Here is a 72,089-nt window from a genome sequence, read left to right as displayed (position 1 = left end):
ATAATGAAGAATTATAAAACTAACCAAAAAGAAAACAACTAAGATTAACTAACTACCTAAAATGATTCTAGAACTAAAATGCTAAAATTAATAAATGATATGATCTATACTAGAATATTTTATTCTACTCCAGGCCATCAATATAAAAGTAACAAAGCTAAACTAACATATATAACTAAATAATGAAACTAGACTGCTAGATTATGTATTAATAAGAATCGTTAGTCTAATATATATTCAACTCCTATTTAAAATTCGAACTAAACAACTAGCAACTAATCTACACTACTATGAACTAAAACTATTTAAGAGTAACACTAAAAATGACTTAAAAAAAAGCTAATTAATACAAATTAAGAAAAACTAACAATTTGTCCCTCTAAACTAAATCTAAGCTAAAAAAATAGGAATTAAACACTTAAACGAACCCAAAGAATACAATTAGATAAGAAAATTTTTAAAATTTAGGGACTTATTGATCCTTACATTTTTGTTTCCTATATTTTTTTACTCAATTGAGTTTCAATATTTTTCTAATAAAGTCAATTTGGTGGCTTCCATTAAATTGATGTTAATGTTATTGAGGATATGTCATATGTCAAAATCTAGAATCTCTCACATGTCAAATCAAAGGAATCCCAAGGTAGAAGATGTATCAAATTTTGAAATGCAAAACATTTCAAATGACCTTAACATTAATTTAACAAAGAAACCAAATTTACTCTATTTATAATATTGAAACTCAATTGAGTAAGAAAATATATAATAATCAAAAGAAATCATAAACATAACTATAAAGACCAAATTACCAATTAAACCTAAAATACAATATAATGTTTTTTTGTAATATGAACGAACATGCATGTTATTGAACATTTCATAGCTTGAAGTAAATGACAACTTTGAATTCATATAAGCCTTTCAGCCTATAATAAATAAGTATTTTCAAATGTGGACTTCTTATAGATGAATTCATGCTTTAAGGATTTAAAAGTAGAAAATATTAAATAAAACATATTATTATTTCAATTCAATAATGTTAATATATCTTCATCAACAAAAGGAGAAACATTTTAAAAATAAATCATTAGATTTTTTTAATTAGTATAAGACCACGAAATCATATAAAGCAAAGTAATCATGTGTACTTATAAGAGCATTTGTCTACTAACTTGGACAAAAATATTTCCTTCATTCTTTATTTTTTAAGTTATAAACTTTTCATTGTACATACATCGCAAACACAAATTTTGACATTGTCAAATGAATGAATTATAAATGTCCAATCATAGTAACTATAGATTCATGTTATCCCAACTTAGATATATAATAGTTTAATTTAATTTTAGTTTTTATTTGATTTTCAATTGTTGTTCTTGAAATTCTATGTTTTCTTTTTAAAATTTTGCAAGAGCACAACTTAGTTCGATATTCAAATGAAACATATTCAATTGTATTCAATTTTTAGTATTGTTTTTGTACAAATTAATTTGGGTTTTAGGAATAGAAAAACACAAAATGAAAATTGGAAAATAGATTTAGAAATCAAACTTGCAAATGTAAAAGATGAAAATAGATCAATCACAAATTCAATAACCAAACAATCCAAAAATAATATTTTTTTAAAGATTCAAATTCTAGTTTAATCAATTTAATTAATCAACTAAATAGGTATATATAAATCAAGTTCCAAAAACATTCAATCTAATTTGTATGGAGATATTAAATAAAAATTCAATCTATTATTAATTTGAATTCTAATGTTAAAAACGTAAATTGATATAACAAATACTAAAATCAAAATTAGATAAGAGAAGAACAAACTCGAATTGAATAAAGATTGACCCAAAACTCAATTTGTGTACCATTATTTCAGAACAAAAGTGAGACAACAAAATAAGGAAGAATATGAAGGTCTAGAGAAAAGAGAAAAAAACTAAAACTTTGCAAAATTTACAAAATGATTTATGGTCCTCCTATTTTGAGCACACTAAAGTATGGGCTCTAACATGGTCCAGAATCTCAATTACAGAAGTATGCACTAATACAAGTAAAATTAAATCTATAGGGTTCCTTCACACAAATTCAACAAATTTGGCCAAACTTATAAAAATGGTTGAAAATAGCAAAGTGTTAAAATCAGACAATCTAGCATTGTTGAAATTAGATGACCTGTATACACCCATCACTCATCAAATCTACACAAGACCACTAAATGCCTTTGATGATAACAAACACTTCGAGTGATGTGGATTAATATTTAATATATATAATCTATCTAACATGTGTGTTCATGAAATTGAAGTTCTGTTAGACAAATCTGTTGTTGTCTATGATCAAATGTCCATAGGATCTTGTTTGACACATTATTAGACAACATTAGATACTTCAAAAATTATTTTGAATTCAATTCTAATGAATTTAATCAAATCATAATGATCAAAGTATTTCTATATAATCAAATACATGTGAAATATTTCATAAATGAATTATATAGGTGTGAATTGACATGTTTTAAATGATCAACAATCTCTTTATATATGAATATGGAAACACGTAATTTATTTTCCAATAATCTTATATGTGTTTGGCTTCTCATAATTACATATATTTGCATATATCTTTGAATTTTTTTCCTTTAATAAAAATGAAGGTTAAATTGTTCTAAAGAATTCTTTGAAGATCTTATTAGAACTTTTCTTTTCAAATGCATACCACAAAGATGATCAAGTCTAGTGTTATGCAAAAAAGAGTAAGATTATACCCATTCCCTCTTATAGAGCCTACTATTATAACACAAAGGAGTCCAAATCAAGCAAACCATTTGAAGTCTTGGAAATCTAAAATCCAATATAAATAGAATCAAACAAAAAAAATTCTTACAGAAAAAGTTATCACCAAACTGTAAGCAAAGTTCAAATGAGCTAAGAATACAAAATTAAAGAAAATATGTATAACAAACCCAAATTATTAATAATGAAAAGAAATAACTTAAGAACTGAAAATATAGTATTTGAAAAGTGCAACCATCATACAATAAAGTTATAAATGTGTATACAAAATACTTATATTGAAAAAAATATTAGATGAATGTTATATTATTGTCATGTGAATGTTAATTAGGTTAATGTAAATTGTGATGTTCATATATCATTGCTAGGTGAATGCTAATTAGGTTAATGTAATATATGATGTTCATGTCATTGCCATGTATGATCTTTATATATTATTATAAGTAAAATATCTTATTCATATTTATTATTAATTGTTTTTATATCTTGTTTAACACCTTGTATTTATATTGTTATATTTACTTTTGTAGTTATTAATTATATATCATAGTGTTTCATAATAATAGGGTTTCCATTTTTAATGTTATACTTATTTTTGTAGTTTTTAATTATATATCATATTGTTTCGTAATAATAGGGTTTCCATTTCTAAAAATATATAGTTATAATTTTAATAAGTTGAATTAATTTTACACTTCTCTTTTTTTACATTTTTCATGGTAGTTAGAAAAAGTGCAAGGTTTTTGTATAAAAATGGTACACTTCTCTTTCCTTTATCAGTATTTTTGTTATTGAAACTAACTTCTTTCTAGTTACCATGATTATTATATCATAGCACATAGTTTGTAGTAGTATTCCCTTGAGGAGTATATTTTCGATCACATTGAGAACACTTAATTTTTGTTTTCTTGACTTATAATTAATTGAGTATAAATCCATTGTTTTAATTGGAATTTTTTCAATTATTATTGAATTTTAACTAAAATCATTTATCAAAATGATTTTTTAAACCTTGATAAATGTGATATGTTCTAGATAGATAACTCTTATTAAATTGACTAGATAAATGAGCCTAACTAGATGGTGTAGTATGATCAACTTCACTAGATGACCTGATAGATTATTCATGAAATGACTTTTGATTATATGATTTAAATCATAGGTGCTTTTATACAACTAAAATATAAGTAAGCTTACACGTCATCTATAGTTGATTTAGTGATAAATGGTCTAATGAATTTATAGATGATGCTAGTAGTTTGATTTGGTGACTAGTGACTTTGGGAACATAGGATTATATGCTTAATGAAGAAATATAGTTTTTTTGAAGAATGAAAAGTCAAGTTGATTCATGGAAAGTTCATTGGACTAGATGTTTGATAATGATATGTGAACTATTAGATGTTTGATCTATGAACTACTAGACCCTAATGTGTAGACCACAATCTCATTTGAGATATGGACCACTAGCTCGTTTGAACACTTTGCTTTGAAGGCCATTAGGTTGTCTATCACGTTGAACCTTTTGTAATAGAATTTTTTTACTTCGGAATATCTTTTATGTTGAATATCTATAATAGAATTTGTTAATCTAGATCATTTATTACGCTAAAACTTGGTAACAAAATTGGTTTCGTTAGATAGAATTAATAAAATCTCAATATAACACCTTTGAAAAAAATATATTTAGTTAACTAAAGAAACCAATAAATAGACATTGATTAAAACTCTATGAGGATCATCTCATCACTCACCATAACATATTTGATATATCACTATTGTAGGTGAAATCTAAGATACTAAGTTTCTATAAATTTTGCATCATAAAGTCAATTTATATTGTTTGATCTTAATTCTATGAGTTTATCCTTAGAGGTTTAGTTAATGAAAATAGAGAAAAAAAAGGAGCAGAACCAAAACCCTAAAAATTATGTAATTGATTTGTCTCTTTTTTGTTTAAGGAAACATTAGGCCTCTAATAGGCACTAACCTAAACCTTAACTTTATTAAACTCTAACGTAATTATCGGTATACTTTGGGTTCTAATCAAGTTTAGAAGCTTAATTACAAAAGTCAAACTTATTATGTTCCTTTTACAAATTTTCAACAAATCTGCCCCAATTTCTAAAAATTGTGGAAAATAATAGAGGAGTCCAACTCTATCAATCCATATGTTCATTTTAAGTCCATGGAAGTGTAGATTTTGATTCAATTACAATTAGCCAAAAATGGTGTCTACAAAAAATGTTAACGCCAAAATAGTGAGTAAGGTCAAATGAGCTAAACATGTGAAATTAAAGCCTTTACTATTAATAAGCCCAATCTATTATTAATGGCATAAGATGAAATAAAAAAATGAAAATAAAACAAATCAAAGGTAAAATTAATGTACATAAAGCTATAAATGTGTATAAAAAATATATGCTATCAATGTTTGATAGTTTCTATTTTTGTAATTTTAGCTTCTGCATGGAAGGCTACACCTTTTTGGACTGATTCTTTTATGATTTCATAGTCAATTATGAGATTATGTGCGATTCAAGTATTGTTCTTCAATTCAACATCTACTTTATTTGAATTCTAATTGTGGCTTTTGGGATTGTATTTGAATGCTTGTTGATAATTAAATGTTGTTCCTTAATTAGAGTTCTTGTTAGTTTACTTAATTCTAATAATGTATTATTTTTTTAACTAAAGAGTTGAAAGAATAAAACCTCACATTAGACACTTCGAGAATAGTGAGGAAGTTAATGGATTGATGGATGCATGTTTCATAAATTCAAATTTGTTTAAAAATTGCATGAAAGATAATTATGTGATAATTGATAAAGAATGATAATTATATAATAAATAATGAAGAATTCAACCATGAATGAACTAGAAATTTATTTTTATATAATTGTTTTATTTGCATACTATCTACAACAAAACTCCTTTTTACTATTACTTTTAATTTTATGCTTTTTACATGTGCCTCTTAGTTCTAGTTTATTGAAGTTCCAATTGGATTCATTTGGATACAACTTTTGCATTAACTAACCCTTTCTATACTTACTCTTTGATAACCTTTTATGCAGTAGATGAATCTTATACTTCAAATTAGATAGTTTAACCTTACGTTATATGATTTATTCTTAATTTGATTGTGGAACGACAATGATAAACTTTAGGTTTGTCCATATTCTTTTTGTTTTTAATTTAGGCTAAAATACTCTTTTGATTCTAGTTTTTGTTTAACTTATTCAATGTGGTCCATTTTCTTTTTAATTAAGTCTGAATTTTCATTAAAAAGATTGAATTAGGTAATTTCCAATATATTTGTTTAAAATACATTAAAGACATGTCACATGTTAGTTCATAGTATTTTATTTTTTTGTTTTTATTTTATTTATTTTTTCATATTTTTTTCACGTGTCAGGTTTTTGTGTCAGGTGACATTATTAGTGTCACGTGACAATGTCAATGTCATATATCAGTATGAGTGTCACATGCTAGTGTCATTGTCTTATATTGAATTTAGTCTCCATATTTATCTTTTGATTCAACTCAATCCTAGTTTTTTAAATGGAATAATGTTATCCATCTCCAAATTAATTTACTTTTTATATAAATGTTATAATGATATAATATTTTGAGTTTGTGGTTAAAACTGAACAATTATCTATTTTAGAGCTTTCTTCTAATTTTCTATTATTTTAAGGTAGAAGATATTCTTCTACATAGTTATATGTATTAATATTTAGTAATGATGATATTATATATTTATGAAAATTTATTTCTATTTAATGTTTATTTCGTATATATATATAATATTATTTGTATATATTAATAAATATAAAATATATATTTTTATTTTAGTATCTAGTATGTAAATTACAAATTTCAGTAATATATTAATATTGGCTTAGGGTTGAAAACTAATCACTTGTATTGATTTTCTAATCTTCTATTATTTTATAATCAGACTATTTTATTCAATGACACCTAGTGAGAGTGTTTTAATCAATTTTATAAATTAAATAATATTTATATAATAGAATACATTTTGTATTTTATTTATTTTTATTGGTAAATAAACTAAATTCAATTATATTTTGATGAAGGACAACATTACTTCGTTTAAAAGAATTGGAAATGAATTGAATTATAAATAAATATTGGAACTCGATTGAATATAAAACAGTGAAACTTGACACTAACACTCAAACTAATACCTGACATTGACACTAACACTGTAACACTCCAAATTCTAGGATGTCATGGTTTTAGAAAATCCGGTAAATTTCAAAACTTTACCATAGTACGGAAATGTATTATTCAAAAACCTAAACCTTTCAACATGCATAATTTATTCAAAACATAATAGTTTTAAAAATCTTGTCCAATTACATTATTCTAAAAGTAATTAAAATGACTAAGAAAATAAAACAACTACAATTACTTTATTTCAAAAGTCTATACCAAAAGAACTTTTTAAAGAAATCCAAATATTTCCCCTGTCATCTCACAAATCTATCATGCCTCTAGAACATGTGCAATATCATTTGCTCATGTATAACACATTATACGATCATCACTGATAATTTCATTCACAAACACACAAATGCAAACATGTATGGGGTAAGCTACCGATAAAACAATCATAACAACAAGATACATACATACTGATTATATCAACCATAATCAAACACACAACAAGATACATACCTTATGATTATATCAACCAAATCAAACACATAACCTTCTGATTATATCAACCATAATCAAACACCCCATACATGGAAGTAATAACAACATGATTCCTAATCTTCTAACATAAATAATTCAAACATAATGAATTACTCGATCCTCAATCCTCGACTCTCGATTTTTAACCATTGATGTCATCTCCAGCATCTCACACTTAGACCATTGGTCTATCTACTCATTAACACCTATGCTAACTACCTATTATAACCATTATAGTAACATCGCTATCAACATAACAACACCTGGAGCATCTCAAGTACCATGATCATCATCATAGATACACAACCATCATAACTATCTCAATCATGAACAACACCATGAGCATCATCATACCATAACATCATAGTGGAAATAGTTCATCACCATACCTTCTTCCCAACCTAAATCTCCTTCTAGACCAAGTCATATTAAATGTTTTAAATGCTTAGGACATTGTCATATATTTTTTGCCTGCCCCAACAAAAAGGCAATGTGCATTAGGGGTGAAGCAATTGTCACCAATGAGTCAACCTCTTCCTCACCTTCGCACACTTATAGTTCTTCTTCCTCATTAAGTGAAGAAAAAGAGAAGGTCATGCTTAATTGTTTAAATAAGGCCATTCAAGATAGAAAAAAGGAGATAATAAAAGAAGAGAGGAAAAAAAAAAGAGGAGAGAGCAAACGAAGAAAATGAGAGGAAAGAAAGAGAGGATAGAGTAAAGAAAGAAAAAGAGGAACTTGTGTGAGAAAAAAGAAGTGCTACTGAAGGCACCTTCCACTCTCATCATTTTAAAGGATTCAAGCAATTTTAGGGGAGTTTTTCAATCCTTCCACTTTTCTCCAATTATTAAGCTTTCTTCCTTTCCTAAACTCTTTTGTGAAAATATCTCACCTCTCTCATCCTTTGTTTCCACTTCTTCACAAACCATTTCCAAACCATGTCTTGAGTTAATATTTTCTTTTTTACACTTAATTCAAGACAAAAATAATTTTTTTTCTAAAGAGTGATTCCTAGTTTTCATTAAGCAAATTAATCCAATTCCAAAGAAGCCTTCTTCTAATATTCCTTATCTATATACATTGTTTGGAAAACATAAATTCATTCACAAAATGTTTGATTTTTTTGCAGGTTAACATTTGATCCAGGAGGGGTTCCTTTGGATTACAAAAGAAATAAAGTCATTTCATAGTGACATGCTTGCTCAATAACTCACTAATCTCTCTTTGTAGCAGGTTCTTCAAGATTCAAGGTCGAATCCTCTCAAACCTGAAGGGGATGATATGATCATAGATAGGGCAAGGATGAAGAGATTAAAAGAGTGACAAGAAGCATAGAAAGACATAACATAGATTTTATGACTTGTATTTTGGCCTTTAGTAGCATAAGTTGTTCATAAGCTTGTATTTTGCCTTTCTTGTTTCTTTTGTCTTAGTTTGATTGTAGAGAAGCTTATATATTCTTCTTTTCTTTAAGGTGCAAACAATGTGGGACTTCACATAGTTTGAACTTAAAAGAAAGAAGAATAAATAAGTCTCTTCTCCTTTTAGTTTCTTGTAATGCAAGTTATCTCATGCATAGTTTTAGTTTTGATCTTTAGACTAGTTAAGTAATTTATATACCCTTAAGAGGTTTTAGAATTAAGATATGCGGGACTTAAAACAACCTTGAGTCCTTCAAGTCCCACATCCAAGAGGTTGTCCAAACTTGTAGGCCTCCAAGTCTCACATCTTTTAGTTTTCTCCACCTACTTCATTTCCTAGTTCAATATAAGCAACCTAAGGTCTCCTTTGTAAGTACAAACTTTCAAATTTGAATATAAAAAGTGTTTTACATTCAATTGCATTACTTCTTTGCGATAGAACTTTGTCTCTTAGTCTAAATTTAGGTATTATCTTATGAAGAATAAGTGGCAATCCTCATTGGCATTTATCTTGGATCCTTTCAAGTGACATGTCTTCAAATCATAAGTTTTCTCTCTTTTCTCTCTTTCATGTTTAGTCTTTTAATTCCATTTCTTAATTGTTCTTGTTTAGTTCTTAGCTTTATTTCTCTCTAGGCATGTTGTTCCATGTCATTAGTGAACTTAGAACAATTGAGAGTGGCAAATTTAGCATAAATTCTCTATAATATTGACAAGTTGATTTGCAAAGCTTGAGTTACTCCTATTTGTAGAATGAAGGAGTTAACCCAAGTGAAAGAAAGGGTAATGAATCTAAAAGCTTCAAGAACCTTATTCAAGAGTGAGGATGCATGCACCTTTCAAGGTGCCTTGGCCTTCAAGTAATGTTCTAAGGGTTACTTGAGACCTAATTAAGCCCAAAGAGAACCTTAGTTTGCATCGTCACTAAAGAATCAACTTGCAAAGACAAAATTGCACATTTGTGGGACATTTCAAGATTTAATCAATTATGGTACTTACATAATTGGTTAAATTCATCTGACTTTCAAAAAAATGGCCAAAAGAAAAAGCCCAAAAGAAATATATGCTTGGCCTAAATACAAGGCCTAAAGAAAAGACTTATTTACATTTTTACAAAGCTATAAGAGAAGGAAAGACAAACTAATAAAGTATTCTCCAAGATAGTAAAGTTCTTTGAAATCCTTCTTCTTCTTCCATTCTCTTAGCCATGACTCTAGTCAAAGGTCCAATGTGGCTCCCTCTAGATAGTCCTCCATCAACTTATCATATGATGTTGTAGATGATGATAATTGTGATACATGTTTTAATATCGAGCAACAACTTATGAAGTTGAAGAACACAAACTTAATTACAATGTATAATAACACATCTAAATTGGTTTATTCACATATAGCATTTAAACCAACATTTACTTTCTCAACATAGTCTAACCTTATAACGGTGTTTGCTTTTCAAATAAAGTCTTCCATTATACTACTTTCCATTGTAGATGCATATTCTCTTCTAGCCATTACTCTTACTAGCACATTTGTTGATCCAATTGATTAGGGGTGCTTGAGATATTACAAATGTATTTATTATTGTACTTATTGATGATATTCACGCTCTTGATAAGTTTAATGATGCTCACACTTTTATATATATATATATATATATATATATATATATATATATAGGTTTATTTATTTATTGTGTTACTATTGATACTTCTAACTAATGTTTTATTTGATGATATAATATGATACATTGTTGGTCTTGATTATATTATACATGATATATTTTATGCTTCAACTAAATGTGTTCTTGATTTCACTATTGATGTTAATTTTATTGCTTTACTTTCACTATTGTCACCATTATATTCCTATTATTAGCCCTAAACCATCTAACCTTCTATTAGAGTGTAATAACTCATTATTATCTACCCTTTTACAATAGAATACCATTCCTAAAACGTCTACCATACATACATCATCCATCTAATGTACAACATATACCTTATCTATATAATTTACCTTTCTTCCAACACCTAACTTTGTTATGTTGTCTACCTTGTCTATTGAGTAACCATCATCATTGGAGCTAAATCCACTCCCTTTCCACCTCAAGTATAATTATACAAAGGATGAGCAAAAGTTTTCAATGATAATCTTTGTTGACATTTCTGAAAATCAGAAACAACAATTATTATGGGTGATAGAAGAGCATAATAAACCAATTGGTTGAACCTTGTTAGACACCTCTATCTTTGTATATGCGTAAGATTTTTTTGGGCGAGGGAGCAAAACTGGTGAGAGAACCTTAGTGAAGGCTTAACCATAAGCTCCTTGATGTTGTTAAGAGGAAGGATACACTACCATATGTTTTCACATATTTTTGTGATAGAGTTATCCTTGAAGGGATTATAATTTATAGAGTTTGGGAACACTTAAAATGATCTCTAGTTTACTCAATTATTGACCTAGACAATCAACTATCTTGTTTCAAAACCACTTAAGAAAAATTTTATTGACTACAGATGAACATAATCAATTAAAAATGCTGAAAAATCTTTCATGCTTGATTTTAACTTTATAAAACAGTTTTCTTTCAGTTTCTTTTAAAGTTAGTCATGTGTTCAATTAGAAAGACATGGTGAATTCTTGTGTAAAGGATACAAACAAAATTCAATGAAATCTAAATTAAAAGACAAGTCTTCAGTATCAATCATCATCAAAATCTTCATCTTCACTCGAGTCTTGGAGCTCTTCTTTAAGTTGAACAAGGTAAACTTAGTATATCTCAAGTTTTTTATTCAAATGAATATCAATCAAAGAGAATAACGAGGCTAGGGACATCTCACTTGACAAAAAGGATATAAAAGGAATAACATACATGTAATAATTATATTCTCCTTCCCTTTAATACTTTTGATGACCAATACATTAATCATATGTTGTTTTTCTCTTTTGAGCTTGTTGTTTCTTTTTTTAGGTGTGTAACCATTTTACTCTAATATTATTACTTTCAGGATAACTTGTAATGATTACACTTCTCTCAATTTGAATTCTAGTTATGCAATTTTGGTTCTAATTCAATTAAATTTTCAACAATTAGTTTGTTAGAGAAAAATCTTCTAAGTAATTGTTAGAAACATAATTGAGTAAATTACACCTTAATGGGTTTTATGGAGTAAAACAAATTAGGTAAGCTTATCATTTGCATTAAATTTGTCATATCATAATAATTAAGAATCTATTTGTTCTTATTTGAGTAAGTAAGCTCTTAAGACTCTAAGTTATATTATTGTCATTCCCTCTAATTCTTTGATTTGTCTTATTATATGAAGTTATTGTCAAATGACTTTGAACAAGCTTACTATGTTCTAATACTTAGATAAAACAACTAACTTGTTCAAACAACTATTTTTTATGTTTTTTTATGCAAGTTTCTTTCTTTCGCTACAAATGATCTATCTTTACTATGAATCCATCATGCAAGAGTTATTTCCTTATGTTTACTTGTTTCTAACATCTTTTTAGGTCATGTCAAACAAAACACTTCATTGTAGAATTTTTTGGACCATAAGTATTAGACAAAGTCGTATAACATTTCGTGAGATGAAATTTTATGTTCATTTGCTTATTGTCTTCATTAGGCGAAGATTTAATTGTTCGGTTTGTCAAACAATGGCCAAAACTTTTAAAACCTGTAATCATTATATCAAACAAAATATTTATGACATGTTTTGTCATAGTAAATAATTTAAAATTATTTAAATTATTTAGTAATAATGTTAATCATATTGAAACAATATATCATATTGTTGGATGTTACACGTGTAAAATCATTTCTTTTTGTGTCATCATCAAGTTTTCATGTACTTAAACTTCTATGTATAGATGTCACATATTAATTTCTTGTGACCTAGTGTTTCTACATTATACTTTATGTTAAAGTTTTTCATGTTTGACTTTAAGCTTATGAGAATATGGATAAGCTTTATCTGTTGACCATATGGATAACACTAAAATGAACACAACTTTTAGAAAATAAGTTATATGTATGTCAAAATATTCTTTAAAAGATGTCATACTACTCTATCAATCAAGTAGACACCTTTGTAGGTATCGAATTTAGCATTGAAGCTATCTCATAATCATCTAAATTGTTATATGTATATTGTTTCTTCATTAGTCTTATAATGCTTTTCCACTTGTATTATTATAGACTTGGATTGTATGACAAATGATAAACTACATCTATTCTTTATTAACTTGAGTTAATATGATTCTCATTTAACAAACTTATTAGATAAACCAAAATCTAGTATTGTTTGTGTATTGTATGACCGTCCAATCAGCTTAGGACCGAACAGGCCCGTCAGTCAGGAACATCTGGTGAATCAGTCGGTTGGGCAACATGAACCGAGCTGTCAGCCTTAAACAACATTTAGGATTGATGATGATTAACTTAAGCTAAAGCATGATCATTACTAGTTGGGCCATAATTAGACTATTACTAATCTGAAGTCCATTTCGATATCTATAAATACATGTTTGAGATATTGTAGTAGGTTAGTTACATTTAATATACATTTATTGCTAAGATTGCCTAAACTTCGTTGACTTTGACATCAGAGTGTCTTCTACAGGTAAACTCCTAGTACGACCGAACAGAGCGAAGGACGAACGGTAACCATTGTAAAGTGTTGGACGCGAAGTTTGGAAGATGGTCAACCTCGACCCCACAAACGAAACATTTTGGCGCTCTCAGTGAAGCTTTAGGAAGTTGAAGAAAATCCAATGGTGACCACAAGGAACATGGGCCCAACTGTTACCAATAAGGAGTATTGGTAAATCTTGAAGAAATTTGTTTTGATGATGTTACAAGAAGTTTTAGTTGCAGAAGATATTAGAATTAGTTAAAAGCAATTTGTAGAAATTAAATGTAGTAGGAAATTCTTGTAAACCCTGTAAACTTACATTTTTAACTACAATAATCGATTATGATGAAGCAATAATCGATTATCACAAGTCATACTTGAATAATCGATTATCACTTCATATAATCGATTATCACATCTTTGAAAACCTATAACGGACTTTGAATAATCGATTATCACTTACAATAATCGATTATTCATGGCAGTTGGGAGCTGACCTTTGGCATTCAGTGTACTTGGCTATATATTTTGTTTTGGAGAAATTAGAACAGAAACGTTGTTTTTGAACTGAGAAAGCTTAGAACACTGTGTGTCAGAGGAACGTTCTCAGAAAGCTTTTTGTTCATTGTTCCCTTGCTTGGTCTTGTGAAAGGAGAGGCTCGCGTATCGTGTGTCGATAGTCGGAGCAGACTCTCTTCAAGTTAGCAAGGTGCTCTGCCTGGTCTTGTGAAAGGAGAAGCTTGTGAATCGTTGGTCGATTGCTGAAGTGGTTCTCTTCAAGTTGGTAGAGTAGTTCCATTCATTTTTATTGTTCATTATCTTGTAATCTGTTAAACAATTTTTAGTGAAAAAGGTTAATCACTATTTATAGTGATTAACGACTGGACGTAGAATCTTTTGATTCGAACCAGGATAAAAATTCTGTGTTGTTCTTCTTATTCCCTATACTTATTTTATTGTACGTACATCAACCGTTTGGAAATTTGTCTCTAAGAAAATTAAATTTCTAAAACGAACCATTAAACTTGATTTGTGACCGTAACACGCTTTCTAAGTATTTTATTCCGCTGCGCGACTCTATAACGATACCGATTGTTCCGAGAATTGGTATCAGAGCTTGCTTTGATATTCTTTCAAATCTTTTCGAAAATGGCCGGTCATCAAACTCAAGTATATGCCGAGGGTGCTTCCATCAACAGACCACCACTCTTTACTGGTGATAACTATGCATTCTGGAAAGTCAGAATGGAAATTTTTATGGGGTCTGTTGACAGAGGCATCTGGGAAGCTGTACTAAATGGTCCCTATATTCCTAAAAGAACTGTTGATGGTGTAGAAGTAGAAAAACCATACTTTAGCTGGACTCCTGAGGAAAATAGAAGAGCCCAATTTGATATTAAGGCTCGTAATATTATTTCATCTGCTGTTGTACTTGATGAATTTTATAGAATTTCAGTATGTAAGACAGCACAGGAAATGTGGGAGGTCCTCAGAGTCACACATGAGGGTACAGACGACGTGAAACGTGCAAGGAAGAATACACTCATCCAGGAGTATGAGATGTTCAGAATGCAACCTGGAGAACCAATTTCTGATGTCCAGAAGCGTTTCACTCACATTGTGAACCACCTAACAGGTTTAGGTAAGAATTTTGACACTGATGAATTGAATGTGAAAATTTTGAAATCATTAGACAGGTCTTGGCAACCAAAGGTGACTGCCATCTCGGAGTCTCAAAACCTCACTCAGATGTCAACGGCGATTCTCTTTGGAAAGCTTCGTGAGCATGAGCTTGAGTTGAGAAGATTGACGGCTGAAGAAGATCAAGGCAAAAGAAAGACACTAGCCTTCAAGTCCGAGATCTCCAAAGGAAAGAACTCTAAAAGGATTGAAGATGATGACTCCGATGATGATGAAGAAAACATGAGTCTTATGATTAAGAAGTTTGCAAAATTTATGAAAGCCAAGGGAAAAGACAAATACCGTGAAGAAAGGAAAGAAAATCATGGATCTTCTTCAAGCATTAAATGTTATGGATGTGGAGAAAGAGGTCATGTGAAGACTGACTGTCCAAAAAATAAGAAAAGTGAAGAAAAGAAAGAAAGAAAGTTTCCAAAGAAGAAGAAAGCTTACATAGCTTGGGAAGAGAATGCTTCTAGTTCTTCAAGCTCAAGCGTTTCAGATGAAGAAGCAAATTTGTGCTTAATGGCAGACCTAGAAGATGCAGGAAGCCAAGTAAGTGATTCTAGCTTAGAGTCAAGTAATGAGTTTGACTTACAAAAGGCATTTCTTGATTTGTTAAATGAATCTGAAAAACTTGATGTTGCTCATAAAAAGCTAAAGAAAGAGCATGATGAATTGAAATTGAGATATGAAAAAGTTCTAGATGACGAAGTTGTTTTAAGAAACAAAGTTAGTAATTTGGAAACTAAATTATCTGAATCTGATACTATTGTACATCCTATTGAATGTCTATCATGTAAAAGTCATCTATTTGATATTGACATTCTTGAGCACTTACTTGCAAAGGCAACTAAGTCTAAATCATATGCCAAAACAAACTTTGAGAAAAGCAATGCAAGAAGTGGAAACACACATCTACACAAAAAATCTAAAGTGATAAGAACCCGTAGAGTTTGGGTAGAAAAAGGGACTTTTGTGAAAAATAAAGTGTATAAGGCTTGTTGTTTTTACTGCATGAAACTTGGTCACACCTCAAACAAATGCAGCATCAAACACTTTGGTGTTCCAAATGGTAAATATGCATGGGTTAAAACTGTAAAATGATGTATGTTGGCATAAACTAACCCCAAGGACCCATAATAAGATTGGGGACCTAAAGTCTTGCTCAAATTTGTTTTGTAGGAACTTATTAAGTCAAAAAAGTCACTGTGGTATCTTGACAGTGGTTGTTCAAGACACATGACCGGTGACAAGAAAAAGTTCATTTCTTTTGAGAAGAAGAAGCAAGGCTTTGTGACTTATGGAGATAACAACAAAGGTAGAATCATTGGAAATGGAGACATTGGAGGAGGAAACACATTGACTATAAAGGACGTATTATGTGTTGAAGGTCTCAAACATAACCTCCTAAGCATAAGTCAATTATGTGACAAGGGTCTCAAGGTAACTTTTGAACGTGATAGATGCACCGTATATCTTAAAGATTCTACTAAAATTGCTTTGCAAGGTGTTAGGCATAATAACATTTACTTGATTGATATTGAAAATGCATCTAGTCATAATATAACATGTTTAGTTGCTAAAGAGGAAAACCCTTGGCTATGGCATAAAAGAGCTGCACATATACATATGCAACATTTGAATAAATTGATTTCAAAAAATCTTGTGATTGGTTTGCCAAATTTAAAATTTGAGAAAAATAAACTTTGCTCTGCATGTCAAAAGGGAAAGCAAACCAAATCCTCATTCTCATCTAAAACTATGATTTCAACATCAAAACCTTTAGAACTTCTGCATATGGACTTGTTTGGTCCATCTAGAATTAAAAGTTTTGGTGGAAACTACTATGCTCTTATGATTGTTGATGATTACACTAGATTTACTTGGACATTCTTCTTAACCCTTAAAAATGAAGCTTTTAAAGCATTCAAATCGTTTGCAAAACGTGTTCAAAATGAAAAGGAATTGAAAATCAAAACCTTGAGAAGTGATCACGGTGGTGAGTTTGAAAATGAATCTTTTGAAAAGTTTTGTGAAAAACATGGAATTGCTCATAATTTCTCTGCTCCAAGAACTCCCCAACAAAATGGTGTTGTTGAAAGGAAAAATAGGTCATTAGAAGAACTAGCTAGGACTCTTTTAAATGAATCAAATGTGCCAAAATACTTTTGGGCTGATGCAGTTAGTACTGCTTGTTACGTGTTGAACAGAATGCTAATTAGGCCTATTCTTAAGCTAACTCCCTATGAACTGTTTAACGGTAGAAAACCAAATGTATCTCACTTGAAAATCTTTGGATGTAAATGTTTTGTTTTGAATAATGGTAAAGATAATTTAGGCAAATTTGATGCTAAATCTGATGAGGCAATCTTCTTAGGATATTCTTTAACTAGCAAAGCATATAGGGTGTTTAATAGAAGAACCTTGACAATTGAAGAATCAATGCATGTTGTCTTTGATGAAATTGTGGACCTTGAGGTGAACCCTCTTGAGTCAAATAAATCAATTGCAGGTGATGAGGATTATTTGAGGGAAGCTCTTGAAGAGATGTATCTAAATGAAAACTATCCACCAGAAACTCAAAATGAACATCAAGTAGTTGATCCTAAAAGCTATCAACAACCAAGAGGACTTTCTCTGGACAACATCATCGGAGATATATTAAAAGGGGTAACTCCTAGACACAATCTTAATAATTTCTGCTTAACAGTAGCTTTTGTGTCTCAGGTAGAACCTAAGAACATAAAGGAAGCTCTTCAAGATGATAAATGGTGTGTTGCTATGCAAGAAGAACTTAATCAATTTGAAAGGAATGATGTTTGGCAACTCATTCCTAGACAAGATGATCTTCAAGTCATTGGAACAAAGTGGGTGTTTAGAAACAAGCTTGATGAAGATGGAAACATCACAAAGAACAAAGCCAGGTTAGTTGCAAAGGGCTACTGTCAAGAGGAAGGTATCGACTATGATGAAACTTACGCTCCAGTAGCCAGGTTAGAAGCAATTAGATTATTACTTGCTTATGCCTCTTTGATGAAGTTTAAATTGTACCAAATGGATGTGAAAAGCGCATTTTTGAATGGTTTTATTAAAGAAGAGGTATATGTTAGTCAACCTCCTGGTTTTGAGGATTTTAAATATCCTAATCATGTTTATAAGTTAAAAAAGGCCTTGTATGGTCTTAAACAGGCACCTAGATCTTGGTATGACAGACTTAGCACCTTCTTGATTGAAAATGATTTCTCTAGAGGAAAGGTTGATTCCACCCTATTTATTAAGAAAGTAGGAAAACATATCTTGATTGTTCAAGTATACGTAGATGACATTATTTTTGGGTCTACAAATAATTCATTATGTGAGGGATTTGCACAAATCATGCAAGGTGAATTTGAGATGTCTATGATGGGTGAGCTTACCTTCTTCTTAGGGCTGCAAATAAAGCAAATAGATGGGGGGACTTTTGTCTCTCAAACTAAATATTGTAGAGAAGTACTTAAGAAGTTTGGTATGGATACTTGTAGAGAAGCCAACACACCTATGGCAACGTCTTGCTATTTAGATAAGGATGAATCTGGTGAAGGGGTAAATGAAACCATGTTTAGAGGAATGATAGGATCCCTACTGTATCTAACTGCTAGTAGACCAGACATTATGCAAAGTGTATGTGTGTGTGCTAGGTACCAAGCTAATCCTAAAGAATCTCATCTAATTGCTGTCAAAAGAATTTTGAAATACCTTAAAGGAACCACTTCTTTTGGACTCTGGTATCCATCTGATGCTTCACTTAGTTTAATAGGTTATTCTGATGCAGACTATGGTGGCTGTAAAATTGATAGGAAAAGTACTAGTGGCACTTGTCATTTTCTGGGTTGTTCTTTAGTGTCTTGGCATTCAAAGAAACAAGCTTGTGTAGCATTATCTACTACTGAAGCTGAATACATTGCTGCTGGAAATTGTTGTGCCCAAATCTTATGGATGAAACAGCAACTGGAGGATTTTGATATCTTCCTTGATCACATTCCTTTGAAATGTGATAATACTAGTGCTATCAACCTAACTAAGAACCCCATAATGCACTCAAGAACTAAGCACATTGAAATTAGACATCATTTCTTGAGAGATCACATTCAAAAGGGAGATTGCCAAATTGAATACATTGACACGATACATCAATTAGCTGATATCTTTACTAAAGCCCTGCCTAAAGATAGATTCTATGAGCTTAGAAGAGAGTTAGGGGTATTAGACATGTCTTAGACTCCACATTTATGGTTCTTTGCAAATTTTCAAAATATCAGCGTTAATAATCGCTTATCATCAGGTCATAATCGATTATTCCAAACCTGGGATACATCCTCTACACTACCATAATCGATTATGAATCTTCAAACTCATCCCTGGAAAATCATGAGCAAATAATCGATTATCTTCATACATAATCGATTATCGCACAATTTCTGGAACGAGACCAATGAGCAGATAATCGATTATCACTTACGATAATCGATTATCACGCTACCAGTTTCAAAAATAAAGCCGTTAGAGACTCCATAACGGCTCAAAACGGTCATAAACGGCTAGTTCTTCCCTTCTTCTTATAAATAGGCCTCGATAATCGATTGTTAGCCATCTCTTTGCACCTAGAAACTACTGAAATCAAAATCTTGAGCTTCAAATCCCTCCAATTTTGCTCACTCTCTCAAACTATCACTCCCTCAACCTTTCTCCATGGCAGATTCAAGGAGACATCGCCGCAGAGCTGTTGGAGCATCCTCTTCCTCTCAACCACGTCCGGCAACGATTGATGGATGAATTTCAGATCAAGAAAGACATGCGGACTATGTTTCTTCCTGGCAAGAGAGACGCATCATGGCAGTAAAGTATATTCGCCTTGATTTTTTCGGTTTCTATGGATTTCAATTTCCAGCGCTGTTTAATGATCAAGGACTCTCAAATCTGGTGGAGCAAAACGGTTGCATTTATCCCGATCTCATCAGAGTGTTCTACTTCAACTTGCGATATCGAGATGGGATTATTTCCACCAAAGTCAAGGGTGTCCCTATAATTTTAGATGATGATGTGTGGACCAACGTTGCCCACCTACCCATCTGGGATGATGCTGTCAAAGTTCATCTCGGACTCCAAGATTTCGATCGCTTATTGACCTTCCAATCCTTCCTACGTCACCCTGAACAACAGACTAATCGAAGGCAATTGCTTGTTGGAGGTTTCAAGGTTGAAGAAAGGATGATTCACTACTTACTTGTCTGGATCCTCTGTCCTAGAGCAACCAATCATGCTCAATGCTCTGAACAGGATCTACTTCTTCTATATGGGATCCTGAATCACATCCACATCGATTGGCCTGCTCTCATTGCTGACACTATGGTAAAAGCTAAGAAATCCCATTCTTATCACCTTCCTTATGCTCTTCTTATTTCTAGAATCTTGGAGTACAAAGGGGTCAATATTGAAGGAGAACTTGTCCAAGCCACTCAAGTTGTTGGCTCGGAAATCGGCGACACTACCTTTCGTCAGATGGGATTCATTACTAGAGGCAGGGTCCTTATTCACAAAGATGATGATCATCCTGATGTAGTTGAAGATGATGACATGGACACTCATATGGCTGACCCCGTAAGTGCCGCTGCTCCGTCTGATGCTGGACCATCCAACATACCCTCCTCTTCCTCAATTTCTATGGAAGAACATTTTGCAAGGTTATCTAAACAATTGGAGGATATGAGTCTTGCACAAAAGACTCACTTTGAGGCGATTTATGATTGGCAACGATCTGTTGATGAGCACATGGTTGATCAATTTCTTGATCTTGATGTTCGCCTATCTAACATCGAGAATCATCTCAACATTCAACCTCCCGAGAGATCTCCTAGTCCTGAGTTTTAGATATAGGTTCTCTGTAAGACTGTTTTGTTGTTTACTTGCCATTTCATCTATGTTATAATTCAGTCTGTTATGTGTCCTCTTCCAATGTAATCTTTATTTTCATAAATAAAATGATCTCTTGATTATATGCATCCTTTGATTAATTAAGGGGGAGATCATATTTAGGGGGAGCCTTTAACATCTGATCTTTTTGCTTCTGATCAAAAAGGGGGAGAAGTATAAATTATTACAGGTATTGCTAACCTTGTTGTTGTTTGTTAGCTTGTATGTTTTGCAGATAAGCCAAATTTGCTTTTAAAATTGAATTTTTGATCATCATCAAAAAGGGGGAGATTGTTACCAATAAGGAGTATTGGTAAATCTTGAAGAAATTTGTTTTGATGATGTTACAAGAAGTTTTAGTTGCAGAAGATATTAGAATTAGTTAAAAGCAATTTGTAGAAATTAAATGTAGTAGGAAATTCTTGTAAACCCTGTAAACTTACATTTTTAACTACAATAATCGATTATGATGAAGCAATAATCGATTATCACAAGTCATACTTGAATAATCGATTATCACTTCATATAATCGATTATCACATCTTTGAAAACCTATAACGGACTTTGAATAATCGATTATCACTTACAATAATCGATTATTCATGGCAGTTGGGAGCTGACCTTTGGCATTCAGTGTACTTGGCTATATATTTTGTTTTGGAGAAATTAGAACAGAAACGTTGTTTTTGAACTGAGAAAGCTTAGAACACTGTGTGTCAGAGGAACGTTCTCAGAAAGCTTTTTGTTCATTGTTCCCTTGCTTGGTCTTGTGAAAGGAGAGGCTCGCGTATCGTGTGTCGATAGTCGGAGCAGACTCTCTTCAAGTTAGCAAGGTGCTCTGCCTGGTCTTGTGAAAGGAGAAGCTTGTGAATCGTTGGTCGATTGCTGAAGTGGTTCTCTTCAAGTTGGTAGAGTAGTTCCATTCATTTTTATTGTTCATTATCTTGTAATCTGTTAAACAATTTTTAGTGAAAAAGGTTAATCACTATTTATAGTGATTAACGACTGGACGTAGAATCTTTTGATTCGAACCAGGATAAAAATTCTGTGTTGTTCTTCTTATTCCCTATACTTATTTTATTGTACGTACATCAACCGTTTGGAAATTTGTCTCTAAGAAAATTAAATTTCTAAAACGAACCATTAAACTTGATTTGTGACCGTAACACGCTTTCTAAGTATTTTATTCCGCTGCGCGACTCTATAACGATACCGATTGTTCCGAGACCAACAAGAGAGACAAACGATCAAAAAGACCCCTTAGAGCTGATCAAGGAGAAGCAAAGGCAAATGTAGGAGACACAAAGAAGACATGGAGTTGAGAAAAAGGTGTTGACGGTTAGGAGTGGAACCGTGCGTCAAAAGTAAACTGCCCAACATTCTGTATCGAGCGAGGCTGACCTTTCAAATGTTAACAAACAGGCTAAGGGACCGACTAAGACGGTCTAGGAGGCGAGGATAGGGGCGAGCAAGGAAGCTCTGGCAATGTAAATGGTGCAGATGGAGGGTCTATTACCTTTTACAGTTGTTATCATGGAGGCACCCATGCCCGAGCGGTGGATGTCTCCCTTGTTCGATAAGTATAATGGGTCAACTGACCTTGACGAGCATCTACAATCGTTAATAAACACCACAACGTTCTACTCGGCGAGTGACCCTGTATGATGTAGGGTCTTCTCCTTATCTCTAAAGGGGGAGGCGTTGGCATGGTTTAACACTCTGCCACCCAACATAGTGGATAACTTCTCACTATCTGTAACCTGTTCGGTCGATAGTACGCACCCAACTAGGTCCAGAGTTTAACACATCTTGCGTTGGTCAACACCAAGCAAGAGAAGGATAAGTCCCTAAGAGCCTTTATGGACGATTGCAACAAGATCACCCAACAGTTGAAGGATGTAAACTAGAAGTTCATCTTTAACAACCTCTCAATAGCCTTGAGAGCGAGACCGTTCACGGATAACCTATATGCTAAGCCGCTTAAAACCATGGATCTATAGGAGCGAGCAATTAAATTCATGCATATAAAAGACATATGTGTCTTCTGAAAAAAGCAGCAGTAGGAGGTCGTAGTGGCAAACGACAAGTAGATGGATGGGAAGAAGACGATGGGCGATGGTGATAAAGGTAACAACTTCCGATCGAAGGATCTTCTTCGAGGACCAAAGTTTCATCAGTATACACCCTTGAACACCAAGGGTGAGTATCTTGGAGGAGGCGTTGAGTGTAAACTTCCTCCCTCCAATAAAGAAGAAACTGACCCTTAAAAATGTCAATGGTAAGAATCACTATCGGTATAACCAAAACCTGGGACATACCACGGAGGAGTACTCCACCATTCGTTACAAGATAAATGAGTTGATCCATACGGTTCACCTCCAACATTACGTGAAGAATGATCGGCTTGATAGGAGTCCCCCCTGGAAGCCGAAGCCCCAAGAGGCGTCCACGACACGATGACCGTTGAAGAAATAACCGACAAAGGAGTAGAAGCTGGAGTAGGAGCAAAAGCTGGAGTTAGAGCAAAAGCAGGAGTTGTGACGCCCCTTGCACGATCACATAAACACCATATTAAAAGGATTCACATGCAACAGGTCCTCCTCATTAACGCAAAAGAGGCATCTACGAAGCCTTAAGACCGTTCACATTGTAGATTGCAAATTGAAGTCCATGTCACTCATCACGTTCATAAATGAGGACTTCTAGGCACCAGATCTTGATCAGTTTGACCCCATGGTCATCACTGCTAAAATCGTGCGGTATGACGTGAGCAAAGTCTTGATCGATCAAGGCAACGTTGTCAACATCCTTTATTGGAAGACCTTCTAGAAAATGGATTTGTCAAAGGATTTCATAATTCCCCACAACGAGCAGATCGTTGGCTTTGTTGGTAAATAGGTGGACACCCAAGTTTACGTGGATGGTACTTCAAGCCACCAAATCTTAAGTTTTTTGGACGTGTATTCTAGTTACCACCAGATACCGATGTACCCTTCCGATCACGAGAAGACAACCTTCATCACCGAGTGAGGCAATTATTTATATGATGTGGTCCCTTTGGCTTGAAGAATGTGGGAGTGACATACCAGCGACTTATGGATAAACTTTTTCACCATCAAATAGGAAGATGCATGGATGTCTACATGGAAGATATGGTGGTCTGAAGACAGTTGGTAGAGGACCACATTAAAGACTTGGAGGATGTCTTTGACTAGATTAGATGATATGTGTTGCATTTGAACCCCATAAAGTGCACGTTCGGAGTGTGTGCATGCAAGTTCTTGGGTTTCATGTTCACCGCATGGGACATTGAAGCCAACCCTGATAAGTGCCTAACGATCTTGGAGATGAAAAGCCCTTAAAACTTGAAGGAGGTGCATCGACTTGTTGGTAATCTAACTTCCTTATCCCGATTCATCCCTAAGTTGGTTGAGAGGACACGATCAATCTTGAAAGTCATGAAAAAGAATACTATCGTCAAGTGTGACGAGTAGTGTAAAGCCATAATTATCTTAGATAGTCCATCTGTCATGGCTCGATCGACCTTAGGCAAAGAACTACAACTCTACCTAGTCGTGTTTGAAGGAGCGATCAGTGCGACCCTCGTCTAGGACGCTCCGGAGCTAAAACTGATTTGTTTCATAAGTCATGTTTTGCAGGACCCAGAGATACATTATCCATAGATCGATAAGGTGGCCTTGGTCTACTCATGCTCGCCTGTCGACTTAGACCCTACTTTCAAAGTCATCAGGTGGTCATCTGAACCGATCACCCCGTCGCCAAGATTATGAGGAAGCCATATCTTGTAGGAAGAATGATTGCCTAGTAAGTGGAGTTGTCAGAGTTTGATCTTCAATATGAGTCACGTAGTTTGGTGCAATGCAACATTCGACGAATTTTGTTGCGAAGCTCTCCCAAAATGAAGAAGTCCAACCATGTTTGGAAGTTGTTTGTAGATGGGTCTTTAGATAAAACAGGTGGAGTAGCTGAGATTGTTTTAGAAGAACCAAGCAACATTGTGATCAAACACTCTCTAGTGTTCAAGTTTATAGTGTCCAACAATTAGGCTAAGTGTGAGGCCATGATGGCTGGTCTATCCCTTTTAAGGCATCTAGGAGCTCGGAGGGTGAAATGTCGAACAGATTTGTAGCTTATGGTTGGATAAATGAACAAGGAGTTCCAGATAAAGGACGATCAACTCCTCTAATACTGTCACAAAACTTCAACGCTGATAGGTAGCTTCAAAAAGGTAGACATCAGGCATATCCCGCGAGGAGAATGCCCAAACGAACATGCTGTCCAAGTCAAGAACATCTGGTCAATCGACCGGTTTGGTAACATGATCTGAACAATTAGTCTTAAACAATATTTAGGATTGATGATGATTAAGTTAAGCTAAAACACGATCATTGTTTTCGAAAGTTTAAGATATTGAAATAGATTGATTATATTTAATACATATTTATTGTTAAGATTGTTGAATCTCTACTAATTTTGATATGGAAGTGGTTTCTGCAATTAAACTCCTAATATGACCAAATGAAGCAAAAGACAAACTGTACCATTAGACCAACGGGATTTGAGTAATTGTCAACGACCCACCGAAAAGGTTTGTTATCATAAAATTTTTAGATAACTTTTATTTTATCAACACATTAAATGACTTGTTACTAGACACGTAGACTTGCGTCCGATAACAAATGTGCTTAACAAATTCCACCTAATCAAACTCCAAGTTACTTTCATCCCTTATCCAACTTTTATTATTCATCGTCACATCTAGTCGGAGAAAGAAGATATTATTATTATTATTAGCGCTACTATTCTTATTAATATTATTCTTACTGTACCTAATAATATATTAATAGATATTCTTCTATTTATATATACATATTGTTTTGTAATTTATGTTTCATAATATGTTATCGTTATAATTTTAAATTGTTCTGTGAAAAAAAATATACAAAAAAAAGTATAACAAAGAAAAGAAGAAGCAAAAACTGATCCATATTTGCAGACATAATAAAAGGTAGCTGTACCCATACTGCAGACAGAAACATATATGCATATTTAAAATATATCTGACTATAAAATTAAATTTTGGTCATGACATAACTTCAGAATAATTTGTAATAAATAATAAATAATATATAATACATAGTATATAATAAGTGGAATTATATAAAGTAAAAAATATATGTATATATATTAATTATAAAATATTATAACTTCAGAATAATTTGTAATAATAATAAATAATATATAGTATAGAATTAAATTTTTTTCATGACATAACTTCAGAATAATTTGTAATAAATAATAAATAATATATAATACATAGTATATAACAAATGGAATTATATAAAGTAAAAAAATAAATATGTATATATATATATATATATATATATTAATTATAAAATATTATAACGTGAATTAACATTGAGAGAGAGTGTCTGCTAGTTATTATTATTATAATACAATAAAATGTAATGAGGATGAGAATCACGCGGGCGAGCTATATATACATCACCAACATCGTACCTGTCACCTGCCTCTGCTCTCTATTTCTCTGCTTTCTTCTCTTCGCAAATTAAAGTTCTCAACTTTAAACTTCTTCTGAATCCAAGTTTCCCTTTTCTCTTCACAACACAAAATATCTATCTGTGTGCTTCTTTCTTGGGTTTTCTTTGATCATGGGTCGCCCACCCAGTAATGGTGGCCCAGCCTTTCGCTTCAATCCGACTGAGGTATTCATCAAAATTTCAACTTCGCATATTATTTTCTTGTTTTTCTCTTTTATCTCGTGATTTTCTACATTGGGTATTTATTTTTATGCTAAAATTTTAATCGTGCTGTATTAAATTAGCCAACTGCTCTCCTTCACAACTGCCTCATCTTGTTGCTCTCGATTATGCCACTGGATTGATTATTTGTCATTCGCTATTGCTAACCATGTGTGTGTGGCATTTGGTTTCTGAATGGTGGATGCTTCGTTTGTGTTGGGGGTGATAAACCAGCCTGGGTACTGAAAATGCATGCATAAAGTTAGGGCTCTGACATTTGACAATGAATTAGGGTAAATGGTATTTGCATAAGGTTTTTAGACCTCCTGTACATCTTTTTGTGCAAGTGGTGGGAAGTTGATGTGATGTGCAAAACTCACTGCCCTTGAATAAATTTTGTTCCCTATCTTAGGATTTGGATTAGACGACAAGTGTTGACTTTGTGCTACCAAAGAAAAGGCCATTTTTGTTGTTTTGTGTAGCTTTTTCCTCCTAAATGTGTGATGAGTCGTGTTCAATGTTATAAATTTAAACTAAGTAGAAATTGACAAAACTGCAAACCTGGTAAAGCAAAATCATAAATCATTGCCAGGTTTCTGAAGCCATTGTTTCAAAAGAATAAAAGGAAAGTCGGGGCGTTAAATAGTGTTTAATAGTGTTCCTTTAGTTCTTCTCCATTTCACAAGTTGAGCTTATCTTAGTCATCAGTTTCTTTGTGTGAGAGTAAGTGGAAGAAAAGTAGAGAAGAGAAAAGAATACAAATGGTTGAATTGTATGATTAGTATGAGTGGTGCAGAATTTCACTGATGAATCGATGTATTGCGCATGAATGTGATTTATCGCATGATATGAACCAACCAAGGGCATGCTTGTTTTTTAGTTGGAACAACACAAAGCCAAGTTGAACTCAGCTGACCAAGACATAAGCTTTGAGTTCAATTGGAGTTTGAGCTGTTCAAGTTTAAAAAAAAGGCGCCACAATTAGTCCAATCATGTGATGAATCATGTTATTCGAAGCACACATTTGAAGATTCTATCAACTGAGATTTTCCAGAGTGCTGACAAAAACTATTGTTTCTTTGTATAGGTAGGAGAAATGGAAGTTATTCTTCATGAACATGAGAATGCAATGCCAGCACGCGAAATTCTCACTGCTCTTGCAGAGAAGTTCAGGTGTGCCTCTTGGCCTTACTGCCCATGCTATTATTAAATATTTTAATGAGTACCAGACTTAGTAATATTTAGTTTGCTCCTGAAAAGTGATTAAAATTATGCTTTCTTTCAGTGAATCACCAGAACGTAAAGGCAAGATTACAGTGCAAATGAAACAAGTATGATATGAGTGCTATATTTTATTTGAAATTGGAATTTTGCACCATTGTTTTCTTAGTTTTCCACTTCAGTATAGGTTTGGAATTGGTTTCAAAATAAGCGGTATGCAATAAGAGCAAAATCAAGTAAGACTCCTGGAAAGTTAAATATTACACCTATGCCTCGGGATGATGCAACCCCGGTAAGGACTATGCCTCAACAACCAACAGCTGCTCCGATTCCTACTGCTTCTGTTACAGCAGGTAGAATATTGCTGCTTTAGATTGCTTAATTTTTTTTACTTTGCTTGAATCTGTAGTCATGGTTATTTGTTAATCCTGCATACTTTATGTTGTTTTAATTTCTTTCTGAAATTCATATACCAAATGAGTGTTGTATTGTTGGATCTCTAATTTATCTACAGTTTGTTTATGCTGCTTTTCGTAACTTTTTAGTTTGTGCGATGTTCACTTGAAGGGCTATATTTATATATCTTTTGTTGCATTATGTTTCCCGTTAGAACTTTCTATCCCAACCCTTATGAAGTCATTGTTATGCACACTAAACTTTTTGTAGAGCATTTAGAGTACTGTGTTAGATATCAGGAACCATTGAATACAGTTAAATCTTTCAAAATGAATTATTGGAGAAGAGGAAAAATAGGATTTACTTAATCCTATTCTACCTAATCCTGTTAGTTAGGAATTTCTGTTTTGTCTTAGTGTCTGTTTTAGGGGCTGTGGCTGGATGTTAGTTTATCACAGAAGATGGTTCCCCAACCTTTTATAAGTAGGACTTCTGTTTCAGAAGAGAGGGCATTTTTTTTCTTTGTTACTTACGAAACTAGACAGATTCCAGTGTGAAAGGAGGAATATCCTTTGTGTACTTGTTTTTTGTTTTCGAAATCAAAGAAGAACGAGGGGTGGATATAACTTTTTCTATTTATTTCATCACAAAAATCCTCACAGTTGGTTCAACTTGCTGGATAATGAAAATATAGTGAACATAACCAAATTGATATCATAGGACTAGGAGCTTCATATAATAAATATATCTGACGATGAGAAGAAAATAAATGTTTTCACTGATATTTGTACCATTGTTTGAAGAAGAATATGTTGGCTATTATTATTATTTTCTCTAATTAGGAAAATTTTTCTCTAATTACAACAGTAAGTGCCTTGCCTTATTTTTGTAAGTTGCATCTATCTATCTATCTATCAACACACACACACACACACACACACACATTAATAAGAAGCACAACTATATAGGTTGAATACACTGTTTTAATCCATTTATACAATGTCTATTAAAGAAGCGTTTTACTCTGAACACCCATAAGTGTTTTGTCAGGATTCCATCAGTGTGATAGTGGTAGTCTGTAACTGATTTATTAGATGACTTATTACGCTGTGTGTTCACTTTTGTACATATATATCTGGGTGAGTTATTTTGTTTACTTACATTGGCTTCATTTTGTTGTACCCAGTTTTGCCAGCAGTAAAAGCAACTCCAGAAAATCCTGTTATGGAATTCGAAGCTAAATCTGGAAGGGATGGAGCATGGTCAATATTTCCTCTTTAATAATCTTAAGAATCTTTGTAGTTTATTTTCTTAATTATTTATTTTTTGAATAACATATTATTAGTATAAAAATATCCTTCTTGAGGTGATATTGATTATGAAAAAATATCTCTAGAATCTTCTTATTCATTTCAATATATTTTTATTTCTTTATTTTAGGGAGTTTCATTGTTACAAATGGAGGTGATGAGAATGTAATTGGTGGAATTATTATCAATAAAATGGTTCTTTATTTTCCTACGTAGTTCAAGTTGGTATCTAAGTTCCCAATCTTGAAATGTTGTTTCCGTTGCCATGTAAGCAGCTGGCACCACTGCACCCTGCTATCACTGCCTTGAGGTCAATGGTGCACCAAAAGGGTGTGCACCGCACTCATGATGACAATGCCGACAATTGAGTCGCTATTGAAGTTTCCACGTGCCTAGCTGTTATGAAGTCCACTCATCATCGTAGCCACAGGTAGGATTGTTGAGACCTCCTAAAAGTGAACATTGGACTCGGGCCAGAGAGAGGAATGAATGTATTAGTGAAAAAAACTCAACATGGAAGATTGTTGACAAGCTATGAGACAAAAGGGCTACATGGTGTAGATGAATGCTTATAGCGAAATATAGGATAAATGGGACAATAGGCCAATATAAAGCTAGATTCGCAATAAAGGGATACACTCGAATCTTCAAAATTGACTCTAGTGACTAAGATGAATACAATTCAAACTGTCCTTTCTTTTGCTACTCATTTTAGTTGGGAATTGCACCAGTTAGATATGATGATGTCTTTTTTAACAGAGCTTTAGGACAACAAGTGTACATGGAGATTTATCTATGATTTGAAACTCACAGAGGAAGGAACAAAGTATGTGTGAAGGACTTCAAGTGAAAATCATACTAGATGACCTTAAAATAGGTAGAATCCCTATGCAATTGTGCCATGATATCAAGTCTAGCATGAACTTTGTTCATAATCTTGTGCATCATAATAGGACAAAATTATATTGAAATTGAAACACTTCATCAAAGATATTCTAGACAGAGGTCTTGTGGTTACAACCCATGTCCTAACAGGACTTTAGATTTTGGACATTTTCATTGAGGGGCTTCTTTAAGGAAGATTTCAAGAGGTTGTAGACAAGTTGAGAAACATTCATATCCAATTACCAATTTGAGGGGGAATGCTGTAAATAACAAATTATTGGGATGAAAATATCTTCAATATATCCATATTGATTAGGAAAAATTATTGTTAAACTCTTCGTAATGATTTCAGCATATTTTTATTTCCTTATTTTAGAGAATTTGATTGTTACATAGAGGTTATGAGAATGCAATTAATGTGATTGTTATGACTAAGATAATTCTTTATTCTCTACGTAGTTAAAGGTTTTTCATTGATGGGCCTGACATAGGGTCGTCTTCTTATTGTTAGGTATGATGTTGCCACCTTTCTATCGCATAGATATTTGGAGACCCATGATCCGGTAATTCTAAGCTAAGATTATTTCTGTTTTTAAGTTTTTGTGAAGAAATTATTTAAGCTTTTTGATATGGTTTTCAGTTTCCCTTTTTCGCATGAATATTTTCTTGGGAATCTTTTGATTTTGCTGCTTTCAATTCCTGCATAGTTATGTTAAGTGGTTGAACCCTGATGAAATTGTTAGAAAACATTTAAAGTTATCCGTCCTTATTGTTAGAGGACTTGCGCTTGCATTAGCATTAATAGTTTTTGATATTACTATTAGTGTTAGATAATATGTATGATGCCCTTTATTTCTATTCCCTACAATTTAGGGGCTATGTTGATAGGATATAAGGTGATAGGAGAGAAGGAAACAAATTAGGAATTAATTGTTAGTTGGTTAGTTGGTTGGAGGGCTTTTATAAGAAGGCAGGGAGGTCTTGTGTTAGGGGAGCTTTTGGTAAATTCATTGTATAGACAGGAGTTGTTTCCTGTGGAGGGAAAGTGTTCCCTTGAGAGTTTGAACTGTACTTTTGTATTCTTTGATCACAAGAATAATACACTCTTGTTTTCCAGTCTTCTGGTGTGTGTGTGCTGTTTTGAGTGATAGATTGATTTCTTTACCAAAGAAATCTATCAAATTGGTCTGACCTGCCGGATCCTTGGAGAAAGGAGCGTTATGGAAGCAAGAATGAATGCTGTGGAGGGAAGGCTGGGTTCGCTGGAAACAATGATGGAGGAATTAAAGGCCGAAATGCGGGAGATACACCAAGAACTTAAAGAAATCACCAGAATTCTTGGAAGAAGAACTAGGAACCAGGACAGGAGTTTAGAAAGAAGTGAGAAATCCATCATGAAAGGAAAGAAAGAGGAAAAAACAGGTAGGGATGTTGTGAAAGACAGTCTGGAAAACATCAAGAAAGACAAGAAATTCGGAAGAAGAACTAGGAACCAAGACAGGAGTTTAGAAAGAAGTGAGAAATCTGTCATGAAAGGAAAGAAAGAGGAAAAACAGGTAGGGATGTTGTGAAAGACAGTCTGGAAAACATCAAGAAAGGCAAGAAATTCTCTGAAGAAGGAGAGTACTTGGCTAATGATGAAGAGAAGAAGAAAGAAAGATATCCACAGAGCAGTAAACCAGATGAAGAACCACTTTTCCCGTGGGTTGAAGGAGTGGAGTTGTCCACATTTGAAGGGAATGGCACCCAGGGTCAAACAACAAGGGCAACAGATGTTTTTGAAGTTCAGAACATCAAAGGATCAACAAAGGTACACCCAACAGTCAATAACATGGAAGAAAATGCAGTCCAAGGGTTCAAGACTTGGCAACAAAAATACAAGAACCTTTCTTGGGAAGATCTTCCAAAAGGCCTTTGTAAGAGTTGCAGGGGCAGTGAATGCAGCACCACTTTTGAAAAGTGTGGGGGTAGAAAACAGAGTGCCATTGTTGGAAAATGGGCAACAATTAAACAAGAAAGGGTGGAAGATTGCATTCAAGATTTTGAAGGAGGAAAAAACAATAGGGATGAATTTTATTATGCTATTAATGTGCTGCCTAGTAATAATACACAACATGATGGTTTATGGGATATGGATATTCTTTATATCCATAAAGATATTGACATTCTTGAGGAGATAGGGGAAAATGCACGGAGAGTTTTACTTGAGTGTTTGGCAGCAGTAATGTGGTCTGGGAGTGGGGAAAAATTCATCCAAGAATTCAAGATATTGGTGTCACAAGCAAATAAAACACCAGAAGATCAATTGCAGGGATTTTTCTTTGAAGGGCTGCAATCTAACATTCACAATTGGTTGCCACAACAGTATCTAAAGAACTTGATTAGAGATTCACAAAGTGCTCTAATTGTGGGAGAAAGGCCAGCAATGAAGAATCACACTCTCTGTAGGGAAGGAAAAATCCAAAACAGAAGGGAGATTTGGAACACAAAAATATAGTATGATGGAGGAGGAAGGGGATGCAACAATAAAGAGAGTTGAAGGTGGAGATGCAACCAAGCAACAGTCAATGACATTGGAATTTTGGGATTCCAAATTACTGGGTTCAGAATTTGGTATGCAAAAACCACTCTCATATCGACCTCCACCCAAGCCTCCAGATCTAAAATTGCAAGCAGTAGGCAGTGGGTTTCATTCATATCATAAGACGTTGATGAAGATGAGCCATGAGATCAAGTTTCATGGTTCCAACCTTGTCCTTGAGGACAAGGTTGTTCTGCTGTGGGGTGTAATGATAGGATATAAGGTGATAGGATATAATGTGGGCAGGAGAGAAGGAAACATATTAGGAATTAGTTGTTAGTTGGTTGGGGGGCCTTTATAAGAAGGCAGGAAGGTCTTGTGTGAGGGGAGCTTTTGGTAAATTCTTTGTATAAACAGGAGTTGTTTCCTGTGGAGGGAAAGTGTTCCCTTGAGAGTTTGAACTATACTTTTGTACTCTTTGATCACAAGAATAATACACTCTTGTTTTCCAGTATTCTTGTGTGTGTGTGTTGTTTTGAGTGATAGATTGATTTCTTTACCAAAGAAATCTATCATATAGTTTACTAGGGATTAGATTTGTCATCAAATTTGAATTCCCCTACTTCAATATAAATTCAGAAGAGCTGAGAGCAACTCTCTCAAGTAATCACAAGATTCTCAGTAGTTCAAGTTGGTGTGCAGAACCTCCTCTCTGGTTATGAATCACTTTGGTCGTTATTTTGAACAAATCCACTAAAGTCCCCATGGCCACGAATAATTCTGGCTAGGTCTCCAATAACTGAACTTTGACAATACCTTCTCTATATCTAAAAGACCCTCTATTTTCCGTAAGATTCAGATCCACTCACTACCCCCATTTTGCTGCACCTCTTTGAATGTACATCTCAGTTGCTAGGGGAGAACTTTTGATTCTTATCTTTGAATTGCTAATTTGAAGTGGTGAATCTTCTTCAACTTATCAATCATTTGTGATTTGCTAGGGGAGAGTTTAACAATTTACTTAATACCCTCACTACAAAAAGCAATGTTAGGACAAGTTGCAGTGAGATAACTTATCGTAGCAACTATATATCTATAAATTCTGGGTCATAATACAAATCTCCTTGGTCAGTTATAAGTTTGATATTTAATCCATTGGCATGTGTTTACAAGCTTAGCATTAAACATACTTGATTCGTCCAAAATGTCCAAAGCATATCTTTTCTAAAATGTGACAAAACCATCGTTGGACTGTGCAACTTTTTATTGAGGAAATACCTCAAGTGTTCAAGATCTTTTGCCTGGAATTGTTTAGCAAGATATTGTTTTAGTTATGTACCCTTCTTGTCACTTGTCACACTATTTGTGATAAGAGTGTCGTCCACATATGTAATGGGGTAGACATAGAAAAGAAATTGGTAAGCTCTAGAAAGGGAGTTGAATGGAGTTTCAAATGCTTTTGAAGATTTTTACAAGTAGGTTGACAACAGAAGTTTTGGGGGTGATTGTTTGCTAGTTGAAGAAGGTTTCTAAAGTGATTTTCATAAATAACGTGTGACAGATAGCCAAAGCTAGTGCAAGTGTTAATAGGTGAAGTAGAGAAATACCTTAATTTTTATATTGGTTCATCCCAACACTAAATTAGGTCTAGTTCTCCTTTACAAACCATGAAGGGATATACTAATCAGATAATCATAGTTTCTCAATGTCACTTCTGACTTACAATAAAGTCAGTCCTGATATACTTTGTCTCTTCTCTGACATAAAGAATAAAAATATTCTTCACTAAACCAATTTCGGCCTTCCCTAGTATTGTTTAAGGGTAACTTCTACTACAAAAGAATTGTTTAAGATGCAAGGATAACTCTTAAAAGAGAGAATATGCAAAATAAATGCTCCTTGCTGAGAGATAACTTCATATAGTGAAAGTTTTATAAATATAGAACACTTTCTCTATATTCCTGCCATTGGTCTTCTGGTGTTTTATATGTTTGTGACAACCATATCTTGAATTTTTGGATGAAATTTTTCCCACTCCCAATCCCTGTTATTGCTGTCAAACCATCCAATACCACTGCTACTGTTTGCAATTTTAAATCTAGGGGCTTGGGTGATGGTCGATATGAGAGATCCTCCTCCAATGACTTCCACTCTTCCTGGATTCTTTTAGCCCAATTTTGTGAAATCCTCAAATTCAAATCTCTGACTTCATTAGTTCTTGTAGCAACAACACTTTCGGCAGTTGCTGCTCCCTTATTTCCAACAAAACTAGATTTAATAGTATAACTAGAGAATGGCTGAAAGCCAAAAACTTTCTTCAACCACATATCATTACTAAAATCCAGTTGCAAGAAAATTAATGAAGATCCAACCAGATTTGAATGATTCACAGGGTTACTTCCATCTACTTTCAAATTCTAAAACTTAAAATTGCCACACTCCCAATCTGTGTCTTCTGCCCAACTCTCACATAACATGCTTCTCTTGTTCCCTTCAACTATCCTTAGTATAGTTGTTGCCAGATTTTTCCAAGAAAGGTTCTTGGATTTTTGTTGCCAGGTCTTGAACCTTGGACTGCATTTTCTTTCATATTATTGACTGTTGGGTGAACCTTTGTTGATCTTTCGATGTTCTGAACTTCAAAAACATCTACTGCCCTTGTTGTTTGACCCTGAGTGTCATTCCCTTTAATTGTGGACAACTCCAGTCCTTCAACCCACGAGACAAGTGGTTCTTCATCTGGTTTACTGCCCCTTTCGACCTCTTTCTTCCTTCTTCTCTTCATCATTAGCCAAGTACTCTTCTTTAGAGAAATTCTTGCCTTTCTTGATGTCTTGCAGAAGTTCCTCTTTTGCTATGTAAACAGCCTCAACTGGGTTGCTCCCTGACACCATTGTTTTAACCCCAGGCCTCAACAATTCTTCCCCCTTCTTCACTGTTTTGACAAACACACCACAACCTACCACACTATCTCCACTAAAAACAACAACTTTTGCAACATTCTCAGCAGCAGCTTCTGTGAGTTCTACAGTTTGAACTAACTTCTCAAAAATAGAACCTTTATCGCTTCCTCCTGTTAGAATATTTACCCTATTTATCATGATTATATTATGTCTAGGGTTATTCTATTTATCATGATTATATTGTGTCTAGGATTATCCTATTTATCATGATTATATTGTGTCTAGGATTATCCTATTTATCATGATTATATTGTGTCTAGGTTACCCTATTTATCATGATTATATTGTGTTTAGGTTACCCTATCATGATTATATTGTGTTTAAGGTTACCCTAATTATCATGTACTCTTGTATCAATTTATTTTTATAAATAGAAGATTATGAGAGGGATCAATCAAGCCCTCAAGAATTATTTTATAGTTTCAATCTCAAGTTGGTATCAGAGCAGGTTCTCTGAGTCTTTTCCTACTCTATATTTGTTGCCACCGGTGGTTAGTGACCGCCACCGGCGGCCTTAAAAATTTCATCTTTTTTGAAATACCTCAATGAGCAATCTCGTTCTGATTTCTATCTAGTCTCCAAACCTTTGTCCGCAACTGTCTGGCACGTTTTGTCATTGTATAGCGCCGTTTGCCGCGGTCCGACGTCGTTTGTCGCTGTCCAGGCACCGTTTGTAGTTGTCTGGCACCGTTTGTCGTTGTCTGGTGCCATTTTTCATTGTCCACCTGACACTGTTTTCCACTGTGAGGAGAAAGTTTGTCACCATCAACCTCTGTTCCTGACGCTGTTTGCCACTGTCCGCGGTTTACCACTATCCGTCACTGTCCGCCACTGTCCTTTGTTTCCTACCTTCTGTCGCTGTTCGCTGCCGACCACTATCCGTCGTTGCCCGCTACCGACCACCGTCCGCCATTGTCTGCTGCCGACCATCCTCCACTATCTTTCGTCTCGATTTGCCGCCACAGTTTAGTCCGTCAACTAGTGGATCTAGATCCTCTCCTTGAGCGAGAGGGCTAGTTCTCATCTAGGCTCCGCCACGTGCGCCACATGTGTCTTTCCGCCGTTGTCACATTTTCTCTAGCGAAGTTAGGGGTTTTGTGATCCTTGAGGAGCGCGATCCATCCCTAGTCGTTGCCTCATTCTCATTCACACGCACTATCACACACGTTTATCACACGCCACCTTCCCGGTGTCGGAATCACACCGTGCCACTGCTGTTCGTCTCGTTCGACCAAATAAAAAAAACTGTCTATTTTAGCATTATACCTCTGTTTCAGCATTCTTCCTTAGCCTCCTTTTATAATTTTTGTTTAGTTTTGCATATTGTAGCAGTTGTGATGTTCTTGATGACTTGTGTCATTTATTTACAAGTATCTAAGGAGAGTCGATGTTATCAACGATTAATACCAAGGAATTTCAACACTAAAGTCATGGGTTGAAGGTTGCTCATGATACGAGGGAAAGTCTATTTCTGGCAAGATTAAGAATCTTAGTCAAACAATTTCACCAGCCCCTTGTCAAATTTGTTTTTGGATGATTTGATGAATTATGGAGATCATTATGATCTTCCACCTTCACGATTTGTCATCAACGTGTCATCATTTCCGTCGTTCGCCGTGAGGGGAAGTATTTTTCAGCCACTACATGCCCCATCAATCAATGATGACAATTTATTCCTTGTAGTTTGTCGCTTTCAACCACTACAGGCCCCATTAGTCAATGATGGTAGTTTAGTCCCTGCAGTATGTTTCAACCACTACAGGTCCCATCAGTCAATGATGGTAGTTTAGTCCCTGCAGTATGTTTCAGCCACTGCAGCCACTACAGGCCCCATTAGCCAATGATGGTAGTTTAGTCCCTGCAGTATGTTTCAACCACTACAGGCCCCATCAGTCAATGATGGCAGTTTAGTCCCTGTAGTATGTTTCAGCCACTGCAAACCCCATTAATTAGTGATGGAAGTTTTGTCACTACAGTTTGTTTCAGCCACTACAGGCCCCATCAGTCAGTGATGGCAATTTAGTCCTTGTAGTTTGTTGCTTTTAGCTACTGCAAGCCCCATCCATACTTGATGGAAATCCAGTCTCTGCAGTTTGTCGCTGTCTACCGCTCGTCATCCACTTTTGATGGAAATCAACTTTGTCAAAGTCATCCTACGTGGAGGTTCATGGTGCTAGTTGAAGTTCGTGGCTATCCAATATTATTCTCCATAAGTTTATGAAGAGTCTCTTTGGTTATACTAGTTTGTGAGTTCAATTTGGTTTATAGACATTCTCTCTTGATGGTCTGAAGCATATGTACATCTTATTCGAAGCCAGAGTTACCTCGTCTATTGCCTCGACATTTTAGACAAGTTGATTTTATTGGATTGAGTTTATTTATTCCAAGCTTGGCATATACAATTTGTATGCTCCAACTTTAGGGGGGAGTGTTAGAATATTTACCTTATTTATCATGATTATATTATGTCTAGGGTTACCCTATTTATCATGATTATATTGTGTCTAGGATTATCTTATTTATCATGATTATATTATGTCTAGGTTACCCTATTTATCATGATTATATTATGTCTAGGTTACCCTATTTATCATGATTATATTGTGTCTAGGATTATCCTATTTATCATGATTATATTGTGTCTAGGTTACCCCTATTTATCATGATTATATTGTGTCTAGGTTACTCTATTTATCATGATTATATTTTGTCTAGGTTACCCTATCATGATTATATTGTGTCTAAGGTTACCCTAATTATCATGTACTCTTGTATCAATTTATTTTTATAAATAAAAGATTATGAGAGGGATCAATCAAGTCCTTAAAAATTATTTTATAGTTTCAATCTCAAGTCCTCCAAACCCCCTTATCAATGCCTCTTTCAGCTCTTTCCAAGAAGGGTTCTTGATTTTATTTTTCCAGCCCCTGAACCAATAGATTGTGCCTCCCTCCATGCAGCTGTAAGCCAACCTGAGCCTCTCCTTCTCTGTGACATTTTGGATGTCAAAGAACTTCTCTGCCTTAGAGATCCACCCCAACGGGTCCAACCCCTCAAACCTGGGCAATTCTACCTGCTTCCTCCAATTCTGTTCACCCCTGTCTTCCTCCAGCTCTTCTTTTGAACTCTCTTTCTGTCCTTTCATGACAGATTTCTCATTTCTTTCTAAACCCTTTATGAGAATCTTGATTTCTTGCAGCATTTCTCTCATTTCTTGCATATTTCTTCTCCATTCTGTTAGCTCCCTTTTCTGTTCGCTGGCCCACCTCTTCACAGAATCCATCCTTCCTTCCAGGGCATTTATTCTTCCATCCATCCTTCCCTTCTAATGATCCAGCACTCCTCTCCTAAGAAAATCCGGCAGGTCGGACCACTTTGTTAGACTTCTTTAGTCAAGAAGTCTAACTATCACTCAAAACAGCTCACACTCACTCACTAGATTATTGGAAACAGAACTGTATTATTATTGTAACCAAAGAATACAAGAATAGGAGAGCACTCCCTCCTCCAAGGGTTTCCCCTTCACAAAGAGCCAAAGCTCAATCTACAAGATTATCCAAAAAGTACCCTGACACAAGACCTCCCTACCTTCTTCTAAAGGCCCCCTAACCTACTAACCAACTAACAACTAATTCCTAATCTATTTCCTTTTATTTTGCACACATTATATCCTAACAGAAGCAGTAGCACATGAGAAGTATGTCGTTATTTTACATAAAAATTTTCTATTACTGTCCTTGTATAATGGTAACAACTTCATCAAAGCTCGGGACTTCTAATTTTACATAAAGATTTGTATTTTGACTCGATCAAATTCAGGATTTAATCCTATAAAAAAATCACAGACCCTTTCTTGTTTGATAAATTCCTTCAAAACAGTAGCATCTTTAATACAATTTGTCTTAATTACTCTCTACTGTTCTAATTCTAATTCCATCCAAAGCGTCTTATGTGGTTGGCATATTCTGTGACAGATTTTTTCCCCTGTTTTGCAGCTACTGTTTTTACCTTTAAAGCATACATTTGAGCAGCAGTTTTAGCCTCGGAATAAGTCTGCTCAATTGTATTGCAAATATTTTTGTTAAGAAACATAATGGTACCACTACTTTCTGTATTCATCGAATTCTGACTCCCAGCAACAATCAATTAATCTTCTCCATCCCATGCTGTAAAATTTGGGTCTCCATCCTTTGGTTCAGCACCATTCAAGTGGCCAAGTTTTCCTTTTCCTTTTCCTTTCAGTATTGTGCGAATAAGTTGTGACCACTTCAAATAAATTTTTTCCATTCATCCTATAATTAGGTTTGATGCCATGCAAATCTCCATACTGAATATTTTGTGGAGGATGCACAACTCCCCTTTTATATCAGAAAGTAGCTGGAAAGTAGATGGTAAGTCACCAGAAAGTTACTGGAAAGTTTTTGGAGCTCTGACCGTGACTGGAAAAACTGATAATCTCCAGAAAATTCTGCAGCTTCAAGAGCATAGCAAACTTACTGAAAAATTTTGTTTGCAAAAGCAAAACTACATTAGATCAGGAACTTTAAGACCATGTTAATGATAATATCTTCATGTTTCAGGAAGTGTTGGTACGATTTGCTGGTTTCGGGCCTGAGGAAGATGAGTGGATTAACATTCGAAGGCATGTCAGACCACGATCTTTGCCATGTGAATCATCAGAATGTGTTGTAGTAATCCCGGGTGATCTCATACTTTGTTTTCAGGTAGGAAAAGCCATAGCCAGTTGTCATAAAAACTTAATCCTAGTTTTTTCTTTTTTGTGTTTTTCTCTAACCAAATTTTACTTTGTGGAACATCTGATTAGTATCTTTCTTCTACATTTGACATTACAGGAAGGTAAGGAGCAAGCCCTATACTTTGATGCCCATGTGCTTGATGCTCAAAGGCGGAGGCATGATGTAAGAGGCTGTCGTTGTAGATTTTTGGTTCGCTATGATCATGATCAATCAGAGGTATTGATTTTCTTCTAAGATTTTTTGTCGTCGGATATGGTTATGATAAAAATTCTATCACTTTTTTCTTGTTACATATGATTTAGTCCCTATAGTTTTCACTTTTCAATTAGTTTTGATTCTTATAGTGTTTACTTTTTGATGTCATTCAGCCATATAATTACCAATGAGATTTTGTTACCTGGGATTTATTTTTATGAATTGGTTATTTTCACAATTCTTTTGGGTAAATGTATATTAATTCCTAAAGGGTACGTTTGAGGTTTCTTTAGTTATAAATTTTAAAAATGTTAGAAACTAAAACTAGACTTCAATTTCTTGTTTTTAGTTTCTATAGTAAAAAACTATGTATGAGATTAATCTTTCCTTGTGCTGAATATACATAAGGTACTCTATTTATAATAGACAAAATATGGGCTAAGCCCAAAATACAAATGATGAATAATAAAAATTAACTAAAGATAAAAAATATAGATAAGATATCTATCTAAGATGTCTAATAATCTAATATATCTAACACTTCCTCTCAAGCTAGTTCCCCTCATGTTGGTGCATACAAATCGTACATACTAAGCTTGTTACAAATAAAATCAATTCTCTGCCCCCGTGAGGACTTTGTGAAAATATTTGCCTGATCGCATGAATTAACGAACTCAGTCTTAATGTCTCTAGATACAATATTCTCTCAAATGAAATGACTGTTAATATCAATGGGTTTAGTCCTCTCATGAAAGACAGACTTAGAACTAATATGAAGAATAGCATGATTGCACATATAAGTGTCATTTGAGTGATTTCCAAATTGTAACTCTCTAAGAAATTGCTTAAGCCAAACAAGCTCACAAGTGACTGAGGTCATAACTCTATATTATGCTTCTGCACTACATCTTACTACAACACTTTGTTTCTTGCTTTTCCAAGAGATCAAGTTACCTCAAATGAAAACATAATATATGAAAGTAGACCTTCTATTAGAAGAAGATCTTGCCTGATTAGCATATGAATAACAAACAACTTTTTAATATAGTTATTGTGACCATATAACAAATATTTTCCAAGTGATCCTTTAATGTACTTTGATATACAAATGTCTACATTCCAATGATATATACAGTGGAATTGAGAAATTGATTTACCATACTAACCACAAAGAAAATGTTAAGACGAGTAATAGTAAGATAGTTCCATTTTCCACTTGATAGGATCTAAGAAAGGCTCCTCTTGATTAGGTAGGAATTTGGTATTGAGATCTATGGGTGTGTGAACAAATTTGAGTTCATCAACCTAGTTTCTTGAAAAATATCCAATGCATACTTTCTTTGAAGATAGCAATACCATTGTTGAACTGTGCTACCTCAATCCCCAAGAAATATGAGTTTACTAAGAGCTCTGGTCTAAAAGTGATGACGAAGGTGTTATTTCATCTGGGAGATGCCGTAGTGAAGTACTGCCTATAAGAACAATATCATCAACATATACTATTAAATAAATACACCTAACAATTAGTTCAAAAAGCCATGACAAAGAAACATTGAATTCTAGCCATGAGAGAAGATGAATGCACTATAAAGAAACTCAATAAGGGAGACTCTTGACAAACTAAGAAACAAAATGCTATAAGGTGCAAATGTATGTCTGTAGTGAAGTATACGTGGGAATGAAGTTAGATTGTTTGCAAAGGGATACACTCAAACTAATGGAATTGACTATGTTCTTTCTTTGGCAACTCACTTTCATTGGGAGTTGGTCTCGTAGGATATGTAGAATGCTTTTCTTTATGGAGCTTTAGAAGAAGTGTATAAAGAGATTGCTCTAGAATTTGAAACTTAATGAAAGGATTAAGGTATAACTCGTAACGAAGGCCTTATATTTATGAAGCTCAACCAAGCCTCACAAAAGTTATGTTCTCGTGTGTGACACATATCGGTGAAATGTCCAATTCGAAAGACATTTTTTTGTTTCTAACACAATTTTGACATGCTCCAGCACAATGTTAATAAGGACAAATACAATGATTTTCTAAAAACCTATGCTTGTAAACTTATTGGATAAGTTTCTATTGAAATTGACAAGCACTTCATTAAAGATAATCTTGACTAAGGTCTTATGGTGATAACCCATACATCTTTATTGAAGGGCTTCCTCATTGTTGGAAGTCCCACATCGACTATAGATAAAGCTGATTTATAATATATAAGTGGGTGCAAACCTTACCTTACAAGCCGGTTTTGTAGGGTTGAGTTAGGCTTAAAGTCCACTTCTTAATATGGTATCAGAGCCATGGTTAGAGTCTATCCTAGCGATATTTGTTGTTTGTTGGGCATATTGTTCCACCGGCTATTGGGCCGCTATCAGACCACCCATTAATGTCTAGTCTCATGCTCGAGATGATGTCTATACCTCGGCGTGAGAGAGTGTGTTGGAAGTCCCACATCGACTAGAGATAAGGCCAATTTATAATATATAAGTGAGTGCAAACCTCACTTTACAAGTCGGTTTTGTAGGGTTGAATTAGGCTTAAAGTCCACTTCTTAATATTCATAATAGATTTCAAGATTTTGTAGAAAAGTTGGAAATGATGGATATTCGTTTACCAACTTGATAGAGAATGTTGTAAATAGGAGATAATTAGGATAAAAGTATCTTAGTATCTCCATAGTAATTAGGAAAAATTATCCTTGGTTTCTTGTCTTCACATTTACTCCATTAGACTTTATTTTGTTTTTAAGAGAATGCAATTGCTACAAACAAAGAAGTTGAAAATGTAGTTAACACGATTACTATTAATAATGTATTTCTTTATTCACTTTCACTATTCAAGTCTACCCAAGGTATTATAGGAAAAATGGAAGTGGCTTCTAATGTGCTGTTCGGAAAAAAACTTAAGGGTTGCTGAAAAGTTTTAGTGGGGTGTTAAGGGAAAACTCTCAGTAGGAGTCATTTCCTTATTGTGACTGTTGTTCAGTCCTATTGCTTCACGGTGGTGTGATTTGAAAAGAGCAGAAGGTTATTTACAAGTTTGTTTTGACTGCTATAACTGGTAAATGTTTTGTTGAAGGTCACTACTCAGTTTGATGCATTTTGTTGATCCACCCCCATCTTGTGTTCTTGCCAGGAAATCGTGCCGCTTAGGAAGATTTGTCGCCGGCCCGAAACTGATTACAGGTTACAGCAACTTCATGCTGTTGTGAATGAGGTAGCTTCTGTGGATCAACAGAAGACTGGTATGGATCCATCAGTACCAAAGCAGCTGATTGCAGCAAGCATTCATATGGAGACTCCTGTTGTGCAAACAAATGTTCCTCAAACTCCTCAAGGTATGGATATGGATGTAGATCAAAAGAAAGCTGAAACAAACATTGATGTTCCATCAGTAAACTCTACCACCACCCCAGGCAATGCCCCATTCACTAGTGTCATTACTACGAGCAGTGTTCCTCAAGTCACTACACAGACTCAGGACATGGTTGAATGAAAATAGCTGTTTCATTTTTTCAGACAAAATGGGACTTACTTGAGTACATTATTTTAGTCTTTTAGAACTGTTAACTATCTGGGTAGTTTTTCTTCAGCAAACAATGCTTATGAGTAACTCTCTCTAGCTGTTCTATTCGAACCATAGAAATTTAGAAGAAAACAAGATGAAGTTATACATTTGCTGAGGATATACGGGGGCATTCTATTTTCTCGCATAAAGAGAAAGAATCTGTCATATTAGTAATTTAGATCTCACTAACAGTTTGCATGCGATTTTGGTTCTTAATGTGTTAGATTTTAGTTGGAGTAATTCTTTTATAAAAAAAAAAAAAGTAAGCAAATTTATCTTTTGTTTATTTTTCTATTTCACTTTTTTATTTTATTTTAAAATTATTTTTTCCAAAATAGTTTCTATGTTGCTCATTAATCTCTCATCTAATTTCTGTTAAGTTTTTAAAATTAATTCCAAAGGCTGTTTGAAAAAACAACGAAAGAACTGGGTGGAAAGAAATAGAATCCAGAGGACATACGTTTATAAAATATAAATAAATATATTTTGGGTTTTTATGTTTCTTAGAAAAGTAAGAAAATAATCTCTTAATCTCTTCATCAATTTTCTTTTACTTATAATTTATAAATTCTCGCCTTCTATTTAAATCATTTTTAAGCCTTAGAAGATCGCTTCTTTCCATATCAAAATTAAGATTTTTCCGCTGTTCACTTCTTCCTTTCTCAAACACAAGAAAAAATTAATTCACGCCATTTAAAAAATTTAATGTATTATCTTTTGCTTAAAAAAGGTAGAGATTTCTAAAAAACATTTGTTGTATGTAAAAAAAAGGTGTAACTGAAAATAAAACTATAAATAAAAGGTATATTACAGAATAACATTAAGTACGATAATTCTTTTATAAATTTATTTATATTTAAAGTGAACAACTGTATCAAAATTTTCACAACAAACACTAGTAGATTTTGACATTTTTTTGGTAAAGCAGAAAGAAAATTCAAAAACAGGGTTACCTTATTCGCCAAATATATTCAGAACCCCGTGGATGCGACCAATTCACTGCTTGAGATAGTGACACTGTATGAAACTTTCAATGCTCAAAATTTTGTATGCAATTAAATTTTTTATTCTAAAACAATAATTCATTTCTTATGCTACCAAAAAGTATAAAAAGATATGTCAATACTTATACTAACTCAACTATTTTTAAAATTTTTTTAATCACATTATACTGCTTTTAATCTCTTCAATACTTACCAAGTATATATATAAGAACTACAAACATGACATTTTAAATTATACACAGTTTTGGTGAATACAGTGAGTATTACTATCATATCAATCATATATACATATACATATCCATATACATATACATATATATATATATATATATATATATATATATATATATATATATATATATATATATATATATATATTTCTCCTATGACGAAAAGATTTGATGAGAGTGGGAGATCAAAGGCAGAAGAGCGTTGATGAATTCTGCAGTTTTTTTAGAGGGAATTATTTGAACTTTGATCTTCCTCTGTGGTGCTGAATTTAGTAGTGTTATTCTCAAGTGGTGAAGTTGATAAGGGTTGTTGCTGAATGATTTTTCTTTGAGTTTCATTTCCAATTGGCCCTCCCACCATGGTGTCGATCGCAAGCTGCCCAGAATAAAGAAACAGACCCACAGAGTTTATGCCGTACACAAATGTAGCCAGGTAGCACAACCCATTTATTATTGTCCTGTCACAAAATATCGTATCTTTCTTAGTTAGTTATGATTAATAAAATGAACCTATCGTGTCAGTCTCAATATTTAAATCATATATTTTTTCATAACCTTTTGTATTTAAGTTTTTTTATTTAATTAAGTCTCAATATCTTTAGATAAAATCTTTTCGTACCTAGACATGTGTATAAAATATTGTGTCTAAATTTGAAAAGTGTTATATGTTAAATTATTTAAGAAATGTCACGAGTGAAAATTTAAAAGATGTTACATGTCAAACTAAAAAGATTAAAAATGATCCAAAATTTGACATATTATTTTTAAATTAATTCAACGAAATAAACCTAATTTAATACATCTAATATATATTAAAACTTAATTAAATAATAAAAATATAGAAATCAAAATAAATCATACAATTAAATACATAAACCAAATTACTAATTAAATTTCAAAATTATTTAGTTTTTGTTATAAGAAAATTCATGGTGTATTCTTTTGTATAGATTTATTTTGCTTCTCCATATTTTTTGTTTTTTTAATAATATTTTTTATGTTATGATAAATAATTAATATATTTAGAAATGTTATAATAATATTTAACATAAAAATAAATGAGAGCACTAAAGAGATTTAAGTTGTGAAAACTACCTTATGGTGATTGTTATCTGGCGAACCTGAAAAAGAAAGCATCGAGAGAAAGTTGTATCTAAGTAGAAGGAAAAGTTGAAGTAAATAATTGAGAAGTATTGAATATGAGAAAAGGATGCAAACCGAAAAATGATCTGAAAGCATTTGGCGACTGAGAGAAGCTTCGATTGAAGTGGTGAACCTATAGAGAAGAACAGCAATGGCGCCTGCTATTACTGCCCCTAACAATGCTTGATCAGCTGAAGGTGGATTCTTAACTTTGATTGAACTTGATTTCATTCTTTTCAACTTTTCCATAGATTTCTCTGCTCCTGAAGACCTAAATCTCTACAGCCAATCAATCACCAAACAAATAATTATTTCTATTCATTTCTAAAAAATTGAATCAAAGTTATAATAAGAAACAAAAATACTGCAACAGGAGAAAATAATATACCAATTGTTTGGCACGTTTAATCCGGCGCTGGACGGTGCGAAAGAAGAAGACGGTGAGGGCTCCGGTGAGAAGCACGGTGGAAGCAACCTGAACGGTGGAAGGGTCATCTGAGAAGGGAAGAGAAGAAGGAGCGGAAAAAGGGAGTTGAATGGGGCCAAAGTCTTGTGCTGTGAGATCTGAAAGCCATGCGGCGGAAGGAATGGCTGAAACGGTAGATGTTGGGGTGGATGGTCGGTGGAGGAAGTGAAGCGACGGTGATAAATGGTGGTTATGATGAGCGGTGAGAGAGAAAGGAAGTGTAGAGAAGAGAAGAAGATGGTGGTGAGAGTGCACCATTGTTGTTCCTCCTACCTTAACTGAACTGCACAAAGACCAAATATGGATTTGGTTGTGGAAATATCTTGCAGTGCTTGGATTTTGGTGGAGAGTATTCCAAAGGTACATATCAGTATTCAAAATATCTCATCTATTATGGATATTTAGGAAACAAGAAAACCCAAAGCCACTGTTTTTTGTTTTCACAATTTTACGAATGCTTTTAGAATCCACCATGTAATTAAACCTGTTGAAAGAATTGTTTTTTTTTAATTATTCTACGATAATTAAAATATCTTAAAATGCATATAGTGTTATACTTTTATAATACTGACATCTAAAATACATATAAAAATATTGAAATTTTAATAATATATCCATCAATATCTATTAATAATTTTAATAATATAATAACAATTTTATATATAGAATAGAAAAAGGTGTTCTTCATTTCCTTCTAAGAAAAAAGATTCAAATGGTTGCATTTAACCATTTTTCTTATATTATTATTTATCAATTTACGAAGAAAACTATGTTTATGGGAAATTTTAGCTCTACAGATATTTTTTTTTATCGAGTAGTGATACGTGTACGTTAAGACACATGACTAACTATTTTTCCAGCACCAATACACGGAAATTAATTTTTATTTTTGTTATGAAAAGAGTGAGAGTAAACCTTGAAGTATAGTGGTCAACGATACAACAAATAGGGTTGGAAGTCATGTCGATTGATTTAAAAATTAGGATGATTTACGAAAAATTTTAATAAATTTAATTTGCTAAAATAACGAAAATAATCAGTGAAGTTTGAATTATGAATTTTAGAACGAGTTCACAACTAAATAAGTCATATAGCTAAGTATTTGGATAATATATAAAAGGTATTAAGTTCAAACTGTAATTTTTTTTTTCTAGATATTTTCTAAAATCAAATTTGAAAGATTAATGAATTTTGGTTTGTTTATTAAGAATTGGAGAAGAGTTTAAATTTTGTTATGTTTCTTTTACACCTACGTGGCTGGTATTTTTGTGTTTTATATGTTTTAATGATTGTGGATTGATATTGCTTTTTTTTTTTATCTTATTTAGTATTTTAATGATGATTTTATTGTTTTTTTATATTTAGAAAAAAGTTTTTTTGTTGTTGTTAAGAAAGGAAATATCCATTTGTAAAAGATTGTTCGAAACATAAGTCAATGTAAGAGTTAGATTTTTTAGAATATAATGAATATGAGTAATTATGAAGTGTATAAAGTGAGTATTTTTTGAAAAATACTAGTTGTACAAATATAATAACAGGTTTAATATCCAATTTTGTCCCTAGTTTGGTTAACAAATCTCAATTTAGTCCCTCATTAGAAAAGTGTTTGAAATAGGTCCTTACTTGTAAATTTGTGAGTCAAATTAGTCCCTTCCGTTAAATATAATCAAACGGAGTTAATGGGATGATGATGTGGCAGTAGTTAGTGGTTACGTGTAAAAGTATAATTGTGTGCGTGCTTATGTGTTGGTTAATTAGAGTTAATTAGAGAAGAAAGAGTTTTGGTGTATAGGCCCAAAGCTCCTTCAGATTAGAAACTAGGGTTTCTTCTTTTGTTCTCTCTTGGGACAAAGTTTATGATAAGAAGGATGAGAATGGACATTAGTGAAAAGGTGTTGGTAATAGCTGTGAGTGGCAAGATGGTTATGGCGATGGTTGAATATGAGTTGTTATCTTGACTGAGAGTGGAGAAATTGATTTTAAAAAACCCAATTTCTTAATAAAACTCTTTCTTTTCTAATTAACCAACACGTAACCACACATACAATTATACTTTCACACGTAACCACTAACTACTGTCACATCATCATCCCATTAACTCCGTTTGGTTATATTTAACGGAAGGGACTAATTTGACTCACAAATTTACAAGTAAGGACCCATTTCAAACACTTTATGCATATAACTCCAGATTTAATTACTCTCTTCTCTTTACCTTGCAACCAACATCCAATTATCATTACAACTCCATTATACACAACCAAGACAACACCATATATCAGAATCATAAAAATACCAAACATACAAATATCATACCAACGATAATTATCAATCATTCATAAAGAGATCTAACACAATCATGACAACTTCATTTAAATCATCTTTCATTCATGGAGATACTAAAATTTACAATATAAACATCATCTAAAGTATAATCTAGTTCCCTTATCTTACACCGAAGCAACGAAGTTTTAAAAACACCAAACATTTGCTTAGAGTTTAAGGAACTCTAAAAACACCTGCAAAACGCCGAATTGATAACAAAATGAATCATTTGAACCATAAATTTCAATAGAATTAGGAAGAGAAACCAAAGAATGCATGCGACGAAGAATCGCTTCACGGAATTGCAAATTAGAAACGAAATAGAAAAAGGAGTCGAAACTTAGTTACTCTATTATAAAAATTGATCGGATAGATGTGAAGATTACTTAGTTGTGATCTCACATAAACTTCCTGATCGTCAAACAAGAGATCAGGATGCAAGAACTCTTATAGAGAAGACAAAAAACTCTAGAAGAGTAGGTTCTAGAGAGATGATACATTTTAAAGTAATGAAACTCGTTTATAATAAAACTATTTTTAATAAAACTATTTTTAATAAAACCATTTAATATTAAAATAATCGAGTCTCACTATTTTTAGACTACCACCATTTCTAAAATATCATTTTGAGACTTTACATATTATATAATTATTATAATTTTTTAAATATTAAAATAAATAAATTATATTTTAAAGTTAATAAAATCATAAACTTCCAATTTTCAAAATTAATTTTTTTTACCTGTAAATAATTAAATTATTTATAGTTTCTACCGTCAGCAATTTCTAAAATTCAATTACAACATAATTGTCAAGCGTATAATTCTGTAATAAGTTAATCTTTTAAAAATTATTTTTAAAATATAAAAGTTTTTGTTACATGTTAAAATTACATATAATAAAGACAATTGTACCAGTAAACTTTTCAAAATCATTGTAATTTACTCAAAATTTAAATATATATATCTCAACTAATTAAAATAGATATATGGATGATGGTTATCGTATTAGAATTTTAAATTTTAAGGTTGTTTTCATTTATTTTTTAATAAAATATTCAATTAACTCGTCTAATTTAAAATATGTAAGGTGACCATATTCAATTTTAATTCAAGCACAATACAATTGATGATGGTTATTGTACCTTACAATTTAATAAAATATTCAATTTTCTACCTAATTAGATAAAAAATTGTTAAATAAAAAAGACATTACAATTTTAATTCAAGCACAATACAATTAATGTTACAATTAATAAAATTAATGATATCGATTTAAATCGACAAAAAAAATCATATTATTGCAATTTAAAATCTTTTAGGGATTTAATTAAACCGAGATAATGTAATTAAGCCAATAAACATTCCTTAAGCGTTTAACCATTTTTAAAACTACTTAATAAACTTGGCCATTGTTCCCTAATATGTAGATTACAAAATTTGATTCTCTTATTCCGTTTATCAGCGTTAAAGTCTCAATAAGGAAAAACAATATAGCAATATAAATTAAATTGGGTGATGATACAAACACTTCCTTTTGTATTTGTCCAATGCTAATAAAATAATATCTTTTTAAAAATATAAAATAATTTAAAATGAATCAAGTATAAAAATAAAATAAAAAATTGACAAAAAAGTTTCATACTAATCAGCAGGAAAAGAAGGAACTTTGTCATTCAATCCGTTTCCTATAGTTTCAATCTGTGCAATCAATGAACACAATCACTAATTTTTACTGCGATTCCTCAAAGAAAAAAATGTTCTAAAAAAGTGCTAAAAACTAAACTAAATTCTCCAAGAACTCCATGCTTGTTGTTTTCAACATGGTGGCCGATGATGCCACACAGTGACGACAATTTGGACAAGTGGGTTTTTCCTCTAACCACTGTTTGATACAATCACAATGAAAGATGTGCCCACAAACTGAAAACTCAACACACTCTTCTCCGTTCTTGAACTCTTCCAAGCAAATTGCACATTCACTCCCTACAACAAAAACCCAAAACGCAACAACAATATCAGTAATTATTAACACCTTCTGCACAATTTTATACAGATGTTTTGCTTTCTATCATACTGTTCTTTACATAAACAGTTTTTATAACAGTTTTCAACTTTTTTTTCCAAGTATTTACGACAAATTTGTTTCGATATCACGAAAAATAGACAAGTAAAAAATTATTACAGTCATTTATAAGTCTTCAAAAAATCATGACAATTTTAAGTTTAGATATATAGAATTTGTTTAGAGTCATACCGATTTTAGTGTGTACAGAAATCTATATCGTTAGAAATCACTTCAGATTTAGAGATGAAATCGTCGTGATTTTTAAGGATGTTCTTTTGATTTGTTCATTTTCGTAGGCATAGATAGGAAAAAAAAAGAATTTTGTTCACCTGACACAAATGGTTGGTTTCCGAAGCATACGATAGATCCAAGCAGCTTCTTGACTTGTTGCGTTTGGCCACTTCTTTTCTCTTCAACGACCCAGAAAAGGTTATTGAAAATTTTGACCAGCCTCTGGTTTTTGGGTGGAGTGTGTGCGTGAAAGGAGAATGTTTGGGTGAATTGACGATTGTGCGTGAACCTGGAAAGGAGGAGGGTGGTGATGCAAAGGGCTAGAAGAATGGCTGCTGAAACAATGGGTGAGAGAACGTAGAAGAACATGAAAATCAGTGTTGCGATGGAAAGGGCAATGATGCAGGAAAACAAGGGAGGGGAAGGTGGTGATGAGAATGCATGAATTCTTGGAACTGTGATGTTCTGGTCCATGATGTGTTTGTTTCAGCACAGGTTTCAAAGCTGGCTTGCTTTTTGTTTGTATTTTGGATGCAACGGAACATTGGCTTAGGAAAATTAGAGACAACGTTAAGGGAAACAAAAAAAAAAATGACAACCAAGAATTGTGCCCACAAGTTTTGTTTTTTACATGTAACAGGTATATGAAATAAGAAGGGTAGAAAATGAGGATAATCAAGAGATATCCACAAACTAGGTTTGTAGAAGTCGATGGTTCAAAGAACATTGGGGTTTTGGTATATAGAACAAATTATCATTATGTTAAAAAAATATTTTTATTGTGAAGTAAAATCAAAGTTTACACACCTAAATCTTTTATTTCTTATTTAAAAAAATATTAATTTTAATGTTTTAAATATATATCTATATCTATATATATGTGTGTTTATTATATATATACATATATATTTTTTATTTATATATGATTCTTATTTATTATTTTGGTACTCAAGTTGAAATTCCGTGTTGAATTTTTGGTATTATTTTTCTATATGGATACTAATTTTTAATGTTTCAAAATATTAAAATCAGTATTTATTAATATAGTTTAAAGACTCGGCACTCAAGAATCCAAACTTTATGGACTTATAGAATAATTAGGATTTGTAACGAGAGAAAGAAGAATACTTATGTACTCCTAAGTAACTTTATGGGAAATTTTTTAGACAGATTTGTGAAGTGTATTTGTGATTCTCAAGAACTTTGGACCCTCAATTTGACTAAAAATTTGATGTGATAAAGAGAATGAGTCAACAAACATGTGCAAGATGAATGTAAAAATTAAAATATAAAGAACTTAGATTTATAAATAGTTTATTTGATGTATATTTGTGTAACGGTAAAGGTTTTTTTTTTTACTAATTGTATATAACTATTAGAAATAATTTATGTTATGACTATTTCTTTCTTTGAGTTATGACTACTAAAATAATTATCATTAATTAAAATAGTAAATTTATCACATAAATAATGGGTTCAATAATATTTTTTAATTGAAAGATATTCTTAAACTTTTTTTCATTTATCTATTTCTTTTCTACTTAATCGTTATTTAATTTATAGTGTATTTATTATGACATACAGATGACAAAAATAAAAAGGTTAAATATGTTTTTCGTCCCTTAAGTATCACACGATTTTGGTTTTAGTTCCTACTCAAAATTTTGATGGTTTTTAGTCCTCGTAGTTTTGAAACTCTTAGTATTAGTCCTTAAAAATGGATGACGATAAGTTTTAGTAGATGTGGCAAACGGCGAGGCCAGGTTTGATGCCAGCTGCACTCTGCACTCTCTGCCACGTTAGTTTTCTTTTTATTGATGAGATTAAGTGACACGAGTTGTTGATTGAAATCAGATTAATAAGCACTTCTGCACTAAACACATAATCTTTTTATTCCCGCATTGAATTTGACCCGAATTCCCTTTCATTAAACCCCATTCTCACACCCTACATAATCCACTCCAGAAGGAGCCATCTTAGCATTTGCATTCACATTCACATTCAAATTCTCATTCCCATTCGCACCACCGCTTCCATTGTTAGTTAACTCATCCACCTCCAAACTAACACTCTTCCTAACCGAATTAGACCTTTCAAGACTCTTCCTCCTCCTAGAACTCGAATTAGAGTAGTACTCTTTAGTTTGTGCATTCCCACCAGGAACGCCCTCATCGTCATTCACCGGCTCCTCCTCCACAGGAATCTGCGTATCAGTCCTCATCACATGCTGCACCGGCGCGTCTTCCACCATCGACAGCATCGTCGGCATCCTTGGAAAATTGCTCCGTCCGAGCAAATAACCGTCCCACGACGCCCGTGGCTCCTCCAGCGAGTACCGAGGGTCGTCGAACGACATCCTCCTGGCGTCAAGCGAGAACTGCCCCGCGTCTGGGGAGAACCGCCCTACGTCCAGCGAGAACCTTGGATCGGTGTCACAAGACTACCGCCCGAAGCCGTAGTCGGCGATCTCCGACTGCGTGTCGTGGAACTGCCACCCGATCGGCTTCTCCACCGGAAGAGCACCATTCCTCCACTTCTTCGCTTTTTGCTTCTGTCGCCACTTCTGCAATTTCTTGCTGAAAACTGAAGCCGCGGAGAAGAAGCTTCCCGCGAGGTCCTTGAAGTCACACGCTTTTTGCTGCTTCGTTTGTGATGAGTCAAGGTCGATGTGGTCCTTCATTGTCTTCAGTTCCTCCTCTTCTTCAACAATGGCAACAAGCTCTTCTTCCTTAATTAAGAACCCAATTAACAACCCTAATTCTTAATCTGATTTGAATCAAAAACTCGTGCCACTTAATCTCATCAATAAAAAGAAAACTAACGTGGCAGAGAGTGTAGAGCGCAGCTGACATTAAACCTGGCATCACCGTTTGCCACATCTACTAAAACTTAATGACGTTCATTTTTAAGGACTAATAATAATAGTTTCAAAACTATGAGAACTAAAAATCATCAAAGTTTCGAGTAAGGACTAAAACCAAAATCGTGTGATGCACGAAAAACATATTTAACCCAAAATAAAATAAAATTGTTTATAATTATTTTATTAAAAATTATTGTATTTTTGTTTCTGTATATATAAGTTTAAATAATAAAAAAATGTAAGAGTGATTACTAAACTATCGTCACGGTAAAGTTTTAAACCAGTCACGTACGATATTAAAATAATTATTATAAAATCAAACCACTTTCGTATTTAATGTATGCTTTAAGAGAATAACTATAATAGTCAGTAAAAGATAATTATTATAAATAAAGTTTTTCCTTCCGGATAGTTTGCGATAATAATATTAAAGAATTTCTTTTATTGTAAATACATAACATTATTTATTATCAAATCAACAGAGTTTCAGATTTAATATGTTTGAAGGAAATATAATAGTCAACAAAAGATAATTATTACAAAAATACAATTTTTCGTGTAGGATAGTTTGTGATAAATAACATTAATTGTAGAAATTAATTTATTATAAATAAATAGATAACGTATTTGTTTTTTCATAAAATCATTTTATTTTGTTTCTTAACTGGGTAAAGAATTGTTCTTTATGATTTTATTTTAATAGTTCCGTTTTGCAAAGCTTCAAAAATACTTACGTCTTCTTGTGTTTGTAGTGCATTAATGCAAACACAGATACATGGAACTTTTTTATGTATTTTTATCTGAAAAGAGGGCGTAACTCCAGAATGGAGGAAACTGTTTTATACGTTATTAAATTAACTTTGTTATTTTGTAAAAGAAAATATTAACCACGCATTAATTACGGTCTTAAAGTCACAAACTAATGAAATGAAAGTAAATTTTTGTTTGACTTATTACAGACGAAGAATTCTAACCAATGCACTTTTCCCACTGTTGAAGGAAATTTGAGTTTATTACACCTTCCATTTGTTTTATTTTCAAATAAGTAATAATATGTAATAGTTAAAATACAAAAACTGTCTTAGTTTTTTTTTTAATTATTATACCCTTACTCATTTTTATCCAATAACCTAACATTTTATGTTTCAAAAATATATGATCATCTCATTATTGCTTTGGAAACTTTTATAGGAAGATTTACCGAGATAAATAACCTGCCTATAAAATTATTTCCGAAGATACATTATCTCTAAAATATCGGATGTATACATAAAAATCTAATCACTAGTACAGTAAACGGAAATGATACCGGTTAATTTCGCTTATAGGCACCGGTTCTGTAACCGAGGCATATAGAAGCGAGGTAAAAAGGATAAGTTTAATGCCTCGGTTGCGAACCGAGTCAAAAGGAGATCGGTTTTCGCCTCGGTCCTTCTTTGAACCGAGACCGTATCTTAGAAAATTTAATAAAAAAAATTCAAAATACTGCTGAACCTGCTGGGATTCATTACAGAGCATCAAAGTTCATTACAGAGCATCAAAGTTCATGTTGTTCATTACAGAGCATATAACAAATGGAAACAAAATCAGAAAATAGAATCCGAAAATCATTACAAGGCATCAAAGTTCAGATACATCAGAAAATCAGAAAATAATAGTTCAGATACATTACAGAGCATATAACAAATGAAAAAAAAATCAAAGAAACCAAGGATTCATACTTTTGAAACCCAGCCTCAAACCCCATTTCCCAGTTTCTGAAAATCGTCAACGGCAAGCGGCTCCCAACAGCAAGCGGCAAGCGGCAAGCGGCTCCCGACGACAAGCGGCAAGCGGCTCCCGACGGCAAGCGGCTCCCGACGACAAGCGGCAAGCGAGTGCTAGGCCAGCGACTCCACCACTGACACGGGATCTCGATCTGGATCTGGATCTGGATCGGCCACCGCTTGCTCTTCACTCGAGAGGCGATGCAGTCGCAGGCGAGGTGGAAGCCGCACTTGAAGCCGTCGCACACGACGACGTGGTGGTGGCTCCCGATGGCAATGAGGCGAAAGGTGGCGTGGAGAAGGAAGAAGAAAGCTATCGATGCCCGAGGAGGAAGAAAAAACCTTATTTGCGTGGCGTGAGAAGATGAAGATGGTGGTCGCGGCGTGGTTGAACGGCGGTGCTTGCGGGTTTGCGCATGGTGGCCGGCGGCGTGGTTGAACGACGGTGCTTGCAGCACTGATGATGGGGTTTGATGGAGAGGAGAAATCGGAGGGAGGGAGGCAAAGATGAGAGCGAGAGTTTGAGAGAGGGTTTTTGATTTTAACCTAAGGGTATACTGCCTCGGTTATATTTAAAACTAGTGCCTAAACCCTTTAATTGCTTCAGTTACACAGCGAACCGGTGCCTAAACCATTTAAAATTTATATTATATGCCTCGGTTGCCCTTTTACTCGAGATAGTAACATCTATAGGCATCGGTTCAAATAGAACCGAGGCATATAACTGCTCAATATTTACCGAAATGCCACCACACTTTTATACGCTTCGGTTTCAGTAGAACCGAGGCATATATAATGCGTTAAAAAAGCCTTTTTTTACTAGTGAATATTACTTTTGATTTAAAACCTCAAAATTCAATGTTATTAATTTATTTATATCATTTAATTTTCTTGTTTTTATGTGCAAAGTAAAACTTTTAACCATTTTTAAGAAACAAAAATTCCTATTTCATTCCATTTTACATATAAATATGAATTGTAGATATAAATATATATGACATATTTGTTGAGAAAATCTCACGTTACACACACTCTGATATTTTTCCTAAAATTGAGTTTACTATTTATTGATAATTTTTCCTAAAATTGAATCTACTATTCATTGATAAAAGGGCTTTAAGTAGTCGTGATACTTATAATATTACGAGAATAAAAATAAAAACTGAAAATAAAATATCAACTATCTTAAAAATAAAATATGTTAAATCTATCATAAAATAATATTTTACCTAGATAAACTGAAAATCAAAATTACTTATCTCTATTTTATTTCTATCAAAATCAAACAAAATATTATTAGACCCAAAACTAATAAAATAAGATTTAAACAAAATTATTAATAAAACCCTAAAATTTAAGGTTATCCCGACAAATTCCCCCATAAACTTAAATTCTTCCTTCCTTCATTCGGCTTTCCATGTACATCATCACACACCGGGTTTGCTTCTTTCAATCAACTTTGAGTTGGAGTTATTCAATCTCTTGCTAGTCATACCTTGCTTCAAGCACCTTATCTCCAAGATTTTCAGCTCTAGTTCATACAATCGATTCTTCTCTATTTTTGCTTGGGTTGCTAGACGACCATGCTTATCCTTTAAATACATTACCTGGTCTCTCATAAAAATTGAATTACCTTTTTCAATTATCTGATCCATGCTTAAAATATTACTAGCAACAGGATTCCACACTCTTCTTCCGCATCTTCAGTAAGGAGATTTGTTTCCCCTTTGTCTCGGTCTTGAAATACTTTGCAATATGGCCAACCTTGCCACACTAGTAGAACTTGCTTGATCTACACTCGTTTGCATAGTGGCCACACTTGTCACACTTAAAACACTCAACTCTTGACCAATCTCCTCGGCCTTTCTCTTGTCCTCGGTCACGCCAATTTTGTTGACCGATTTGCTCTTCACTATCATTCTCAAAATAAACCCGGCCACATTTACTTCGTCCTCAGCCTTTGCCGCCAGGACCTCGGCTTTGAGTAATCCGAGTTTTATTCGAATCAAAATGTACCTATAGTGCTTGATCGTCGGGTTCAACCTGATCATCCCAACTCATTCTCCTTTATTCGTGGGCTTCTAATGACCCAACAAGTTCATCCACGGTGAGAACCGACAAGTCATTCGATTCTTCGATGGCGCACACGATACTTTCGAAATATTTTGTAAGGGATCTCAAATTTTTTTCCCACAACCCGACTAGATGGCATTTGTTCTCCATTCCTACCGAGTTGGTTGGTCACCTTCTCCACCCGAGTTATGTACTCAATTATATGCTCTTTGGGCTCCATCTTCAACTATTCAAACTCTCCTATGAGAGCTTGTATTCTGACTTGTCTAACATGATTGTCGCCTTTATATGAAACCTCCAATATCTCCCGACTCATCTACTACATTATAGAGAAAATACAACGTTGACCCATCTCTTGCATGTGTTTTCTTCAACAGGATTGTCTGTGCCACCGTCTGATGTTCGTCTTCATCAGGTTCAATATACCCGTCTTCCACCATATCCCAAATGTCTTGGGAGCTCAATAACGCCTTCATCTGTAGGCACCAATTATTATAATTAGTTTTTCTCGTCAATTGTGGCACACTCATACCATTGACAACCAGATGGTTTATCTTGGTGACCGGCTCAAATGAGTATAGTGATCCCTAAACCGAAAGTCTTCCTGGCAAAGGGTATTCAGGTAAGCAAGTCCCGCTAAGATGAATGATAGTTGGAAAGGGCTACTCGTGGTTGTGGTTGGTTGGGAATGCTTCCGTTGGAGGGGTAGTGTAGGGACTCACCCTTGAGGGGGAGTGTAGGCACTCACCCTTGAGGGGGAGATTGTTGGCAATCCAAGTGTGAGTCTAAATCCTACATTAGATAGAAATGAGAAAGTAGAGCACTACATAAAGATGAAAGACCCATTGCCTTAAGGTTTTGGGTAAAGAGTGAGGTCAATCCTTTATATGGTTGGGCTCAAATGTCATTGATGTTTGTGTTTCTCCGATGAACCTCCTCCTTGATAGATCCTGTCGGAACAATCGGTACCGTTATAGAGTTGCGCAGCGGAATAAAATATAGATAGCGGAAAGCGTGTAACGATCACAACACAAGTTAAAATAATCGGTTTCAAAAATTGATTTTCTTAGTGAACTTTTATCGAACGGTTGATGTGCTAAGAGTTTAGGGATAAAGAAAATCAACACAGAATTTTTATCCTGGTTCGAATCAAAAGATTCTACGTCCAGTCGTTAATCACTATAAATAGTGATTAACCTTTTTCACTAAAAATATGGTTTGCAGATTACAATCAGATAATCAAAATAAGCAAGGAATAGAAAACACCTTCCTTCGACAAACGAACGGAAGAACCTGCTCAGCCAACTTGAAGAGAACCACTCCGACCTTTGACACACAAAACGCGAGCTTCTCCTATTCACAAGACCAGGCAAGAGCACTCTATCACTTTGAGAACTTCCTCAGACAAACTGTATTCTCAAAATGGCATAGATCCTTTTCACTCACAGAGAGCTTCCCTTAGGCACAAAGCTCTAATACTCTCAATTGAAAAGTTCTTTCTAAGAGCTGTGAAGACCTCTATTTATAAGCCTAGTTTCGTGCAGGGTCAAAAACTGAAAAGACATCTCCCAACTGCCACTGATAATCGATTATCAAAAGTGATAATCGATTATTTGTGTCCGTTATGGGGTTTACAAAAAAGTGATAATCGATTATATGATGTGATAATCGATTATTCCTGTATGACTCTGTGATAATCGATTATTGCCATTCCATAATCGATTATTGCAGTTAAAAATGAAAGTTTACAAAGTTTACAAGAATTTCCTACTACATTTAATCTCTACAAATTGCTTTTAACTAATTCTAATATCTTCTTCAACTAAAACTTCTTGCAGCATCATCAAAACAAATTTCTTCAAGATTTACCAATACTCCTTATTGGTAACAATCTCCCCCTTTTTGATGATGATCAAAAATACCTTCTTGTTAAAAGCATTTCTAATTTCCTGCACAGATTTCATACTTACAAACATGTTAGTAATAACTGCACTACTTAAATTAGAAGTTTTCTCCCCCTTTTTGATCATAAACAAAAAGTAAAAAAGTGGAAAAACTCCCCCTCAAATTTTTCTCCCCCTCAACAAAAGAATTGATGCATTTCAAAACAGAAATAAAATTGAAATTTCATAACATGAAAGAATAGAATACCTCATGGGATATAAGAAAAACAGAAATCCAACTCTAATTAAGAAGTACAAACAATATTAATTAATCCATAATAGAGATAAAAACAAGATATCTAACAAACTTATATATCTTCCCCTGAATGTAATAATCCCCTTTTAAAAACAGACTAAAAAAAATTTTAAAAGTTTTTTTTTTTTTTTTTTTTTTAAACGCTGTGACTTAAGATAATCGATTATTACTTTAAATAATCGATTATTTGAGAGCCAAATTGTCAAAATCCAAATTTTGAGGACGAGATAATCGATTATTACCCTTGGTAATCGATTATTTACGTTAATTTTCGAAAAACACAAATTTGGGCCAAATTTTCAATCTAAGACACATCTAACATTCATAAATTATTTCAAAGCTCTTAAAAGATACCAGGATACCATAGAGTCTTCTTTTCCTTTTGAAAAGTTAACCTGCAAAATCAAACAATAGAGTTTTGGTCCCCATAATCTCATTTGGGTCCTTTGAGGTTAGAGACAATTTACTTTATAACAGGAATCCAATCATATTTTCCATTTGGAACATCAAAATGTTTAATTCTACATTTGTTAGAAGTGTGCCCCTTTTTCATACAATAAAAGCATGTGACAACATTTGGGTTTCTATAAGACACAGTTCCTTTTTCAACCCATACCCTACGGGTTCTTTTAATTTTGTTCTTACTTTTAAAAACAATTTTGTTTTTATAAACCTTTTTAACAGTTATAGGCATTTCAACATTATTATTTCCAGTTGCAACTTCAAGAAGATTTTCAAGAATATCAATATCAAGCATATGACTCTTACATGAAAGACATTCAACAGGATGTTCAACATTTGAAGACTCTTTCATTTCCAAGTTGCAAATTTTATTTCTCAAACTTACTTCCTCATCTAATGCCTTCTCATATTTAATTTGCAATTGTTTAAATTCCTTTTTCAAATTTTTATGAGCAGCATTCAATTTTTTCAGATTCATCAAGCAATTCAAGAAAAGCTTTTTGCAAATCAAATTCACTAGATTCAGAATTAGAACAACTTACTTGGCTTGCAGTATCATCAGTATTTACCATCAAACACAAGTTTGCTTCTTCATCAGAATCACTTGAACTACTTGAGTCATTATCAACCCAAGCAATGTGGACCTTCTTCTTTTTGTGAATTTTCTTGATAATTGGACAAACGGCTTTTATATGGCCTTTTTCACCACATCCATAACATTTAAAGCTTGATGAGGAGCCTTGATTGTCCTTCTTTTTCTTCAAGAGTTGGCTTTTAGATGATTCATTGTTGGCCATTAAGCATAGATTTTCTTGCTCATTTGAATTGTTTGAGCTTGAGGAGCTTGAATCGAACAACGTCAACTTAACAACATCTGTGACTTTATCATGAGTGACTCTTAAAAATTCCCACATTTCCTGAGCACTTTCATAAACAGAAACTTTGAAAAAATCATCAAGGGTTAGTGCAGATAAAATTATGTTCCTAGCCCTAACATCATATTGTGCCATTCTATTTTCATCCATAGTCCACTGTAAAAAGGGTTTTTCTACCTGCATATCATTTACAAAAATAGTGGGAACAATTGGTCCATTCATAACAACTTCCCAAATACCCCTGTCAATAGACTCCAAAAATATTTGCATTCTAATTTTCCAAAACGCATAATTTTCCCCCGTAAACAAAGGAGGTCTATCAATAGAAGCACCCTCAGCATAAACTTGGTTATGACCGCCCATTTTCGAAAAATTTGAAAAACTATCAAAGCAAGCTCTGATACCAATTGTCGGAACAATCGGTACCGTTATAGAGTTGCGCAGCGGAATAAAATATAGATAGCGGAAAGCGTGTAACGATCACAACACAAGTTAAAATAATCGGTTTCAAAAATTGATTTTCTTAGTGAACTTTTATCGAACGGTTGATGTGCTAAGAGTTTAGGGATAAAGAAAATCAACACAGAATTTTTATCCTGGTTCGAATCAAAAGATTCTACGTCCAGTCGTTAATCACTATAAATAGTGATTAACCTTTTTCACTAAAAATATGGTTTGCAGATTACAATCAGATAATCAAAATAAGCAAGGAATAGAAAACACCTTCCTTCGACAAACGAACGGAAGAACCTGCTCAGCCAACTTGAAGAGAACCACTCCGACCTTTGACACACAAAACGCGAGCTTCTCCTATTCACAAGACCAGGCAAGAGCACTCTATCACTTTGAGAACTTCCTCAGACAAACTGTATTCTCAAAATGGCATAGATCCTTTTCACTCACAGAGAGCTTCCCTTAGGCACAAAGCTCTAATACTCTCAATTGAAAAGTTCTTTCTAAGAGCTGTGAAGACCTCTATTTATAAGCCTAGTTTCGTGCAGGGTCAAAAACTGAAAAGACATCTCCCAACTGCCACTGATAATCGATTATCAAAAGTGATAATCGATTATTTGTGTCCGTTATGGGGTTTACAAAAAAGTGATAATCGATTATATGATGTGATAATCGATTATTCCTGTATGACTCTGTGATAATCGATTATTGCCATTCCATAATCGATTATTGCAGTTAAAAATGAAAGTTTACAAAGTTTACAAGAATTTCCTACTACATTTAATCTCTACAAATTGCTTTTAACTAATTCTAATATCTTCTTCAACTAAAACTTCTTGCAGCATCATCAAAACAAATTTCTTCAAGATTTACCAATACTCCTTATTGGTAACAGATCCAACAATATTCAACGTGAAATTTTAATGTTTTGTGAGTTTATATATATATATATATATTTCTTAATTTTTATTTTATTTTTACTTAATATAAAATTTTAAATTATAATATATTTTCATTTACAAGTTCTTGAATAAATAATTTTTTTAATTTTAAAAAAACTATTATAATGTGAAAAATAATCTCTAAGTTATTTAATATATTTTAGTCCACTTCGAAATTATATATTTTTGTGTTATTGCATCATTAAAAATGAAATTTATATATAAAAATAGTATTGATAAAATAAGTCCTTCGCGTAGTGCTACCAAAATTGTTAAAGCGAAAGCTTTGTTATCATTTGTTTCTGTTCCAAGTCTTATTTGCAAAAGAAATGAAGTAAAAATGTTAATCATTTCATATGGAATCATATGGGTCATATTAGTACAAAATTTGCTTTTAATGATCAGCTTGGACGGTTTAATATCTAACCTCCATAGCCTGTATCTCTTAACTCCTTCAGCATATCCAAGGAATACACTCTTTACCGCTCGGGCCTCCAGCTTATCCCCTTTGACATGAGCAAATGCCAAAGAACCGAACACCCTCAAGTTTGAGTAGTCAACCGGTCGTCCACTCAAAACTTCCATTTGTGTTTTGTGATTGAGAGCTGAAGACGGACTCCTATTAATTAGGTATACGGCTGTATTGGCAGCCTCTCCCAAAAAGCCTTTGACAACCCTGATCCAAGCAACATGCACCGAACCTCTCCAGAATTGTTCTGTTCATTCTTTCAACCAAACCACTCTGTTGAGGGGTTCCCACCACAATCATGTGCCTCCTGATTCCTTTAACCTTGCAAAACTCATTAAATTCTTCTGAAACGAACTCCAAACTATTATCTATTCTCAGGAATTTCAGCCTATATCCCAATTGGTTCTCGGTTTGTGTATGTCAGTCCTTGAATCTCTAAAAGGTTTCAAATTTATTCTTCAGAACGTAAATCCACACTCTTCTTGAAAAATCATCAATTATGCTCAGGAAATACGCTCCACCACCATGAGTCTGAGTTCTTGCAGGCCCCCACAAGTCAACATGGGCGTACTAAAATGGTCGTTCGGTTAAGTGTTTCCCTTGACCGAACGATATCCTGTGTGATTTCCCTAAGACGCAATGATCACAACAATCTAGCTTTTGCAGTTTATCTCCCAGAAGTAAGCCTTGCTTCTCCAATTCTTCAAGGCCCTTCTCACTGATATGACCCATCCTCAAGTGCCAAAGTCGAGCGGTATTCTCAGTCTTCCCACTTGCTACTGATACATGACCAATGACTATGGAACCCTCCAGAATGTACAAGTCATTCTTCCTTCTGCCTTTGACAACCACGACATCTCCAAAATACACCCTCATCACTCCATCTTCGACTTTTGTGGTGTAACCTCTAAGATCAAATGAACTTATAGAAATTAAATTTCTCTTCAGTTTAGGCACATACCTCACATCCTGCAGTACCATCTCCCGATTATCAAACATCTTCAACTTTGCTGACCCTACTCATTGCACTCGACAGGCCTTGTTATTTCCCAGCAGCACATTTCCATGCTTCTTCTAATCAAGATCTTCAAAGAATTCCTTCATCGGACACATATGATAGGTGCACCCAGAATCCATGACCCAGCTCCTTTGAGAATCTTCAGATGAAGCCACCAAAACACCAGCAGATTCATATCCTTTAGAAGTCTCTGCCACATCAGCAATTTCCTATGGCCGAACGATTTTACCCTTCTCTAGACAATACTTCTTGATATGTCCAATCTTTTGGCATTTGAAACATCTCACCTGTTTCGTACCTTTTGGTTTCGACTTCTTCCTCTTTCCAGCCTGCTTCTTCCATTTGCCTTACACTGAAATCAGCCTAGATGACACCTCCTCGGTTGCCTTCGAATACTGAAGCTTTTGAAACTCCTTGGTTTGAATTGACGTCATAACCTCCTCTAGAGTAATCACCTGATCCTTACCATAGAGCAAGACATCCCTGAAATTCTCAAAGGTTCTTGGGAGCGCATTCAGAAGAATAACAGCCTTATCTTCATCTTCCAACCTCACGTCAATATTTTCCAGATCATCAACAATCTTGCTGAATTCTACAAGTTGCTCCTCTATGGTTCTTGATTCTGTCATCTTGAACGAATAGAGTTGTTTCTTCATACACAACCTATGAGCCAACGATCTCGTCATGTACAGAGATTCCAGTTTTGCCCATATTCCAGCTACAGTCTTCTCCTTCGTAACCTCCCTCAGCGCCTTATCACCCAGACATAGTATGATTGTGCTTCTTGCTTTATCGACCATTCTTTTCTTCTCTTCTTGCAACATCGCAACACCCATATTTAACTCACCCTTCAACGCTTCATCGCATCCCTGCTATATCAAGATAGCCTCCATCTTGATCTTCCACAGCCCAAAATCATTTGAACCATTGAATTTCTCAATGTCGAACTTGGTTGTCATCGATCCTGGAGTTTCTTGATTCACAACCCCACGGTGGGTGCCAATTATTGGGTTCGCGTGAAAAAAAGAAACCAGAAAACCTAGAAAAACCAAGAGAAGAAAAACAACAGAGAGAAAAGACAGAGAGAAATGATATGAATACTTCGAGATTGAATTACCACAAAAATGAAAAGACAGGCTACAATATATAGCCAATCCAAGCGACTGAAACAAACATAACAAAAAAAACCGAACGATCATTAGTTTTAGAGGCTGAATGTAGGCCGAGTACAACAAAGACTGAACAGCACAACCAAAAACAAAAACAAACGTACATGACCGAACAGTCACAAGAGAACGTTCGGTCAAAAAAGACCAGAACAAGCCAAACGGTCACAACAAGTCCAACCAAAAAATACCAAGCGGTTATCAACATGAAACCGAACGGTCAAAAGCAATAGAAGAGTCTAATCAGCAGGTGAAGCTGAGAATAAGGACAAGGAAAGACACTTGGTAGATAGAGAAAAGATATGGAGGGAGAATATGGCCTAAAACTTTGATATATTTGTCTTTTCTTAAGATAAAAGTTAAATCAAACAATAATATAGTACTGTTTTACTTTCTATTAGGGAACAATTTCAAAGCATAGAAAAAGGTAATGTCTTGTCCTCTTAGAAAGACAATATCAGACTATATTAGGTCAAGGGAAGCTTAAAGAGGCAAGCCTTATTGCTCTTACATTCTCTTCTCTCATTCTTGTTATGTTCTTTCTTTTCTCTCTAAGTCTCTTCTTTGTCAATGTTAATTATATTTGTTATGTCAGAATGCATGAGAAAGTCATGTGTGAAAGGAGGTTAGTGTAAACTTATAGTTGTGTTGTATGGTTGAAAAAAATAATCTCTAAATTATTTAATTTTTTATTATATTTTAATAATTAGAGTCTATTTTGAGATTATATATTTTCTTTAGTGTTATTGTGTCATTAAAAATGAAATTTATATATAAGTACTGTTGATAGAGCCCTTCGCCCTGAAAGTGATATGGTTTGAAAGTTTCTCATTCTCACGTTATAAATCTACCTGTGATGTTTAAATAAATTGTCCCTCCACTTTTCTTTAAAGCAAAAGTTTTGTTATCATTAGTTCCTATTCCAAGTTTTATTCGCAAAAGAAATAAAGTAAAAATGTTAATTATTTCGGATTGAATAATATGGGTACCAAAACTTTATTAACGAGAGATAGGTGAAAATAAAAAAAAGGGTTAAATATGTTTTTAGTCCCTCAACTATTAAGCGTTTTTGGGTTTAGTACCTCTTTTAAAGTTTGCTTCATTTTCATCACTCTCCTTAATGAAACTGTAATATTTAGTCCTTGACCACCAATTTTTAAATGAGTTGGCTAATGGTGTGTCACGTCACTTTTGCTTTTTCTAAAAAGTGTCAACCTGCATCTTCACCCGCTGAGGTTTCTCTCCCTCCCTTATTCATCTCCGTCATCCTCCCAACTCTCTTCAACCTGCAGGTCCTACTCCTTCAAACCCTCTTTTCCTTCAAGCGATTCAAGGGGTCTCGGATTTCATGAAATACAAATATCACATGGGGACAATGTTGTCTTTTCCTATCAACATCTACCTTATCTGGTACAACCTCCAATGTCGGCTACAACCTCCCCTATGTTTGGGTTGGGAACTCTGGAAAGCAGTGCCTAGAGGTGAATGCCCGCGAGCGAGGTGATAAAATAACTGAATGACAATAAAACAATGAAAATGAAAATATGAAAAGCAGCAATCGTATCTATTGTCATTCTCCTAATTACTGGATGTGAAGCTCAGGGTTCCATAAAATGCCCCACAATCATTAAGGATGCTACACCTTGTGTTAGCTTCCTCAAATCAAACACAAAGCACCCCTTTAAGTAGTGTTGCCAAGGTATCAAGACACTGAATGGTGAGGTTGGAAACCACAAAAATAGAGAAGTTATATGTCTATGCCTTAAGTAAGGATGGACAATGGTCTCTGTTAAGCTTCCTCCTATTGACGACAAAACTGAATGCAAAAAGTAAACTTCTTTGCTCTTTTTCAAAATCAATTTTTTATTATGCTTCCAACTTAACTTTGACTGGGAAATGATGATGACTATTTTTTATTTTTGGTAATACAGAGAAATCTTTATCATGTGAGGTTCATTTGGGTTGTTGTAAGTGCAAGATTATCAGATTAATATATTATAAAGGGAGTAGAAAAATAAATTGATAATGAGCTTGTACTGACTCATGAATAAATAAAATTGCTTTGTCAACTATTCTGAATAAGAATGCAGCTTCCTCTACTGCACAAGCAATGACATATGTTAACTAAAGTTGATCTAATTAATCTTTATATTTGTTTTTAATATAAGAATATTATAGATAAATTTTCTTATAACTAACCACTTGAAAAGGAAAAATAATGACATAAACTTTCTTACAAAATGATCAAATGAATAACAAATGAACTATACATGTCTGAAAATAATCAACATAGTTTACAAAATTCAAAATATGCATTATGGATAAGGTTGTATTTTGAAATCACGAGATCTGCTATTTAAAAAATTGTAATTCAATCATCTTGTTTGTATTCTGCATAAATATTGTTAAATTTAAATACATCATATAAAAGGCTTTGGCCACAACATATACATTGATTTATTGAATGAATTCTTAAGCAACCCTCCCAAAATATGCAAACACAACAACTATGCAGTATGGATAACATGTCCTTACTCCTATATCCAAGTTAGTTTTCCAAAGAAGTGAAGTTTGGCTCGGTTGGCTTTGGAGGTAGTAGAGGCAGTAGTCTCTATTGCATTCTATTTTGTCTGTTGTTTTCTCTCAGGTTTCACAGTGCATTGGCAGCAAACCTTGATGCATATATGGTAAACGAATTAAGTTGGGTGGGGAGGAAGCTAGTGAAACGTATTGGGGATGTCCGATGCTCTATCAATTGTTGCTGATCTTGGTTTCTCCATGTCCCCTCCCCCATCTCAGGTACCATATTGTCTTTCCAAAATGTTTACAAACACTTATAGTTTGAATTTATTGAAAATCATAAAATTTTATGGGTGTTACTAATGCTACGAACCTTACTATGTTTTTGTAGTTTTCAATAAATATTAACCAGTAGAAGGGTGCATTGCTAACACTCATCTATTTTTTTTCATCTAATGTGAATTCAATCTAAAGCAATGGGGCCAACACAAGTCTTCAAAACAGAGCTCCAAATCCACTGCACCCGAAACTTTCTTCCATTTCTACTTCATCTCCCATAACAGATATGATGTAACCACCTCCACCACTCGTTTCGTACAAGTCCTCGCAGAGATCACTAATCTCGGTGGGTACGGTGGGGTCCTCGCTGGCGGGCGTTCACCTCCGAGCACTATTTGTTGGAGTTCCCAACCTAGGCGTAGGGGAGGTTGTATTCGACATTGGAGGGGAAGGTGAAGTAATGGAAGCCGCAGACGCCATGACAGAAGGTAGATACCATTGCGATGATCGACGAGGAAGGTTCTGCTATTGGGACCAGTTGTTGTACCAGATGAGGTAGATGTTGGTCGGAGAAGACAACACCGGTCGCTTGAATCGCTTGAAGGAATAGAGGGTTCGGAGGGGTGGGACCTGCGGGTTGAAGAGAGTTGGGAGGATGATGGAGATGAATAAAGGAGGGAGAGAAACCTTTAGCGTGAAGATGCAGGTCGACACTTTTGAGAAAAAGTAAATGTGATGTGGCACACTATTAACCAACTCATTTAAAAATTAATGTCGTTGGTGCTCAAGGACTAAATATTACAGTTTTATTAATGAGAGAAATAAAAATGAAGCAAACTTTGAAAGAGAGACTATATCCAAAAACGCTTGATAGTTGAGTGACTAAAAACATATTTAATCCTGAAAGAAATAGTCAAATAATGTTTTGTAAATATGTTTAGAGATCTTACCTTGAATAGATACAAGATAAATTTAGAATATATGTTTGTGAATTTTATTTTTTATAAAGTTAAGATAAGTTTAAAGTTTTTTCATTAAAATAATATTAAAATAAATTAAAATTTATTATGATAAGATTTGTTATTTGTTATGTTTATTTTATTATTATTATCAATTATCTATACAGGTTAGAGAATTATATTTAAAGTTTACATTGAATAAAATTAAGGTAGAGTTTCACTGTAATAATAAGTATAAATCTATCTTATAAGTTGAATCTATAAAGTTATATATGGTAATCTTAAAAGTAATTTTTTAAAAGATGTTATTAAAATATTTTAATGTAATTTTTAATATAAATATTAAATAAAATCATTTTTATATTAAATAAATTATGTTAAGAAAAAATTATTTTTTTTTCTGGGAGTTCGTTGTTGTTTTTGACTATGAATATTAATGAATATTAAGATACGCACTTTCAAATACTATCTAAAGAAAAGCAAAGAAATGATTATATATGTCTTCATTATCTTTTTTACATTTTTTTTCAAATTTTTTTTATATTTTTAAAATATTGTACCTGTTTATTTATTTTTTTCGTTTTAAATTTACTTTACGAACAAACTCTAATACAAAATATAATAAAAGATATAGCGTTGTCTTTAATGCACAATATAATAAAAAATATGTTGTTTTTTATAACTTAAGTATTAAATAAAGTCAATATCTAATATCTTAAAACTACAAGACGTACTTAATTCCATTTCATGCATTAAACATGAAATATTTTATGAATGAGGTAATAATCATTACATTCTCAAAATAAAATTTGGCTTAAACTACTAAGAGGAATTTTTATCTTACAAGAAAACATGGATTTAGTAAGATTTTTTGTTTTTGTATTTCTGTAAGTGTAAGGTAAGATGTTTTTTCCATTTTGGATGAATGAAGTAAATATGATATATTTATGATTTTTTAACACCATAATCATTACACTTTTTGAGACTCAGTACAGTTTTAAAAGTATATAAATATGAGATATATTTTCCGTTAATATCATATAATTTTTACAGTTTTAGAAGCCCTGTTAATATCATTATTCTATTTTTCTTTTAAAAATGCACTATTTATGTTCATATTTAGTTTTCTATCATTAATCCAATCTCCAGCATTGAATGCTACAATAGCAGCATCGCATAGACGCAGGAATGAGAAGCCTCCACTTAAGGCAACACGACTAATGCCATTATGTCAAAGTCATGAAACCATTTTACTATTAATGAAAGCTTCTATCATTAAATTTGTTTTATTTTAATTAAAAGTCAATTTTATAAGCACGATGGATCATGATATTTTAACCACTTTTTTTAACAACTTTTTGACAACAAATTATGTGTCACTATTTTATTAGTTTGTGTATTTGAAAGAGATCAATCACAAGCTACTATATAAGAAGTTTAAAAAAATTGTCAAAAAAGTTGTTAAAAAGATATTTTCCCATAAAGATACTAATCTTACCAAGCGGACATGAGAATTTTAAAACATTTTATCTTCTACTTTTTATATTTAATTAAAACCTTTCTCATTATTTAACAACTTTTGGTTATCTTTGAAGTGATGAGTTTGAATCAATTACATTGAGACATTGTGTTTAAAAGATATTTCGAAATTAAGTTATAGTTAGCATATTTAAAATAATAATAAATGTATAATAATGTTAGTATTTAATACTTTGAACTGTGTATTTAATTTTTGTTTTAGTTTTTACTTACGTATATGTTGA

At 33.4% G+C, this 72,089-nt stretch overlaps 3 protein-coding genes across 3 annotated transcripts; 1 reads left to right on the top strand and 2 right to left on the bottom strand.

Annotated features, from left to right (window-relative positions):
* Positions 1–26,753: 26,753 nt before the first annotated feature.
* LOC108340408 (protein SAWADEE HOMEODOMAIN HOMOLOG 2) lies at positions 26,754–44,935 on the top strand. The gene is made up of 9 exons (XM_017577774.2): positions 26,754–26,965; positions 28,089–28,174; positions 28,287–28,332; positions 28,410–28,575; positions 29,805–29,880; positions 31,325–31,376; positions 40,878–41,021; positions 41,151–41,270; positions 44,386–44,935. Exons 1-9 carry the CDS (start codon positions 26,912–26,914, stop codon positions 44,743–44,745), a joined length of 1,104 nt encoding a protein of 367 aa, XP_017433263.1. The 5' UTR covers positions 26,754–26,911; the 3' UTR covers positions 44,746–44,935.
* A 1,248-nt stretch (positions 44,936–46,183) lies between these two features.
* Positions 46,184–48,043, bottom strand: LOC108340046 (uncharacterized). Its single transcript, XM_017577272.2, has 4 exons — positions 47,583–48,043; positions 47,270–47,473; positions 47,147–47,172; positions 46,184–46,509 (listed from the first exon to the last, which is right to left on the bottom strand). Exons 1-4 carry the CDS (start codon positions 48,024–48,026, stop codon positions 46,275–46,277), a joined length of 909 nt encoding a protein of 302 aa, XP_017432761.1. The 5' UTR covers positions 48,027–48,043; the 3' UTR covers positions 46,184–46,274.
* Positions 48,044–51,609: 3,566 nt separating this feature from the next.
* Positions 51,610–52,887, bottom strand: LOC108340119 (RING-H2 finger protein ATL52-like). Its single transcript, XM_017577345.2, has 2 exons — positions 52,382–52,887; positions 51,610–51,970 (listed from the first exon to the last, which is right to left on the bottom strand). Exons 1-2 carry the CDS (start codon positions 52,755–52,757, stop codon positions 51,765–51,767), a joined length of 582 nt encoding a protein of 193 aa, XP_017432834.1. The 5' UTR covers positions 52,758–52,887; the 3' UTR covers positions 51,610–51,764.
* Positions 52,888–72,089: the final 19,202 nt, after the last annotated feature.

This window comes from Vigna angularis, chromosome 5, assembly GCF_016808095.1.
Source record: "Vigna angularis cultivar LongXiaoDou No.4 chromosome 5, ASM1680809v1, whole genome shotgun sequence".
Taxonomy (NCBI): Eukaryota; Viridiplantae; Streptophyta; class Magnoliopsida; order Fabales; family Fabaceae; genus Vigna; species Vigna angularis.
This window is presented reverse-complemented; position numbering and strand designations above follow the sequence as displayed.

Bases quoted from the DNA above. Each gene is read 5' to 3' on its own strand.
- LOC108340046 (XM_017577272.2), bottom strand. From the start codon at position 48,026: ATGTACCTTTGGAATACTCTCCACCAAAATCCAAGCACTGCAAGATAT. The intron at 47,474-47,582 runs GTATATTATTTT...GATTGGCTGTAG, and splicing joins TTAAACGTGCCAAACAATTG to AGATTTAGGTCTTCAGGAGC. The intron at 47,173-47,269 runs GTTTGCATCCTT...TTTCTTTTTCAG, and splicing joins TGCTTTCAGATCATTTTTCG to GTTCGCCAGATAACAATCAC.
- LOC108340119 (XM_017577345.2), bottom strand. From the start codon at position 52,757: ATGGACCAGAACATCACAGTTCCAAGAATTCATGCATTCTCATCACCA. The intron at 51,971-52,381 runs GTGAACAAAATT...TTTTTGTTGTAG, and splicing joins AAACCAACCATTTGTGTCAG to GGAGTGAATGTGCAATTTGC.
- LOC108340408 (XM_017577774.2), top strand. From the start codon at position 26,912: ATGGGTCGCCCACCCAGTAATGGTGGCCCAGCCTTTCGCTTCAATCCG. The intron at 26,966-28,088 runs GTATTCATCAAA...TTCTTTGTATAG, and splicing joins TTCGCTTCAATCCGACTGAG to GTAGGAGAAATGGAAGTTAT. The intron at 41,022-41,150 runs GTAGGAAAAGCC...TTGACATTACAG, and splicing joins ATCTCATACTTTGTTTTCAG to GAAGGTAAGGAGCAAGCCCT.